The 65,405-nt window shown below is 40.8% G+C and overlaps 1 long non-coding RNA gene across 1 annotated transcript; it reads right to left on the bottom strand.

Annotated features, from left to right (window-relative positions):
• Window positions 1–7,258: 7,258 nt before the first annotated feature.
• LOC136155170 (uncharacterized) lies at window positions 7,259–48,840 on the bottom strand. Its single transcript, XR_010660703.1, has 3 exons — window positions 48,699–48,840; window positions 43,559–43,660; window positions 7,259–7,813 (listed from the first exon to the last, which is right to left on the bottom strand). It is a non-coding gene; the product is annotated as an uncharacterized lncRNA (long non-coding RNA).
• Window positions 48,841–65,405: the final 16,565 nt, after the last annotated feature.

Here is a 65,405-nt window from a genome sequence, read left to right as displayed (position 1 = left end):
CACCCTCCGACAAAAATGAACCCCCAACACCCATGTGTGTAGATTCTCCCCCTCCCTCATACTTACTCACCCCTCTTCCAGACCGCCCCATCGCTCCCCCTGCTACAACTTCTACTGGAGTCCCTTTTACCACCACAGTCACAGCATCTCCAAGTGTAACCTTCCTGTCTCCTTCAGATCAGGACGTCACTGACATGGACACTACTCCCCCGGCTCATGCTGTAACCTTTCAGTCTCCCCCAGGTATTGGGGTGGAGCAGACACGCACTGCAGGGAGACCAGACACCACCAGCGCCATTTGTGCCGACGGTCTCCTGCCCTGCTTCAATCTTTAACTATGCCTTTCACTCCCAAACCAACCCTCACCCTACATTTGCAGCCACTGATGGGCAGCAGAGAGCCTCTGTTTTTCCCAAGCCCCCATCTGGGGCTCCGGCTGCTGTCTTCCCCGGGCCCCCACCTGGGGGTCAGGCTGTCGTCTTCCGCGGGCCCCCACCCGGAGGTCAGGCTGCCGCCATTCCCGAGCCCTCATCTGGGGCTCCGGCTGCCGCCTTCCCTGGGCCCCCACATGGTTATCAGGCTGCCGCCTTTCCCGGGCCCCCATCTGGGGCTCCCGCTGGCGCCCTCCCCGGGCCCGCACCTGGGGGTCAGGCTGCCGCCTTTCCCGGGCCCCCATCTGGGGCTCCGGCTGCCGCCTTCCCCGGGCCCCCACCTGGGGGTCAGGCTGCTGCGGTTCCCGGGCCCTCATCTGGGGCTCCGGCTGGCGCCTTCCCCGGGCCCCCACCTGGGGGTCAGGCTGCTGCCTTTCCCGGGCCCTCATCTGGGGCTCCGGCTGCCGCCTTTCCCGGGCCCCCACCTGGGGGTCAGGCTGCTGCCTTTCCCGGGCCCTCATCTGGGGCTCCAGCTGGCGCCTTTCCCGGGCCCCCACCTGGGGCTCCGGCTGCCGCCTTCCCCAGGCCACCACCTGGGTATCAGGCTGCTGCCTTTCCCAGGCCCTCATCTGGGGCTCCGGCTGCCATCTTCCCCGGGCCCCCACCTGGGTATCAGGCTGCTGCCTTTCCCAGGCCCCCACCTGGGGCTCCGGCTGGCGCCTTCCCCGGGCCCCCACCTGGGTATCAGGCTGCCGCCTTTCCCGGGCCCCCACCTGGGCCTCCGGCTGCCGCCTTTCCCGGGCCCCCACCTGGGGGTCAGGCTGCTACCTTTCCCGGGCCCTCATCTGGGGCTCCGGCTGGCGCCTTCCCCGGGCCCCCACCTGGGACTCTGGTTAATGTCTCCCTGGGAACCCCATCTACGGCCTTGGGTCCTGTCTTCCCCGGCCCCACTGTGTAGGACTCCAGCCAGTGTCTTCCCCATCCCTCCATCTAGGGTTCTGCCCACTCTCTCCCCTAGCCCCCCATCTACAGCTTTTGGTCCTGTCTTCCCTGGCCCCCTCTCTAGGGCTTTGGCTCTTTCCCTCAGTCCCCAAATTATGGCTTTAGGTCCTGCCTCCCCCAGCCCCCCATCTATTGCTTCAGCTCCTGTTTTCCCCAAACCCCATCTATGGCTTCGGCTCCTGCCTCCCCCAGCCCCCCACCTATGGCTTCGGCAGTTATCTATGCTTCAGCAGTCAGCATCTCTACAGATGTCAAACCAGTCTTTGACATCAAAGCTATGGATGCACCTCCTCCTCAGACTTTACTTTCTAGTCTACCTCTGACTCCAAGGACAACCACTACTCATACCACATGGCTCTTCCTGGTTCTGAGAACACAGCACCCAGTGGCAGCGATGCCTGGACCCGAGCCTCAACTTATTTACCTGTGGACGTGGTCAACAGAGGTACCCATGTTTCAAGTGAAGCTTGAAACCCAGAACTCACCATTGAACCCACATCTGGGGCCAACAATAGGAAGAAGCCTAACAAGTCTATTCCACTGGGAAACCCATTAGCCCTAGCACAAGATGAAAAGCTAACCTCTTCTGCAGTCCAGCCACCCAGAGGAAGGATAATGGATTCGGGTTTACCAGATCCCCTGTCTTCCACCACCACCATCAACATGCAGCCGCCCTCTGTCTACAGCTCAGGTATTTTCCCCAGGGATGTATCTGCTACTTCTGGTTTTGGAATGGATACCACAGTGCCCAGTCCTGGAGACAGTAGCTTGCTGTCTTGCTAGTACCACATGAGGCCCACTGTTGATGGGGCTGCAGCCTCTATGGCTGGTGGGAGTTTTGGGTTGGTGTGAATGCCCTAGGCCTCACTTATTCAGAAGCATCTGGCCCACCTCACTTTTGCACAGAACTGTGTGGGACACCCAGCACCACCTGTGTTCCTACTGTGGCCAGATCACCTTGGGCTCATCTCATTGCAGCTGGCTGCTGCAGTAGGAACAGCAAGCCCCCATCCCAGCATCCGGGCACGTATCTGGTTCCAACTTGAATCCAAACGCCTGGGGTCTCCTTCAGCCAAGTCCAGGTGGTAGAGTCACGGCAGGGGAAACCACCATCCTTATGGTTAGAGGTCGGGGTGTTACCACTTCCCATCACTGCACCCAGGACCCACATGAGTGTAGACAATCTACAGTTACAAATCCCATCACCATGAAGAAGAAATTTGTGTCAAGGGACAAGTCAATTTCAACTTTTCACTAGAACAACACTGCATCCATTGGATTTGCAACTGTGAGACCCACCCCTGGCTTGAAACCCACTAGAAGTTCCACCTGACTTCCAAACACAAGGGGTCCACCTGTCCAAGATCCAAGTGGTGGTGGTATAGGAGGGAACGTCATCATTCCCAGGAATGGAGGACCTGGTAGCCACACTTCCCATCAGTACAACTGGGACCCACCTGGCCAATACACCATGGGTGAACACATGGAAGGAGCCACATCTCATCTCGGATGGGAGGCCCCAGTGTCAGCACCTGCCACTGGGCTCGGAACTCACATATGCAAAGCACAGAGCGGGTGACGGGGGCCAGCACCTCACCCGCTGTGACTGGGTACACTTCTGCTGTCCCATTCACACAAAGCACCCAGGCCTCCCCAGCCCAAACCCACGTAGTACGATGGGGGATAGCACCATATATATTTAGAGAGGAACGTCTGCACTCAGAACTCCTGGGACCCCAACTCAGGGCACCCCTCTGACTTTGGAGGAGCACGATGTTGCCTTTAGCAGCAATGAGCCAAAGGACCACACGCTCAGCGATATGCACGGGTAGGTGTGTGTTGTATGTGCATGGGTGAGGAAGGTGGGTGTGTGTGTCGTGCAGGCTGAGAAGTATCTGAGCCCAGTTCAGAACTACATACCAGAATTGAGAAGTTCCATGTGGAGGATGGAAAGTAATCTGCATGTATCATCCACTATGCCATCCCTGGTTTGACTGTAAACTTGGCCGACCCAAACTTCTGGATATTTTCCCTACACTTGGAACTGGCAAGTTCTACAGCTGTCTTTAGCTGCTTCCTCTCCCCCTACCCATTTGCCTCAATGGACACTTATCTTTCCCAGCTTTATGGGCAAATATGTATATAGGTAATTTATATATAAGTAAAAACTTATTCCTGTTAATCTACTACTGTTTGTGTGTCTTTACCCATTGATATATATGAGTCATGATGTGTTGAGGCAGACTTAAGGTTGCAAAATTTTCTGGGTCCCAGTGACTGGGTTGTGGAGCTAGGCATACATTATGACCATGTGTGCTGACTTCTGAAATCTGCTTTGAGTGTAAGGAGTGACAGTCCAGGAAGAACTAAGGTCCAGAGGAGGGAGAGACAGGGCAGCTCATCCTTACTTCTCTATGTCTCTCTCTCTCCCCCTGCACCACTCGAACCACACCAGAGGCCAGACAATCCCTGATGTGTGAAGAGGAAACACACTTGATGGTTTTCGTTTTTGAAAACGTTTAAATGTCTCTTTTGTGCATCTTTTGATCCAATTGAAACTGAGGCCAGTCATCTCTGTATGTTCCCACTTCACCCAGAGAGGATGGACTTTGTATCCAGGTTCATGTGTCTGGAGAAACAAAGGAAGAGTCCATGCCTGCTCTGTAATTGTTGAAAATTTAAGTTTACTTCAAGTTGATCATACTGCTTAAAGTATCAGAAAAGATTCTCTTCAATAACTGGCTTGGCTCTGAGATAGGCTGCTAAAATACCAAATATAAGAGGTATAACTGTGTCCAGTTCTTGCAGACCCTAGAGTTTTGCTGGGCCTCCAGGAGGTTCAATAAAGGCAAAACTCCTGACTCTCTGTAGCCTATCCTGTAGTCAGAGGGGAGAACAGAAATCAGTGTAAATTATCTGACAAGCTGGTGGTGTGGTTTAGTTGCTAAGTTGTGTCAGACTCTTTGCAACCCCAGGGACTGTAGCCCACCTGTAGGCTCCTCTGTCCACAGGATTTTCCAGGCAAGGATACTGGAGTGGGTTGCCATTTCCTTCTCCAGGGGGTCTTCCTGACCCAGAGATCGGGCCAGGTCTCCTGCATTACAGGTGGATTCTTTACTGACTGAGCCTCCAGGGAAGCCTAGTAACAAACGCAACAGAGATTGAGCAGTGTATGGGCAGAGAAACAAGGTGTTCCAGTTAAACAGTAGAACAGGATAAGTCTTACTGGGAAGGTGGAGTTTGAACAGTGTAGCGGGAGGGAACTGAGTCAGATACCTGAGGAAAAAGCATTCCAGATAATGGGAAAAACCTCTCCAAAGCCCAGAAGAAGGACACCAATGCCCTAAGGGAAAAGCTAGTAAATAATGCGGCTGGAAGAAAGTCAGAAAGTGGGAAGGGAGAAGAGAAGAGGAAAGGAGGATGGAGAAGATGTGGATTGAATTGTGGCATCATCATTTATTGATTGTGTGATCACAAAGTTAATTCAACCTTCAAAAGTTTCAGTGAAATCAGTGATTTTCCTATGGCCAATTTACCTCACACGAGTTTGGAAGGATAAAATAACACAGGGAAATGAATTATAAGCCACTGTTATTATTCTACACATAAAGACAGATAGACAGACAGATATAGAGAGTTAAGACAATTTTTTTGTCCCCCTCCACAGATTCATATATTGAAGCCCTATCCCCTTATGTGTGATGGAATTAGGAGATGGAGTTTTTAGGAGGTAACTAGGTTTAGAAGAGGCCATGAGGGTAGAGCTGTCATGATAGGATTAGCTCTTATAAGAAACAGAAAAAACACGAAAGCTTTCTCTCTCCACCATGTGAGGAGGACACAGCAAGGAGATGGCCATCTACAAGCCAAAAATGGAGGACTCACCTGGAAGTGTTTCTGCCTTGCTCTTAAGACTTCCCAGAAGTGTGAAATGTCTCTTGTTTAAGCCACTTAGTCTATGCTATTCTGTTATAGCAGCCTGAGCAGACTAATACAGGCAGGTGAGTAGGGAAAGGATAACTGATAGCTACATAGATGGAGATAGAGCATGCATATGTATGCTTTATGAATTACTTCAAATGTCCTCACCAGGCAATTCAAATAGGAGATTCCCATTTTAAAGGGAGCATAAAAGTGCTTGCTTTCATGAAGTATACAGATGGAAAAATACTGCAGCCTAAAAATGCACAGCACTGAGCCTAATGCAACATTTCTGAGATTAGTCCTGCAAAACAAAGAACACCATCACAGAGAGGCCGACAGCCTCCTCCCGGCACCCTGCCGCCTGATTCATTTACTCCAAGTTGTTCCTTCCGACTCCAGAGGATCAAAGCTCCTGTTGCCTGACTTCAGACACTCTCCTTCCCTACCAGAAGCAGGGCTGAAATACAGTTTGCTTCTAATAGTTCCACACCTTCTCTCGGCCATGCAGGACAACATCACCAGGGACAATTTTTAACTTTTAAAATTTATAATGCTTTTCATTAAAAAACAAAAATCCTTCAAAGCTGAAAACAACAATTCTGATAAGGCAAGCACTTAGCAAATGTATGAGATATAAAGATGATTTTGAATTTCATGTTTTAATGCATTTACACAGTTGAAGCTACATCTAAATAAATGGAAATATTGTTATGAAAATACTATGTGGACATGATAGCATCTCAAATACAGAAATTCAACTTTTATAACCCCAGTTCCCCTCTCCAGAGACAGTTTTTGGCCACAGGAATGTTGCCCCCATAATTCTAGACATTATGTTTATCTGCTGTATCCATTGTAGATCCATTTTAGCACCCTAGCATGAGGCAGGAAGATAAACTCCTACCCCCACTACTTCTCATCCCTCTTCCCTCCAATACATCATATTCATTTCATCACTTCTGCTGCCTCTCTTCTGTAATGCCATGCAATTTTTGCTGGCTTTTATTGAAGGGAGAAGTAGTAGCCTAGTGGCTAAAAGCCTTGGTTCTGGAGATGGACCACTTGGCTCGGAAGCTTTGTTCTTCAGTATATTAGCTCTGCAATCCTGAGCAATTTACTCAACCTTCCTGGGCCTCTGTTTCCTCACCTGTATGATGAGGAACTGGATGATAACCACCACTGCGTGGAGTTGCTCGTGATGATGCAAATAATAACACATCTGCAGCCTTCAATGTCCAACACACGGAAGCTCTCAGGAAATATTAGCTATAGGACATAGCTACAGTACTCACTTTCACTCTAATCTCATCATTTTCTTTATGCCTGAGACTGCTTGTGCCCCCAGTTCTGTCTTTCCCCTTGTACAGCTCACCTTTGGGCAATAGCATGTTTGCTTTACCTGTGATGATAATATTTATAATTTGTTATGCAAACACAACAAAGTGTCCTGTGTTTTATTTACAGGTTGATGCTATGGGTTGAAAACCAGTAAGTTAAATTAACTAAGTTCTGCTCGGTCCTGGGGACAACAGAATGGTAGAACTGTATTTCCCTCTCTGTAGGCATGATGCTCCTACTTCTGTCTCTATCATCAACTGTTTAAACTCATGCTGTATTTCAGTTTGCTTTTTCCTTCAACTGCTATTTTCTCACAAAATGTCATCACTTCTCCTAAAATCTGACCCACCTTCTTTTGTTCTCTTGAACCATTTCCCCAGAATAAACTATTTTTAAAATGTTCAAAGGCAACACTGTTTCCTTGCCTGGATCCCCTCCTCTTTCAGAACCCTTGCCCCTCCCCCTCCTCAGTTTGAAGCTCTAAGACCAAAGGAAGCATAAGACCCTGAAAGAAAAGAGACCAAATTGCTTTCAGGTTACACTGGAAATAACCACTAGTTACTGATCATGAAAACGGCATAATTCTGGCCCCATCACTCCTAATTTCCTTGCCTTGTGGGAGAGTTAACAATCTGGATTTCAACCAGTACTTCAGGTCATTATGAGCCAGGTAGTCCTTATTCCATACTGTGCCCAATACTGGTCTAGGCCACGAGTGAGATCTCACCTAGGGCCTCTTACATTTCTTAAGATTAGAAATTTTGTGTGGAACTTCAGGCTAAAACTCTCGTTATTATCAAGCAGGGCATTTTCCCCACATATACCTCTCAAGAATTAGCAGGCGGCTTGTGGAAGATTTGAGAATCCCAGACTCATGAATGCATGTCTTTCTTGTCGCCGATATTTTCTTCTCAGAGATCCAGAAACACCCTTGCCTATGCTGAGCCCACCCAGGCCCTCCCTGGACCGGGCGCTGCCGTCACCCAGGGTGACGAGAGGCGAGGGGCTGCCTGAGCAGCAGCTGACGCCTCACGTGAGACGGAGCCGGGCGCGGTCCCTCAGCAGCCCCGGGACAGGGGTGCCGCCCTCAGACGCTCCTCTCGGGCCTGGAGAACGCCGCGGGTGCTAAGTGTTGGAGCCACAATGTGGACCTCCCGTATTTGCCCAAGGTGGAAAGGCTAGGAGAGACAGAAAAACAAAACAACCTTGAGAAACAGAACCAGGCTTGAAAAGTTCTCTCTCTGAGACAAGTGGCACTTTTGTCTTAAATTCACGCTAAGTTGGAGATCACACACCTTTGGTTTTTAAACTGGCAGATACTTGTTTTACAATGTTGTGTTGGTTTATGCCATACAACAAAGCAAATCAGTCATAATTATATATACATATATAATATATACGTTATATATAATATAAACATATAATTATCTATATCTGTATCTCCCCTTCCTCTTGAGCCTACCTCAGCCCTCCCCTCACTCCCCTCCAGGCCATCACAGAGTACCAGGCTGGGCTCTCCGGGTTATCCGGCAGCTTCCCACTAGTAGCTATTTCACACGTGATAGTGTCTATATGCCAATGCTACTTTGTGGCGACATGGATGAACCGAGACACTTTCTTAGAAGTAGGTTTTCAGAACATGGAGGAAAAATGAAAGCTTATGTCCAAAGAGATGGGGATGTGTGTGGGGGAGGCGGGGGGACAGTGAGATAAAGGGTGCAAAACATAAGCTCTGTCCATTTTTAATTTGCTGCTGGACTAGCCCAGGCTGTTGTACAGAAATCTGAAAACACTAAATGTGGTGAAATAGCCACATGGACAATTGCTCAAAAATACTTTTCTGTTCCCCTTGAAACAGAATGATTTTACTGATTTCATCAAATACATACCTCAAAGTGATGACAGAAAGTTGAGTAAGTTATGTGCTGGGAATTGCACTTATGATTATTAGCAAGCACAATTACAGTGCTTACACTACAACAAGTACTATTTTAAGTGCTTAGCAAGTGCTTAAGCCCATTTAATCCTCACAATTGCAATCTTAGGTAGGTATTATTTATAATACTGACTTATTTTTTTGAAACTGAGGCCCAGAGAGGTTAAAGAGCCTGTCCAATGTCGCACAGTAAGTAGATGGCAAAAACCCAGGATTAAAACAAACCATCTATACTTTCATCACTTTGCTATGTCACCTTATTACAAGTTATGTTTAGGGAAGGGACAAAAATGACAAGACTCAACTAAAAGGAAAAGGGAGAAATGAGAAAATGACTGATCCTAGAAGCTAGGCAGGGTTTAGGCTCAGGAATTTCTGGTGATGAGGTCTAGAAATAAGAATAAGAACTTTTGGGGAATATTAATTTGGGGTAGTATCTGAATCCATTGAGAAATGACTTTGTTTTCTTTAAAATTTATAAAGACCAGTTGGATGAAGAGTCATAAAGGAGAGGAAAAGAAGATGGTGGCTTAAGTAACGTCTTACTTAAGTAACCTCTTCCCTCTCGTTAGGACTTCCTGGGTAGCTCAGTTGGGAAACAGTCTGCCTGCAATGCAGGAGACCCCAGTTCGATTCCCGGGTCAGGAAGATCCCCTGAAGAAGGGAAACTGCCCACTCCAGTACTCTTGGGCTTCCCTCGTGGCTCAGTTGGCAAATAATCCGCCTGCAATGCAGGAGACCTGGGTTCGATCCCTTGGTTGGGAAGATCCCCTGGAGCAAGGTATGGCAACCCACTCCAGTATTCTTGCCTGGAGCCTCCCCATGAACAGAGGAGCCTGGGGGGCTATGGGGTCTCCAAAGAGTTGGACATGACCGAGCAACTTTTACTTTCCTTCTAATTAATAGAGGTGAGAGGACCTGTGGAGAAGGACAGAGCTCTCTCTACTAGCTGTCCAGACATGTTACCAGGATGAACAAGGAGAAAAACGGCAACCACTGTACTGGATCTGATGATCCCGCAAAGCCAAGGATTCAGGTTTTTAAGAATGGCTTATGATGGCAAACCTGCTGCATGCCGCTATTCCACTAAGTGTGCTTCCAGGCACACATCTTAACTGGGGTAATAGTTCCTAAGAGGTGCACATTTGTTCGGTACGGTTGCTGTAATATTACTACAAACTTGGTGGCTTAAAACGAAACACATTTTCTTACGGTTCTGGAAGACAGAGGTCCAAAACCAGTTTCACTGGACTGAAATCAGGAGTTGGTAGGACCATTCATGCCCCCTCTAGAGGCTCTAAGACAGAATCTGTTTTCTTGTCAGCATTCCTTGGTTTCTGGCTGCATCAATCCAAACCTAGCTTCATCATCACTTTCTCTTTGGAGTCAAATCTCCCTCTACCTCTCTCTCGTGAGGACACCAGTGATGACTGAGTGCCCATCCAGGTAACCCAGGAGAATCTTCCTATCAATAACCTTAATTTAATCCCATTGGCAAAATCCCTTCTGTCATTTAATGTGACATTCACAGGTTCTGGGCATTAGAATATGGATATTTAGGGACAAGGGTATTATTCAGTACACAACAAGGAAGATACAGTTATGTTTCTCGGTTGCAGGAAATGAAGTTTAGGAGAGCAATTTTTCCCAGGTTTTACAATCTCCAGAGTTGAGGTTTAAATCCTGGCAGTCAGAGTTTAGGACACACTCTAAACAATTTCAATCTGTGTCCTTAACTACTGCAGACTACTTGGTTAAGAGTCACACACAGGTATCAAGACCCAATTGAATAAAACATGATGTACTGTCTCATCTTTCACTTGTGTATTTCTGAATCTGGCCCAGCGCAGAAGAGTCCAGAAAATTGTTAAGCAGGGTTACTAACAGAAAGCATTTCCTGTTTGATCTGCACTGAGTAATGAAAGGTTGCTATTTTTTTTTAATTGAATATGCCACCAAGTAGTGTTATCACCATTTTATATACTCAAACAACCAAACAACAACAAAAAGCTATGGATGCAAAGGTGTCAGGGTCATGTCTAAAGGCATCCTGCTGGAAAAAGAGCTGGGTACCAGATGCCGAGACCCGGATTCAGCCCATCCGTCCTGACTAAGCACCTATTCAGAGATTGTGACTCACCACCCAGCACCTGAGTCTTTATATCCCAGCTTCAAGATGGAAATTAGTTGAGGGATCACAGACACTTGTACTAATCACCAATTCATAATCTGCTAACCCCTTCCTTTGTGGGAGAGAACCTGACATTTCTAAAATCCTTTTCTGCCTGAGAGCGAGCAGAGCTGCCCTTGCTCCTCTGGCCATGACCTACTGTGCTTTGAAAAGGAGATTTGGCAAGTGCAGCTGCAAACACATCTCCAATATCACACATCTATGGAAAATTCCAACCAGGTTTTAGGCCCAGTCACATTACATTTTTCTGAGGATCAGTAATGATTTGCTGCCGGGGTCCAGCCTCGGCAGGATCCAGGGGATACCCTCAGGATGAACGGCGTCGGCGAGAGAGAGAGAGAGAGAGAGAGAGAGAGAGAGAGAGAGAGACGAGAGACTAGCATTGATAGGGCCAAGTCTGCGAGAGAGAGAGAGAGAGAGAGAGAGAGAGAGAGAGAGAGAGAGAGAGAGAGAGAGAGAATGACCAGACGCGGGTGCAGAGAGTCTGGAAGAGTCTGGCAATGCTTTATTTTTTACCATAGCTTTTATACCCTAAGTTTGTACATTTCTAAGGGGAAGATAGTTTAACATTACGTCAGCTTGTCCTTCACGAAACCAGGGTGTTTTCTGCATACTTCTTTGTTTATGAGGGTCTTGTACATTATCTTCTGGCCTTGGGGCCTATTGACATTTTATGACCTAGGTGAATGCAAAGCTGTTTTCCGTAATCTATTCTTTAATGAACACAAAGGTCAATCCTTTTGCAGAAGTTATCAGTTAAATTTATCTAAAAGGTTTACCACACAAAGACTCTGCAGCTCCAGTGAGGCAGCCCCTGTTTAGCATTCCTGGTTAAAATTAACAAATTTAAACTCTTATTTTTCTAAATCTTTAACTATAACCACTTTTAGAATAATATTTTTATGTTCTCTCATAGGGCTTCCTCACCCCCGAAGGGCTCTGTGCCTACTAAAGACTTTAGGTGATCAGGTTCTTTATGCTGTTTTATGATTAGGATATTATAAGCAATCATGCATATTAGTACCAAGGACCTAAACGCATTTGCCAAACAAACTAAAATACCAGCAAAGGAGTTTAAATTAAAACACTCCTTTCACCCTAAATAATCTCATAAAATACCACCACCTGGGAAACTTATTGATTAAAATTCTAAATTGATTCTTATTTGGGAAGAGATCGGGGAAGGCCTTCCTGCCTGTGTCAGAGAAATTAGGGAGTAGTCCATTGAGGCAGGCATCAGAAAGACAGATATCATCTTTAAGGTGAGAGCCGGGGGCAGCTTTCCAAAACCCCTGAAAACCTGATTCGCCTTGCCCGTCAGGTTTTCTCCCCTATGGCCTCTTTAGGGGTAGGGTCTCGTGTGTTGGCTCCCGGCAATTTGCTGAGGATCAGTAATGCTCTCCGTATGCTAGCTGACAAGGGCATGATCTCTGTGCTTATTATATTCCATTTGTCAGTTCCTCTCTGACACAGTTGTCCGCAGGATTCCTTAGGAATATTTGAGTTATTTAGGCACTATTTCAGGAGTTGCTCCTGCCTGTATCCTCTCATTTCTTAATCAACAATTCCCAATAAGTAATTCAGCTGAGGTAGGTTATGAGAGGCATTCTTCCCTACTCCATGTGAATCTACACCCTGGACATCTGAATCTTCATGCCCTGTAAGTTTCAGATATGTGACATCTCATCCTCCCCATCATCACTATTTTCAGGAGTCAGGACCACAACGGTGACTGGCAAGTTCATCAACCTTTCCATTTCTTTCCCTCTTGATTGTTTCAGAGTGATTGGCGAGAGACTGTGCGTTTCGATTTTTTGAAAAGCTCAGTGGTCCAGAGACAATACTAGAATTCGGCCCTGGAGAAACACACATTCTGCTCATTGTTCTCTCTCTCTTATAGAACAGAAAAGAGACTCACCCATCACACAGTTACGCAAGGTTTACCTGCGTGCACTGCTAAGGATTTGGATAAGACTGCTAATACTCCGTGTTTCCTACAGGAAGATACTTTGCATTCCATAAAATTAAATCCACACCATATGAGAAATTTAGTCTAACCTCTTATCTATTGATTCATGAGGTTTGGCTCACTGAGATTTCCCCCTCATTCTACGGTGAAAAAAGGGAATTGCTGGCCAAAGACATCATCAAATGTTTATGTTTCCAAGTTTGCCAGTTATCTTTAACTCTATTTGGGTTGCCTTTTGCTATGCAGAATTCTTTCATTTTTCTGAAGTCAAAGCAACTCTCTTTTTTCTTTATATCTCAATTTCACACTCCGCTTAGAGAAAGACTTCCTCATAACAAGATACAAATTCTCATCCTACAGGCCTCTAGGTATTTGTTTCTTACCATGGGACATTACTCAACATATGCTATACAGGCAGTTCTCACTCTGAACAGTTTGCTCATGCATGAATTTCAGTTCAGTTCAGTTCAGTTCAGTCGCTCAGTCATGTCCGATTCTTTGCAATCCCATGGACTGCAGCACGCCAGGCCTCCCTGTCCATCACCAACTCCCAGAGTCCACCCCAACCCATGTCCATCGAGTTGGTGATGCCATCCAACCATCTCATCCTCTGTCGTCCCCTTCTCCTCCTGCCCTCAGTCTTTCCCAGCATCAGGGTCTTTTCAAATGAGTCAGCTCTTCGCATGAGGTGGCCAAAGTATTGGCGTTTCAGCTTCAACATCAGTCCTTCCAAAGGACACCCAGGACTGATCTCCTTTAGGATGGACTGGTTGGATCTCCTTGCAGTCCAAGGGACTCTCAAGAGTCTTCTCCAACACCACAGTTCAAAAGCATCAGTTCTTCTGCACTCAACTTTCTTTACAGTCCAACTCTCACATCCATACATTACAGTTATTTAATTAAATAATGCCTATCCCACAACAGAACAAACAAATTTCAGATACCGGCAGGTATTAACTGTGAGGAAGTGCCAAACTTCACAGCTGTTATCAAGTTCACAAACCACCACGGTGATGATAGATGTATATCACAATTAGAGAACAGTCAGGCCCCATCTTTCAAAGTCTCTGGGCTAATTTGGCCTTGGAGTACAGAATGAAACAGGGCAAAGGCTAACAGAGCTTTGCCAAGAGAACACACTGGTCAGAGCAAACACCCTCTTCAAACAACACAAGAGAACCCTCTACCCATGGACTTCACCAGATGGTCAATACCAAAATCAGACTGATTATATTCTTCACAGCCAAAGATGGAGAAGCTCTATACAGTCAGCAAAAACAAGACCAGCAGCTGACTCTGGCACAGATCATGAACTCCTTATTGCCAAGTTCAGACTGAAATTGGACAAAGTAGGAAAAACCACTAGACCATCCAGGTGTGACCTAAATAAAATCCCTTAGAATTATATAGTGGAAGTGACAAATAGATTCAAGGGATTCGATCTGATAGTGGCTGTAGAACTATGGATAGAGGTCTGTGACATTGCAGGGAAGGCAGTGATCAAGAACATCAACAAGAAAAAAACGCAAAAGGCAAAATGGCTGTCTAGGAAGGCCTTACAAACAGCTATGAAAAGAAGTGAAAGACAAAGGAGAAAAGGAAAGATATCCCCATTTGAATACAGAATTCCAAAGAATAGCAAGGAGAGATAAGAAAACCTTCCTCAGTGATCAATGCAAATAAATAGAGGAAAACAATAGAATGGGAAAGACTAGAGATCTCTTCAAGAAAATTAGAGATATCAAGGGAACTTTTCATGCAAAGATGTTATAAACAGTGACACATCCCAGAAAAGTCAAGTCAGAAGCACTTCTAGAATAGTGATGTGAGGAACTCTGTGGATCCTCTTCCCAATAAAAAACAAATGATCAAAGTATGGAAAACAATTTAAATATGTCTGGAAGCCATCCTAAGGTCATATAACAAATGGAGAAATACTTATTCAAGAAAATCTGCTAACTTTTAGAAGAACAGAGTCAGTGCCATCTGAACCATGCCTTGCCCCCTTCCTTTCCCAGGTATAGTGACAGGAGGTCTAATCTAGGCTTGGGAAGTTAAGAAGATGGAGTAAGTCTTTCATGACAGTCCAAGCCTAGGGTTATGGTATCTGCCAAGAGGAGCAGACCACCTATTTCTCATCCCTTCCTCTCCCAGCTTCATGTGGCTAAAGCTCTATTTCAGGCAAAAATGACTGAGAAGGTAGAGGCTCTCTTCCTCTACCTGGGCCTTGTTGTAGGACAAAAGTTCCACAGCAGCCATGACAGGCTGAGAATACTAGACCTTAAGCATCCTCGTCTTAGTACACGAGTATAGCTGAGGTTCCATGTTAGGAGGAGAAAGCCAAGACGACCATACAGTATCTTTGCCTAGAACTCTGCTCATAGAACATGGGTGTCTCTGCAAGAGAAACAGGGTGCTGTCCTCACCTTAAACTCTGAAGCAGTAGCAGGTACATTCTGCCCGGGAAGAAGAGGAAGCCTAAAAGCACAGAGCACTCCATACTTCTCCTTAAGAGGACTCATCTTATATTGAATGGAGTGTGGAGAAGTTCAAGCCTAAGGACACTGGAATCACCAGTGGTGATTTTGGTGATAAGTAAATTAGTTGGGGCTTATAGCTCTGTAACAGCAATACGAGAAAAGGCAGAACAGCTAGAAGGTTAGTAGAAATAACTGAGGAAAGAAGTAGCAGGGTCCTCCTGGGGGTGGCGGAAGCCTTAAAATGTGACCTCAAAGACAACTCCTACAGAAGTTGTAGAAGCACTGGAATCAGATTGTTTCTGTTCAAGCAGAATCAGATCAGACTTCAGAGTAATTTATTTACCAGGGTGTTGTCAAAACAATAGAGCAATCAGCTAGAAATTAGCATAGGCTAACTGTGGCATCTGATACCAATGCAGATATGCCATCTGCAACTAAAGCAGTATCCTCAAAGGGAGTTCACTGAAAGAGATAATCAAAGAGGACAGAGATAAAACCATTTTAACCCAGTGGGGTAGGAGGAGTCATACTCAAGCCTGCACTCTCTAAGCTCAACATTAAGGGTTGCACATTTGGGGAAAAACTAATTTCACTCAGCTAAAACAAGCAACTAACTAGAAAATAAATGCCAACAAACAAGTAGACTAGTTAACAATGATAGCCCTAGAAATAGGGAGTTAGTATCAGAACTGCTACAATGTATTATCAAATATCCAGTTTGGAACTAAAAAAGTACCAACTATGAGAAAGGCAAATAAACAAGAAAGCATAGTTTCAGGATTTAAAAGAACAGGCAAAGGAAACTGCATTTTAGAGAGCCCAAATGTACTTTGAGGAGAGAAACTCTAAAGTAGCTATTACAAATACCTTCAAAGAACTAAAGAAAGTCACACTTACAGAATTAAAGGAAGATATGATGATAATGTCTCATCTATTAGAAAAGATCAATGAAAAATAGAAATGATAAGTTGAACCAAAAGGAAATTCTGGAGTTCAAAAAGCCCAATAACCAAACAAAAATTCTGCTTCAGGGGTCAACAGGAAATGGGAGTTAGGAGAAGAATAAACCAGTAAACACGAAGACAGGCTGATAGAGATCACAGAATCTGAGAGCAGAAAAAAAATAAGAATGAGGAACAATGAAGAGAGCCTTGGAGAAATGTAGGACACTATTGAGCATACTAACGTACGGATCCATTCTTCATGGATTCTGCATTTGCAAATTTGACGACTTGCAAAATGTGTTTGTAACCCCCCAAACGGACACTCAGCGCAAGTTCACAGTCATTTACAAACTTATATAAAAAGTAATGAATCATCTGAGTCACCCAAAACATGTTCTAACTGAGGTCAAATCAGGCAACACACTGCCCTGTCATTTCAGCTCTCACACGGAACAAGTTTCTTTTCTGACGTATACTTAGTGTCAAGTTTTTCATGTTCTCGTGCTTTTTTTTGTGATTTTGCTATTTTAAATGGCCTCAAGTGTAGTGAAGTGCTGTCTACAAGCACAAGACGGCTGTGATGTGCTTCTTAGGAAAAAATGTGTGTTAGATAAGCTTCATTCAAGCATGACTTATAGTGCTGCTCACTATGAGTTCAATGTAACAAATCAACAATACTTTACGTTCAGGAAAAAGAAGAGGGGATTTGTTTTGTATGTGACACTGCTCCATAAAGTGCTAAGGTAATATCCATAGTATGTGATGAAGCTACGGAAAGGTAGAGTTTTACAGATAAACTTTTCAGATAACTTGTAGATTTGTGAGTTGATGAACAATTTTTTAAAAATGCAGTGTACAGATTGCTTTGAGGCTGAATTCCAAAGAATTTTATGGTCAAACAGTTAATGAAAACACGACCAATTCCTTACACAGTCTTCTAAAAAACAGAAGAGGACAGAATACTTCTCAACTCATTCTATTATTTCAATTTACCCTGATGCCAAAACTGGACAAACACAAGAAATACCCATACATAATTTGAGATAATGTGGGTGTGGGATTTGATCTATTCTCAAGAATGAGGACTATTTCTGGCTTAGAAGTGAACCACAGTTCTGATGATAATAATTCATATTAGTATGTGTCTGTGTTGTAGTGCTCAATTGTTTAATCTTCAGTCTTAAATATTGTTTCATGGCTGCAATTCCATCAAACAATATGTATATAATAAATTACCTGCCCCCCAATAGAGAAGAAAATCTTAAACAGCTGCAGTGATTATTATCAGAAACTTTATATGCAGCCATAACATCAAACAGTGCTGCTGGTGTTTAGTCGTTCAATCATGTCCTACTCTTTGTGCCCTGAAGGACCGCAGAATGCTTCCCTGCTCTTCACTATCGCCCAGAGTCTGCTCAGACTCCTTGAACTGGTGACGCCGTTCAACTGTCTCATCCTCTCTGGTCTCCTACTCCTCCGGTACTCAGTCCTTCTCAGCATCAGGGTCTTTCCCAAAGAGCTGGATAGCTCAAACAGTGATACATATATAATTTATCATGTGATCAGATGATAATAGTCTTCTTCAGCCAAAGCTGATAAATCACAAAAACGAAGGACTGAAACCTGATGCCAAAATAATTTTCTCTTCCTGTGTTAAACAATACAGAGACTGAGCAAACTTCCTCTGACTATGTTAAACAATACTGAGAATAAGCAAAGTAAAATTAGGTTTTTGCTCCAGGGAATACTCCCTCCTAGAAGAGAAGGCTGAGCAAATAAGAGCAGTTGACTTGTGGAGACGAGACTTACTTGTCACACCGCACTTCAAAACCCTCACTTCCCTGTACGTGCCAACCCAAAGCAGTTACAGCATAAACTCTGCCCGGTCCCAGCTGGTTCCCTCTCTTGCAAGATTCACCTGAAAATTACTCTCTAAAATTCTAAAACCATGCAACTATTCCCCACCTCCCCGGTTTTCCCCTTCAGAGATGTTACCAAGAGTGTGACAGCTATAGTGTATTTTCCCTTATTGCAATATGTCAAATAAATTTAGCTTTACTGGATTCAGGATTTTCTGTTGATCTTTAGGGGCTGTTGGCACACCCCTTAAGATTTTTATATTCTATTGGACAGTGAGTTTTTAAAGACAGGCTCTTATACTCTACTCTCCAAGTATATGTCAGAAAGTACCTCCCAAAAGAATGACTGCATTCACCAGGCAGTTAAGAGAAACCTATGAAACTGAAACACTGCCTTTTATTTTAAAAATAACTATAGTGGAAGAACAAATGCACTACAGTCTCATGCTTTAGAGACTAAAAATAATAGTATGTTTTTCATTGCTTTCTAATTAGTGTAGAAATTATCTAAAATGGAAAAATGAAACTCAGAGGATCATATCAGCCTAGAGAAGCAGTAAAATTTGCCACATTTTATAAAGACAGCATTTTAAAGAGAAAAACAGAGGAACATGTAGAAGGGCTTTGAACTAAATCATTCATAATATGATAAGTAATCTACTCCTAAAAGAGGTTTAAAGGTATTTGACAGTATGGGAATGTACTTATTTATTCAATAAATATGTTTTAAAAAATTTTTTTTTAATAAATATGTTTTAATAACTACTATAGGTTGAGTCAAGTTTTTGGAACTGGTGCATAATGGTTAACAAAGCGAATGTTCTCTAAATACATGGGACTTGTATTCTAGTTGTAAGAAGGCAAATCTTTCAGAAGTTAATGCATACATAAATATAGAATTAACCACTTGCGGGAGGAAATACAAAAGTGAAATTTCAAGTATCTTACATAATGGAAATAATAGATGACAGGAATGAGATATGTTTCATCGATCTTAAATAAAACAACACACTCGATCTGAGGAGGAAGGACTGAGACCATGTGAAACTCAGCGCTCCACGGGGCCACAGAGAGCTGGACAAAACTGAGCCCACGACGCACAGGAGACACAGCTCAGCGCCCGAAGCTCTGTTTCCACACGGCGTCTCCAGAAGCGTCAGACAGAGTGACTCTGAGAGAAGCTGCAGCTGGGACTGGTTATGGAACCCTAACAGAGACCAGCTACTGCAGGAGACAGCATTCTAACTCACTGACTGCACTGGGCATTTTCAGTAAACACACATCACAATGCTTACCTAGAATGTACAGGACATAACCTGGTCTGCATTAATACATTTAGGTATCTAAACTCCAAAAGAACACACAAGTGGGATAAAAATCACTTAAGCATGAAACATACACACTTACCCAATCATAATTCAGTACTAAATAAAGAGTTTGAGTTGTCTCAAGGCCCTCTGTGCTGAACTAATTCTTAGAAAAGCACATTTTCCCAAGTCTGAGTCAGGAAGAAATACAAAATAGGAACAGGCCAATTGCCAGTAATGAAACAGAACAGATAATTTAAAAACTGCACCCAAAACAAAATGCCAAGACTAGATAGCTTTTACAGGTGAATTCTACCAAACAGAGAAAAGTTGTCATCTATACTTTTCAAGTAGACTCAAACACTGTTAGCCCACAGGCCATACTTTGAGCAACAAGTGTGTAGGGACTATAGCGATAGCTATGTGTAAGCCAGTGTCAGTCTCCAAGGAATTTCAATAGCAATCAGCAGGAAATGATTGAGCAGGTCCGCAAATCATTGTCGACTCTTCCTGCAGAGGTCTTAATCTTCACTGGGAACATGCAGGTACCCAGAGTCTCTGTCCTGGTCTAAGTAAGGCAGACCAGAGGAAACAGGCTTTACGTAGCGCAAGCTCAACCACCATAAACGCTGCGGATGAGGTCGGCAAGAGTCGGATTTTTCTGTTTGTTTTCGTTTTATTCATCTATATATGCACAGTCTCTGAAACAGAACCTTCCTTTAATAAGAGTTCAATAAGTGTTTGTTGAATTAGATTGGAAGTAAATGAAATCTTTCTGGTCTTATTTTCTAGTTCACCTTAAATATTAAGACTTCTAGTGACATATGGGCTGATTCTCAAAGAGTGTATTTGCTGGAATTATGCTTTCAGATTCTTGCTGTTCATACAGATAAGAAATGGCTCAATATCTTTACTAACTTGAATTCAGCAGCTTACTCTTACTGGGTTTCTGACATCAGAAATACCTAACTTGACTACTTTTCAAAATCATAACATGGATAAATCTAAAGAGCTTTTCTATTTAGTATATCATGATCATAAAATTCTTGTTGGAAAGATTATTTATTAACAATCCAGCAGCACTCGGTAACCACATTAACACTTCTTAATAAAAAGTATAATTAAATAAGATTTTAATGATGCTAGTATCTCCTTAGAATTTTTAATGTGATAGAAAACTCAGTGCCCTGAGTTTATCATGGAAGCCTAGATTAAAAGCCTAGCTGTCTCATTCTTCAGCAGTGTAGACCCTCTGTAAAATAAGAAACAAACATTATATATATGCATATATATTGGTCAGGGCCCCAGTGTCTGACACAGATCTCTTGGACTTGTAGAGGGAGATACTATCATTACTCTTTGACCCAAGTTCCTGACACAAAGCTCTTGAGACTTTCGTTAATTTACTGAGTGATGGGACCATCTGACACAGAGCTCCTAAGTCCTCTGTGATTTCCTAGGTGATAGGAATATCTTTCTGTTCTCTTGGATGGAGGATGGTCACCAGAAAGAGCAAGCTGGGAGCAGAACTTTGGGACTTTTGGTCCCATCTCCTATTCTCCAGGAGGGGAAAAGGTTGGAAGTGCAGTTTGTGATCATGCTAACATTAGGAATCCTCCATAAAAACCCTAAAAGTACTGGGTTCAGAGTATTTCCCCGTTAGTGAACACACCTACGTGCGTGGAGGACAGCGCATTTCAATTATAAAAGGTAGACTCTTGCACTCAAGACCTTTCCAGACCTCATCCTACGTATGTCTTCATCCAGCTTTTCATTTGTAACCTTTATAAAATATAAAATCAGTGAACTGTTTTCCTGAGCTCTATGAGCTGCTCGATCAAATTACTGAATCCAGGGAGGGTACTGTGGGAACCTCCAATTTGCAGCCAAGTTGGTCAGAAATTTTAGGCAACCCGAGGATCTACTACTAGTGATTAGTATCTGAAGTTAGGGGTTGGGGGAGGGGCAGTCTCACAACCCTTAACCAGCAGCCTCTATGCTACCGCTGGTTAGTGTCAGAACTGAATAAAGGATATCAAGCTGGTGTTGGAGATTCAGCGTGGGAAAAATCCCAGACATCTGGTGTCAGAAATCTTATGAACGAGTTGGCCTCTGCTGCTGTTGTTGCTATTTAGTCGCTAAGTCATGTTGAACTGTTTAGAGATACCACCAGGTTCCTCTGCCCATGGGATTTTTCAGGCAAGTACACTGGATTGTGCTGTCATTTCCTTCTCCAGGAGATCTTCCCGACCCAGGGACTGAACCTTCAGCTCCTGCCGTGTCTCCTGCATTATCAGTGGGTTCTTCACTGCTGGGCCACCAAGGAAGCGCTCAACACCCACATATCAAGTGGAAATCACAGCTCACTTGAGACTCTCATGTCAAGCAAAAATAATCACAAAAGTCATTCTAAAAGTCAACAGATGTGAAGAGTATACCAAACTCACGGGGGTGGCACAGGAGTCAAAGCTTTTTTTTTTTTTCTTAGCTTGCAAAGCACTTTAACATTCCTTATCCTGTTTGAATTACCCTAAGAGCATTTTCTAGTGCCAGTGTAAGGGAAGGAACAATATGAACAACCCTCTTTATTTGTGAATATACAGATACAAGCATACCTCATTTGACTGTGCTTAGTTTATCAAGCTTCACATACATTGTGGTTTTCACATATTGAAGGTTTGTGGCAAGACTGCGTTGTCAAATGATGGTTAGCATTTTTTAGCAATAAAGTATTTTCAACTGAGGTATGTACTTTTTTAGACATAATACTGTTGCACACTAGACTACAGTATAGTGTAAGCATAACTTTTTTGTGCACTCAAGAGACCAAAAAAATTCATGTGACTCACTTTATCATATTTGCTTTACTGCAGTGGTCTGGAACTGAACCTACAGAATCTCTGAGGTATGCCTATATATAAATACACTGAAGCCCTAAAATCCTAAGGCTAAGGGCAGAGGACTTCTCTTTGAGAATTATAGCATTTTGGTGTTTTGAAACATGTGAGCAATGCCTTGTAATTAATTTTCCCACCATCATTATTTTATGTTTAAAAGCTTTAATGTGTGCCCAGATTTCTAAGGTCAATAAACAAATAATATATTCTAAAAAGAAATGGCCCTGAGACAAAAACTGCTTGCCAGTTTGTTTTCTATCATTGATATCTATTGACAAATATGCCAATGGTTGTGCTAATCAATGTCATTTCAAATTTGTATCCTTCCATTCTCAAACACAGACTTGAGTAGACGTTTTATTCATATAAATGGAATCTTTTCAAGTACTTTTAAACTTGAAATCATAGGACTTATAATAGTGAGAAATCTACAGTTTAAGTAATTACAACACAATTCATTGAAAACTTTTTTTGAGAAACTCAATTTTTTGAAATGTTAGTGTGAGAATCATATAAATCAAGCTCCCCTCTCCTGTAGAATTTTGGCCTGGAGTTTTTAATAATTATTTCAGGAAATATGATAAGTGAGAGAAAGTATAAACACATTTCACAGAACTTCTTATATATATGACATTATAGTATATCAAACTAAGAAAACGATTCTGCAACAATAAGCAATAGTCTTATGACTTGAGATATGCTTACAGATCATTTCCGATCAAGTATGTAATATTTAGTATTTTGATAACAAGAATGGTATAAGACCATCTCTGTTCCTCTCTTAAAATGGAAAATAAAATATTATACATGTCTCCTTCTTATTTCTGTATAATGCTTCCCCCGCATGCATTGCGGAGCCAAAACCTGACATGAAAGTTTATGACAGAGTGAGATTGTAAAAATGTATTTTTTATCTGAGACGATTTTGCAATAAAAGCACATTTCAGTCCTTTAAAATAACAGTCGACAAGATTTACTGTATCAAATGTAAGTGTCACACCTCAGTCAGTGGTTAAGATTTCAAACAAACCCCAGCCGCTAAGCTGAAATTGGCTTTTAAAATCTTTAAGTTAGTTTGTTCCCAGATGAACATTTTTTTTTAAACATGAAAAACCACACTTATCATACAGCTTGCAAATTCTCTGGTTTCCATTTACCCATTTTATTATCTTTTTATTACTGACAGAGACAGGAGCCAAGTCAGAGCTACATTAATCCAGAAACCAAAAGTAAGTAGACGACAATATTGTGAATATTAATGCAAGGTGGCAGCTCTTATTTTTCACCATCCCATCGTATTTTTCCTTGGAACCAATTTGTACAAAATGTATTTAAAAATCAGAAAGTTAAAGACAACCAATTTTCAACTCATTGACCTACAAATTTGTCTGATTGCAGGGGACTTCTGTTGTAGCAGGGAGATTAGGAGTGGGTGCTTGAAACTTCAGGTCCCTTGGGGAGGGTGTAATCACTGCTGACAATGCACCCGAGCTGTTTTATGTCTGGGGTAGAAATTGGAGGACATCTAGCCAGTTTATGAGTCCCAAGAGAGGGGGCAACGGATGTCCATAACCGTAACACCTCACTCTGTGGGGAGCCTGTCTAGTTTGTGGCAAGAATTTTAAGCTTCATTTTTCCTGGATAGCGTTCCCTTCTCTCTTTTTCTTTCACTCTCTTGTCTAACTAAATAAAAGTAGACCTAAAAGTACATTCATACACACACACACACACACACACACACACACAGAAAAGAAAATTAAATGAAGAAAATCTCAACAAATTCGACCTTAGATTTGTTTCAGCTATTATGAACACTCAGACTTAGCACCCACTTTCTTTGCAAGTTTATCCCTAATAATGACCAATATTTGTGTACTGCCCTTAGGATTACCAAAGGCATTCACAAATGTAACATCTGCACAATTAAAAGTTTCTGCAGCAGGAATATAGCTCCATCACGCAGATTGCAAATTTTAGTCTTGAAGATGGTTTTTTTGAAACAAAGTCCCTGAGATAGAAATTAAATCTACTTTTCCAGAATTCAAAGTCCAATGATCTTTTCTGTATACTAAATTGATATTTTCAACTTTGAAATGTTTATTAATTGTTTTAATATTGTATATAAAGAATAAATTAAAATTAGACTTCCTACATTCAGCATACTCAAAAAGGTAAACCTATACAGAGTATCCAAGGAGTAAAAATACCAAAACACACAGTGTAAAATCAGATAGAAGGTGGATGCCAAGGGTCCTCTAGTTCCCTTTCCTTTAAGAGTCCGACCAGCGAAACGTGAAGGGCTGGGACGCAGGGGAGGCGGCAAGCAGGAGACACTGCGCCCTCTGGTCCTGTCACTTGTGTGCTCCCTTGGGAAAATGTGGGACTCACTGAGTATGATTATTTCCAATAAACCCAAAGTGAAGACTACCCAAGTGCCCGTGAGTAGAAGGATGGATTAACAGATTGTGATTTACACAAACAAGAAGAAAACACAAGCAATGAAAAAGAATCATCTTCACTTCACCCAACAGTGAGGCTTTCTTAAATACGCTAATCAGCCAAAAAAAAAAAACAAAAAAACAAGAGCCAGACACCAAAGAATACACACTATATTACCAAATTTATATAAAATGCAATGCAGTCAAACTAGTCTCTAGGTTAAAGGAGGCGAGGAGCTGCTGAAAGGAACTAGTGCAGGGGGTATGGAGGGCTCCGCCTTCATCTGCATGATGGGTGCACAGTTGTGCTTTATTTGTCACAGTCTTTGAAATGAAACATTCATGATATTTGTACTTTCCTCTACATAGAATACACCTCAATAAAACTTGCAAAGGAAGGACATAGTTGGACCTTAAGACTGCATCTGTACCACCATGGATCTCTTGGATTAACTAACTTGTAGGCTTTTTCAGGCTGAAGAACTTTGGAAAAGTGTGGGCTTTGGATCCATTTGCCTGAGTTACAAATCTCCACTGCACTGTGACACTCACTGGCAATGTGTTCTAAGGAAGTCCCCTAAACCCTCGGTTTCTCCAGTAAAGTTTTTATGGATTTGTGCCCCTCAACTCCCCAGTAGGGACAAACAGCATAAACAGGACAAAAACATAAACGTAAACCATATAAACTGAGAGACTGCAAACAAACTGATGGTATCATTCTTCCTCAGCCCTTAAATATCTTTGAGTTAGTGCTATCACTAGCAAAAAAAAAAAAAAAAAAAGAAAAGAAAAAAAATCAAATTCTGTATTAGGAAGGTCTGGTAATAATTCAGTACGGCCAGCAACTCTCCACAGTTTAGTGCCTTCACACAACAGATGTTATTTCTGACACTTGAATGGCCAGGTGGGGTTTCCTCATTTAACGGCCTTCAGAAATCCTGTCCTCGGCTCAGTCTTTGGGATCCTCTCACTGTGTATTTGGAGAAAAGAGACCTTAGGAAAGGTGCATCTGTCCTTAACTGCTTTGGCCCTGAAGATGTGTGTGTTGCTCTCATTTACATTCATTTTAGGGGGAAGCAGCCACAGGGCCCCATCTCTCTGCAAACAAGCTCAGGAAAGTATGACTTTTCATTATCAGTCCATTAGCCACATCTGCCACATTGTCCTTATGTTCTCCTACACAAACTACAGGTAATTTCTGAGGCTCTATCAGTTAGGCATTTCACAACAAAGTCACAGAAATCCCAGGATCATTTGATCTACAAACGCATGTAACTTTGTGAAATATATATTCCAACTGGTTGACTTTAAACTCAATCTAAATACCAACGGATCTACTCACATTTCTGAGAGACAGCTTACATTCATTAACAAATGTTAGTTAGCCTGAGTCTCAACACCAAGGTGTCAGATCAGATCAATCTGAATTGAACACACTTTACTTTTTTGATCTTCAAGGTGAGAGATATCTTGGTGTTGTAGAAAGTACCCAGCACTGGTAACTGGGGTCATGATCCACCTTCTAAATTTATAATCAAATGTCAATATAATCAAATCTAGAGGGAATTCTTATATAGGACTTTTAAAAAATCTTCATAAACTTAAACCCACTGTAAATATTGTTCTCTAAAACTTTGGAAATGGAAGTTTTACTTTTACAATAGAAGGCTTATATAAGATACAGGACTTATTCCAAATCACAAACTTGGAACCAAAACTTGAGGCTCTATATTACCAGTCTAATATATATTTTCTTTCTTAGCAAAGCAGGAAAATGTCAAAAGGAAAAATGTAATAATGGTTGCATGTAGGAGACACTAATGATCAAGTTTAAGAAAAAATTTGATAAATCTGATAAGACTGTTTTACTGCCGAAATTCTCCCTGCTCCTTGATAGTTGACCCAAGTAGTACCAGGAACTGCAATTATATCAATAATCATCATAAACTGTATCTATTTCTCACTCTTCAATCTTTTTTTTGTACTTGCAGGCTTAGGATTGCAAAACATAAGGCAAAAGGTATCACTTTGAAGAGTTTTCATCATTATAACCTTTTGGTCCCAGGAAGTGGTTATTTCATTTTAATAGTCCTCTTTCTATATATATAGGTGTCTTATGCCTGAAATGAATTTTCAAGACTGTCTTTATGTGAAGTATTTGGCAATCCAAAAACTACTGTTTCTGAAAATATGTATAGACCAGGAATGAAGTGTTCCATTTTTACAATGAGATGCAGATTTCCCATTAAAAAGTAAAGCTTTCATCTCCAATGCTATCAAGGACAGTATTTGAGTTTTGGTGAATTAATTTAAGAGGCTATAGAAGTCCTATAAAAGAATTTTTGCTAGTCTATTTATTACTTACTGTTGATTATAAATTTGAGCATTACTATTAGTGTCCAGCTTGTGACTTTGAATAGTAGCAGATAAATATTGCTAACTGGTATTTAATCATTTTCAGTAACACTCTTTTCAATTAAACTTAATCTCATACACGTTTATACAATTTTACAATTTAATTATACAATTATCTCATACTATTTGTACAATTTGAGGGATCAATTATCAAAATGCATTGATACTATTTTTTTACTTGTCTCTATCTCAATCACCCTGTTTACTGTTTTAAGTGCCCTTTCTTCCTTAAAGCAAAACAGGACAAAAAAAAAAAAAAAGAAAGAAAGATAGATACAGGAGAAAATGTGGAGGTTATTTCAGGGCTGAAGTAAGATATGAAGAATTGTTCTAATCTTTCCTCCAGCTTTTAACAGTGTTTCAAACTCTATCAAGTAAGAATAGATGACTGTTATGCGATGTAGGGCATTGTGGGCCTGGGGTCTTCAATATTTCTCTAAGTTTGTAGATTTCATGGTCACAAGTAAGCACAAGTAGTTAATAAGTTCTATGCACCATCTTCGCTAACCCTACATACCTATGAACCGGCACAATGCCTAGTACATAATACTTGATTAAAAATTAATGAAGTATGGTTGGCAGCAGTTCCTCTATCTCTTGGCCAATCCTGACTTGTACATTCTTCTCTCAATATTATAGGTAAGCCAAATAAACAATCACCCTGAAAGCTCTTCAAATGGCTAAGAAAACTTCTGTCCCAAACTATACTGTCATCTGAAATTCCACTTTTGAGTTTCATTCATTTAGCTAAAAATGTCGGTCTTGTTAAAATGCAAAACAAATGCAGCAACACAGAGTCAATCACACTTGAATCCCTTTTAAATTATTTAAACTCATGACAGATGAATATCAGATTTGTTTTTCCCTAGTGCAGTCTGGCCAGAGGAGGGAGTCATTCTGTGGTCATAGAAGTAGGATGAGAAAAACCCAAGTCAGTAAGATGAGTTTAGATGAGTCAGAACAAAGAAACTTATCTCACACTGTTGCCTATAGATGAAATAATACTAAGAGCATACATATTATCTGATTATTACCAGTACTCATACATAATGAAAGTGAGATCCACTGCTGTGAACTAGTTAAAAGCTAATCATTGTCAGAGTCAAGGTTAGTTTCTAAGAGACTTGACTTTTAGTTTTGTGCTCCTTCTTTCAACTTTGATTACTTCTTTATAAATGCGAATCCTACTTCAAAGTAACCTAAACCTTATAAAATATTTTGGAAATTCAAAAGAACCTTAAAAGGAGTATCAACAAATTTCCTGCCTCTGTAATTTTCTATAGTATACATAAATAACTACTTAGGCTCCTTAAGAGTGATTTAATTTTCCAAACATGTAAACTATGATTAATTAAGTGTGAAGGTTTATGATTATGTAATTGGAATTTGGTTTAAAAATATTCTCCATCATTTTCATCAATACTAAATCAGCTAATTGAAATAATCATTGGGATCTACATCTATAGCAAAAAAGAAAAATCTGTATTGCTGCAAAAAAGAAAATATCTTTCCTCCTACTTCAAAAATGTATTCAATAAGGTAATTACTGCTAAATAAAAATTATACCATGTTCCATAATAGAGTGCTGAGGTCAACAGAGTCAAAATTAAGAATATCAGGCAATGCATTAGAGTTCTCGAGAGAAATGGGACCAATAGGGCATAAATATGTATATATGTGTGTTTATAACAATATATGTATATATTTATACACAAACACATTCATTACAGGGAATTAGCTCCCATGATTAGAGAGATGCAGAAGTCTCAGTATTTGCAGGGTGGTAAGTCAGAGCTGAAGACTCAAGCCTAAGTCCACAATTCTGAGAATCAGGAAAGCCAATGATGATGTTCCATTCTAAAAACTAGCAGGCTTGAGATCAGGAAGAGCTAATGTTTTAGTTTGAGTCTAAAGGCAGGAGCAAAGTCAGTGTCCCAGTTCAAAGGACACAAGTTGGCAGAATTCCCTCTTCACAGGGGAAGGTCAGCTTTTCTGTTCTATTTAGGCATTCAGATGATTAAATGAGGCCCACTCACATTAGGGGGGGGGGGCAATCTGATTTACTCGATATGCCGATTTAAATTTTAATCTCATCCAAAAACACTCTTAGCAAATACTTGGTGTCTTAATCCACTTGGGCTGCTGTAACAAAATACTATAAATTGGACAACTTATAAATAACAGAACTTTCTCAGAGTTCTGAAAGTTGTACATCAAAAGATCGGAGTGATAACATGGTTGGCTGCTGACTTTTTCTGGGTTGTAGACTTCTTATTGCATCCTCACATAGCAGGAAAAACAAGGGATCTCTGTGGGGCCTCTTTTATAAGAAAACTCATCTCATTCATAAGGGTTCACCTCTTGACTCTTAAGTCACTTCCTTACACCCTTAACTCTTGATACTATCATTCTTGTGGGTTGCCATTTCCTCCTTAGGGGAGCTTCCTGACCCAGGGATCAAACCTGTCCATCTTATGTCTCCTGCTCTGACAGGCGGGTTCTTTACCACTAGTGCCAGCTGGGGAGCCCCCTACGGTGCCTGGCATCTACATTAGTCAGGGAGCACTCTAAGGGAGCCCTCTGTGACATCCTAAAACAGTGGGGGCAGCAGGAACATTGTTCATAGTAGGGTGACTGAGTCATAATTTTACGTAGTGAAATAGTCTACTGATAAATCCATTTTCATTTTGTGTTTTACTGCTCTGTACTCACAAAAACATATAAAAATGAGCTTCCCTACAGTCTCCAACCCTAACTCCCTTCTCTCCAGAAGCACAGTCAGCCCCACAGTTCTAGTTCTTAACTCTCCATGTGACAAGGTGCATAGTAGACAGGATCCTCTTCACACCTCTTTAAAGAAATCAGACCCAGGACCATGGACCACGATGCTGTCAGTTCTTACAACGGCTCTTTCTGTGTGGAGACTGGGGACACTCCAGGTCTTCCCTGGTAGCTCAGAGGGTAAAGCATCTGCCTGCAGTGCAAGAGACTGCGCTCCATCCCTGGGTCCGGAAGACCCCCTGGAGAAGGGAACGGCAACCCACTCCAGTGCTACTGCCTGGAGAATTCCATGGCGGGAGGAGCCTGGCAGGCTCCAAGAGAATCTAAGGAGAGAAAGACAAATGGTAGTGTACTACAGAGAGCTCATATTCTCTTGCTTATCTTTTTCAGGAATTTTGTGTTGTCAAATACAGTCATCATTAAAATTTAAATGATATAAACTTACTGTGAAACTAATTTTATTAACAACAATACTAACGGATATTCAAAACTCATCACTTCCTAATTATTATACTGCATTTTATTATAATCTGTGCTCTTTCTTGAGGTTATTTACATGTCTTAAATTTGTATGGTGGAAATAATAAAAAAAATCTGTTCCCAACTCTGCCTTCACTGACATCATGTTGGTAACATGAAACTGACCACCATGGGAGCAGTCCCACTACAGAAATTGGCAAACACTACACTGTGGCTTCAGTTTCACAGTGAGTCCATTACGAAGCTGGCATATCACTTGGCTGACAGAGTGAGTGCCAAGGTCTAACAAGGATGATCTGACCCTAGCTATTGTGAGCTCACTGAGGATGAAGCAGAGGACAGTGGTTACAAATTGAACATGGCACCCATGTATGGAAGGATTTCTAAACGTGCTGTGTCTATGGAGTGGATTCTAAATCATGATATTCTGGAATCCCCTCCACCTTCAAAGGGATCATTCCTGGTCTGATCAAAAAGTATTGGCAGGCATGACCTTTGCAAATGAGGACCAAGTCTCTCTTCACTTTTTCTGGTATAGAAAAAGCCTCCGATCTCGTCTACAAAATAATGGAAGGGTTTCCCACTATTAGATGACACTGTACATTTGCCCAACGAGGTGGTTTGTGTCTGGATCCAAAATAAATGGTATTTATATGAAAAATCTGATATTACTTGTACCCCTACGATTGTGTAATGATTCATGTTTGTTATTGCATGGGGAAATGCCTTGTTAGTAAAAATTAAATGTGGCAGTAGGCATATCTCATAGGGACACTGATTATAAATTGCATTTATTACTAAGTTTCATATAGGCCAAATATTTGAAATATTCATATTGTCTTAGAAAAAACAGGTGTGATTAATGTTTTAAATGTTTGCATCTGATTCCAGAAACTATGTTGCAGAGTTATAATTCCCCCTCTATCCCTCAGATTTTGTGAGACTAAGAAATGATTATACATGTGACATTGGAAGGAGAATTGATGAAGTTGGTAGAAAGGTCCTACAACCTTTCTCAAGAACCCCCAAATCATGCTACCTTAAAGATACTCTAAGGATGGCTCAGATATTACAGTTAGTCAAATGCAGCTAATGAGTTAGTAAAATTAGGATATTAATGTTACTGGGAATTGGTTGATCCTCACTGATTAGTGAGTTAGTCATGAGAAAAACTGCCCTATCCATTGTATCCCAGGGGCTAGCCAAGGAAAGAAAACCATTTTACAAGCAAGATTAAAGGGAATTAAGTACAGAGAATTGGTTATACCAGTCATGGAAGAGCCATGAGACCAAATAAGGGATGTGTGCAATCCACAGATTATCACCAACAGAAGACTACTATTCTCTTAGGCTGGAGGTCAAAGGAAACAGGTGATATCACCAAGAGTCAAGACAGCATCTATGGTCACCTGGCTGACAGGCTTTTTAGGACCTGGAGTCAAAGAGTTGAAGACATTCCTGCCAGAGATGCCAGCAAGATCAAGATAGAGAAAAAGACTCTGGTTTCTCCCTTCCTCCTGCTCCTCAACTACATATCAAGGATTCTCATTAAATCTAATCATGTGAACAGTATGTGGCTTCTAGGGGTCAGCAGAGCAAGAAAGGGAGAGGGAATACATCTGAGGGGAAACAGGTACAGGAATAATAAATCTAGCAAATCCAAAATATGTATCTATATCTAGATGGATAGACAGATAAACACAGACTCCCCCCAACATCCATTAATGCTATGACAAGGTAAAGAAAAATAGGGTTTTTTTCCCCTTACCCAGGTATATTATCTAAAGGAGCACTTAATTAGTTACTGAATTAGAAGTTGGTACATTCTACTGCTATTTAGCGTCCTAAATGAGCACAAGATTGGCCAACTATCATGAGAGTCTATTACTGATCCAAGAGACTCTTTTTTTCCCATTATTCCGAAGCTCTCTATCTGTTCTCAAACTGGGAGAGGTACTATAAAACAGAAAATGAGACTGATCTGACAGTTAACCCACTCTTTTCACCTTGCCTTCTTTTAAATATGCTGAGAAAAGTAAAATGGTCAAAAGGAAAGGAGGAGGAGAGGCACAAGTATGCTCACAAACTAGGTGATGGATGGCTGAGAGCTGACTCTTTCTCAAGTGCTTTTATTGTCCCACGTGCTTACCCCTGCATCCCAGGAGACAGCTTGATGTAACACGCCAGTATTAGTGTCACTTCCTTGCCATATCCTCTTTTCACCATCACAAAGATAAGAGTCCATCAGAAAATACATGTTTCCTAGGGTTACTTCTGTTTTACGCAGATCCTCTTTATGAAGCTATTCTTAGAGTCCTCTTCAGTATCATAAGCTTCAACTAAGAAAACTACCTTTCCTTCCTTTCTGAACATTGTTTCATGAGGAATGAGTCCTGTTACTTACAAAGATAGGCAGAGGTCTCTCAAAGCAGAAAAGTCATCTCTTTTGCTTCCTTTCCACGTGCCATCTAGGTACTACAGTTAAGAACTTCAAGCACACAAATTTGTTCTAGAGAACTGGCAACTCAAAAATACAAATAATCTTTATAGTATTCAAGTAACCCTTAAACTTTTTGAAAAATAACCTTGCTTTAAAAGTCAGAGTGCAAAAAAACTCAAAAGAGTTGGCACGTCCCTCCAAAAGATTCTCTAACGTTTAGCAAAACTGAATTCACACTAAATCTGTTTATGAGTAAAAGACAAGTCAACTTTAAAACCAATCATAGATGACAATGTTTCTTTTCAATGTGTCTGCTTTGGAGCCATATTTCTGCTAAACACTCAAAAATTTCTTCTTGAGTATTTAGTGATATATTAGAACCAGAAATAAGGGATGTTAGTGCTAGAAGGCAGTCAACGGTCTGTAATTTAATTCACATATTCCTTCTGCACCAGACTCTGTAAGATCACTGAGTCAGCTTAAGAACTTTGAAGCTGTAGAGTCCAGGGCAGGCCATTACAGTATGCCGATATCACTGTCCTCCTGCTCTGACGTTCTCCACTGAGTGACAGGGGAAGGAGAAGGAAGCGCAGTCACCATCAACTGAGAGTGATGAGACTGGAATATTAAAATTCAGGCTTATCTGAGCTGACTGAATTGGCTGGCAGAATGTTCTCCAGTTAAAGGTGGGGAAAGGTTAATTCTGCACATGACACCGCTACTGCAATTATACAAGTCTCCTAGGACAACTGTTTGCCTTGAATTGTTTTCTTCCTTTATTTCAGTCAGACAGTTGTGTTGACTGATTTTTCTTTTTGATGTATGAAATGACTGTTTGACTGAATTTACCATTTGATTTCTACTAACGCACTGTAAAAACAATAGTCAACTTAGACTGGCAGGTATGAAAAATTCTACCGCAGAACCAGACAGAAATATTGCGTTCTATAGGTACATATGTCATATGCCCTGGGTTTTGGAAAATTGTTCCAATTTCAACTATTTTGCCCCATGTTTCAAAAGAGTGGGGCCACTGATTTAATAGTAAAAATAAGATTTGTGAAGTTCATATAAAAATAATTTTGTGTGAACCTGAGAATCACATAATGGGATCAGAAAAGAACTATTATGAGAAATTTTACTGTTTCTTACTTATCAAGAGGTGTTTCTATGTCAAACTTTTCAGTCTTCTTCTAGAAGATGTTTAGGAACAAAAGGTTTGAATATATTCATAGCAAATCCTTATTTATAGTTTTGTTTTCCCAATAATTATAGTTACTAAGATAGGACATGGAAAATGGCCTATCTCATGATTCTAAGCTCCTATTGAACATGTGGGAATTGGTAACATGAGTAGAAAAGTGAAGCAACTTTTGAGATTGTTACTGAGTAATGCTGATTTTATAATGAGTGCTTCCTTACATATCTGACTAATTTATCACGGTGCAGATGGCTGATTCCCATGCTTAGAAATGACAAAGGTCTTAAGAAATTCTCCATATTCCATTCATCAATCTGTGTTCTTCTTCAAAGCAAAATTAATCCCTTGACTATTAACATAGTAGCTTAATTATAATTTTTAATTTTAAAATTAACTGTGAGAATCGGAATTTCTGGTAGGAAAAAGTGATGGAAGATGGGACAAAATAAAATAAATCAAAGAATTCATAGAAAGCTAAAACAGAATTTTTCAATAGTAGGTAAGGACTTCTGCTTCCAACTATATCAGTTTACCTTAGGAAACCATACTAGAAAGGTCAGATAAATCATAAGCAACATTTGACTGTGAGCATTATAAAGCTAATGAGGTAGCCATGACATAGAAAAATAAAATAGAAAAGAAACTCATAGAAGTAAGAACAGTATTCTGCACATGCTTTATCTAATCCAGTCATTTAGAAACTATTGATGAAAATCAAAAGCATGAGAAGCCAAATATGGCTCCTAAGAGGCAGAAAAGCCAGTAGATCTTAGGACAATATTGGAGGACTGAGGAGAGAGCAGGGTTGGACTTTAGAAATAACAAGGCAGCTAGAATTTTAAGGATCAAAATCCCAGAGATGGGAAAGATTCAGAGACTCGAGCTCAATTCAGCAACAGTGGTCCCTTGACGTTATCACATTTTCCACGTAGGTAGACAAGGCAAGATGTTAAGAAGTCAAACAAAAGCTAACTGAAGTCAAAACAAAGACTCAGGAGTCTTGTAATGCTGAGGAGATAAAACTGAGGTTCAGAACCCACCAAAGAATAGTGGCCCGGTGGAAAGCTAATGATATGAATTAGGACACTGGAGGTTTCTATATGTATCTGTGTCCACGTGAATGTGTGTTAGGAAGGTTGATGAAACAGCTACCTTGATGGAAACATCTATAAAGAAGGAAAATGAGTATGAAGCTTGTGCAATGACTGAAGATCAATAAGCTGATCTTTCCTTCTGCTCCTTACCTGGGAATAGGAAATTCTCTCTTGAAAAAAGGACAGTTGACCGTTCAACAATACAAGACTTAGAGACACCGACTCCCTATGCAGTCAAAAATTCACATATCACTTGATAGGCGGCCCTTCCTATCTATGGTTCTGCATCTGAGGATTCAACCAACCACGGATCATGCAGTGCTGCAGTTGTTGGGAAAAAATCCATATATAAGTGGATCTGTGCAATCTAAATCCAGGTTGTTCAAAGGTCAACTGGAATGTCATTATGATTCTCTACAACTTGTCATATCCCAAGTCTGGTGTTCATCAAAGAACCACCAAGACTCCCAAGAAAAGGAGAATTAGAATAAAAAACAGAATCAGAATCATGGATGACCTAGATATTAAAGTTCAAATATATTTTGATAAATATTACCAAGTTCAGGAAAATAGATGACAAGGTAGAGAATTTAACTAGACAACTAGAAACTGATTAAAGTTGAACTGACAGAATTCAAAATTAAACTCAGTAGTGGGCCGAACACAGGTGAAGAAAGATAAATGAACTGGAAGACAGAGTAGCAGTAAAAATAGGAAGACTAAACGTGGAAAACAAAAAGGATAAAAAAGTACAGAAAAGAGCATTTGAAACATATGGGCCACAGTAAACATTTTCATCATATGTTTACATTGGAGTCCAAAGGGAAAAGAAGAGAGAGATTCGGGCGAGAACAATATTTAGAAATAATAGCTGAGAGTTCTCAAAAACTAAAAAGAATATATCAAGCCATAAATTCAACAAGCACTAAAAAACGCAACAAGAGTAAATATAAAGAAACCATATCTAACACCACCAGAGTACAATTTACAAATAGCAAAGAAAAACAGAACACCTTAGAAGTAACCAGAGGAAAAACAACAGTTGACCTTTCAACAACGCATGAGATTAAGATTACTGCTTACTTCTCAACAAAAATGATTAATACTAGAAAATAATGGAAAGTGCTAAAGAAAATAACTGCTCACTGAGAATTCTAGAGGCAGAGAAAATGTTGTTTGGAAGATGAAATAAGGAAATCTGCAAACAAACAAAATTTAGAGAATATGTTCTCATCAGAACCAACTGAAAGGGAGACCCGCAGGCAGAAGGAAAATTATCATAGAGGAAAATAAGGACTTGACAAAGGAATTAAATAGAACAGAAAGGAAGCGTAAGTGAATAAATCTGAATAAAATCTAACTGCACATAAGAGTAATAATGAAATATATAAAAATTAGAATGCATTAAAACAAGAGGAAGAGGAAAAAGTAATAAAATAAATTTAAGGTCTCAGCACTGCTTGAGAAGCAGTAAAGGAGCTAATAAGTCACGGTGCATGTGTAACTGCTACCTATATAAGCATTGTGAGCTAATAAAGGGAAAATGGAGTTTGATGAATTTAAAAGGAAGAGCCAGAGGAACATAAAAAGGAAGGACAAGCAGAAAACAAGGAGTAAAAGGTCTATAATAAGATACGTTAACTGTAAATAGTCACATTAAAGGGCAGAGATTTTTTGAAACAAACAAAAATCTTAATTCTATGCCCCTTACAAGACACCATAGTCAGACTGCAAGTTAAAGGATGCAAAACTTATGTCATAAAAACAATAAGCAAAACTGAAAAAAAAATAATGGGAGATTTGAAAGCAAAAAGTATCACTGGAGATAAGACAGGATAATAAAACCAACCATTACTTTACAAGGAACATGTCATAAAACTAAACTTCGAGGCAATATATGAAGGGAAATTCTGAAAACTAACTAGAAATAAAATCTAAATTACCTAGATCAATAATTCAGAACAACAACAAATCAGTAAACTACAGAAGATCTGAATACCATTGTTAAAGTCTTTGGCCTATACACCCCGAGGAAACCAGAATTGAAAGAGACATATGTACCCCAACATTCACTGCAGCACTATTTACAGAGCTAGACAAGGAAGCAACCTAGATGTCCACCAGCAGATGAATGGATAGGAAAGTTGTGCTATATGCACACAATGAAATATTACTCAGCTATAAAAAGGAATGCATCTGAGTCAGTTCTAATGAGGTGGATGAACCTGGAGCCTATTATACAGAGTGAAGTAAGCCAGAAATAGAAAGACAAATACTCTATATTAATGCATATAGAGAGAACTTAGAAAGATGGTACCAACAATCCTACATGCATGGCAGCAAAGATGACACAGATGTAAAGAACAGACTTTTGGACTCAGGGGGAAAAGATGAGAGTGGGATGATTTGAGAGAAGAGCATTGAAACATGTACATTACCATATGTAAAATAGATGACCTGTGCAAATTTGATGCATGAACCAGGGCACCTAAAGTCGGTGCTCTGAGAAAACCCAGAGGAATACAGTGGGGTGGGAAATGGGAGAGGAGGTTCAGAATTGGGGGGGACACATGTATACCTGTGGCCATTTCATGTTGACCTATGGCAAAAACCATCACAATATCCTTAATGTAACTATATCCAATTAAAATAAATTAATTGAAAAACTCTTTGGCCTACATTTGCATAAAACACTGCATTAACAAGAATGAAATGCACATTTACATACAAATTTTGAGGTGTACATGGCACATTTTTAAGTTGACTGAATGCTGGGTATAAAACAAGACTCAGAATAATCAAGAAATTTAAAAATGTATAACCAATATTTTATCAAATATTTGGACATTAAAAACACACTTCTGGATTTCCATGGTGGTCCAGTGACTAAGACTCCATACTCCCAATGCAGGGAGCCTGAATTCCATCTCGAGTCAGGGAACTGGTTCCCACAAACAAAGAGTTTTCATGCCACAACTAAACGACCTTGCATGCTACAATGAAGACTGAAGATCCTGAAAGCCACAACTAAGACCAGGTGCAGCTGAATAAACAAATTAAATTAAAAAAAAAAAACCAAAACATACTTCTGATAAATATGGATGTCAAAGATAAAGTCATAATAGGAATTAGAATTTCATTAATTGAATGATAATGAAACACTGACCTAGAGCCAGACATCCTGGAATATGAAATCAGGTGGGCCTTAGTAAGCATCACTACGAACAAGGCTAGTGGAGGTGATGGAATTCAAGTTGAGCTATTTCAAATCCTGAAAGATGATGCTGTAAAAGTGCTGCACTCAATATGTCAGCAAATTTGGAAAACTCAGCAGTGGCCACAGGACTGGAAAAGGTCAGTTTTCATTCCAATCCCAAAGAATGCTCAAACTACCGCACAATTGCACTCATCTCACACACTAGTAAAGTAATGCTCAAAGTTCTCCAAACCAGGCTTCAGCAATACCTGATCCGTGAACTTCCAGATGCTCAAGCTGGTTTGAGAAAAGGCAGAGGAGCCAGAGATCAAATTGCCAACATCCGCTGGATCATCGAAAAAGCAAGAGAGGTCCAGAAAAGCATCTATTTCTGCTTTATTGACTATGCCAAAGCCTTTGACTGTGTGGATCACAATAAACTGTGGAAAATTCTGAAGGAGATAGGAATACCAGACTACCTGACCTGCCTCTTGAGAAACCTGTATGCAGGTCAGGAAGCAACAGTTAGAATTGAACATGGAACAACAGACTGGTTCCAGAATTAGGAAAAGGAGTACGTCAAGGTTGTCTATTGTCACCCTGCTCATTTAACTTACATGCAGTGTACATCATGAGAAACGCTGGGCTGGAGAAAGCACAAGCTGGAATCAAGACGGCCTGGAGAAATATCAATAACCTCAGATATGCAGATGACACCACCCTTATGGCAGAAAGTGAAGAAGAACTAAAGAGCCTCTGGATAAAAGTGAAAGAGGAGAGTGAAAAAGTTGGCTTAAAGCTCAACATTCAGAAAACGAAGATCATGGCATCTGGTCCCATCACTTCATGGCAAATAGATGGGGAAACAGTGGAAACAGTGGCTGACTTTCTTTTTCTGGGCTCCAAAATCACTGCAGGTGGTGACTGCAGCCATGAAATTAAAAGACACTTACTCCTTGGAAGGAAAGTTATGGCCAACCCAGGCAGCGTATTAAAAAGTAGAGACATTACTTTGGCCACAAAGGTCCGTCTAGTCAAGGTTATGGTTTTTCCAGTGGTCATGTATGGAAGTGAGAGTTGGACTATAAAGTTGAGCACCAAAGAATTGATGCTTTTGAACTGTGGTGTTGGAGAGGACTCTTGAGAGTCCCTTGGACTGCAAGGAGCTCCAACCAGTCCATCCTAAACGACACCAGTCCTGGGTGTTCATTGGAAGGACTGATGTTGAAGCTGAAACTCCAATACTTTGGCCACCTGATGTGAAGAACTGACTCATTTGAAAAGACCCTGATGCTGGGAAAGATTGAGGGCAGGAGGAGAAGGGGACGATGGAGGATGAGACAGTTGGATGGCATCACCAACACAACAGATATGGGTTGGGGTGGACTCTGGGACTTGGTGATGGACAGGGAGGCCTTGCATGCTGCAGTTCATGGGGTCGCAAAGAGTCAGATATGACTGAGCATCTGAACTGAACTGAATGAAAATATACTGTAGCAAAACCTGTGGGCTGCAGATAAAGCTGTGGTCACATAGACGCTTAAGTATTAGAATTATATAATATATGTAATCATATACGTGTGTGTGTGTTGTGTAAATGGAAAAAGAATAAAGCTTCCAAAAGATACCCTATTACCTTGAGGTAGACAACTACTGAACTATACCTAATAGTGGAGGCAGGGCAGACTTCAGAACTTCAGGAGACCAGCAGAAGGCAGCATTTGGAAACAGGAGTAGCTTCCAAATTAGGCAGTTTGAGAGCACAGTGAACGCCAATGTCAGAAGCAGTCTCCAGGAAAAAGCATTTAATGTATAAAGTGGTGGAGAAACTAAAATATATTTAAGATTTGACACTCTAATTCCTTTTAAGGATGATTTATGTTTCTAGGGAAAAAATAAGAAGTACTTGATGTAGAAGGTGAATAACTTTATAATTTCCAGGAGAATCTTGGTACCAGGATGACACAATGAAGAACTTGGGAGTCCCCTGACTAATCTAGCAGCGAGAAAATGAAAACAGAGATGAGAGAGAGAAATACAAAGACATATTTGTGCAATTGGGCACTGCTGCACTTTAAAGTCTAGGTATGCACTCCAAATCATAAACAAATGCCACCATGTTCAGAGCTAACCCTGAGACAGTGATTAGTGTCTAAGAGATTAATTAGGGACAACTCTTGGCATCAACAACGTATGGAAGAAAAGGACATCAGATTGGGCAAAGGTAGAAGTAAAGTTGTGTTGCAGCCTCAGGAAACCTCAGGTGACCCTTTGGGGGAGAGTTCTTAAAATGAGATGACCCCTTCAGGGGGATGTCCCAATTCAGGAGGATGTCTTAACTTTTATATTCTTACACCTGTCATTGGATGAAGGGCATTGTACGAAGGGGTGATGTGACCCTGGGCTAAGTGGCTCCCTTTAGCTGAGATTGGCTGTCTGCAGCATTTCCAGGGCTGGGGCAAAAGCTCTAGAATCTGAAAATTGTTCAACTTTCCTTGTCCGGGTTGCCAAAGTAAAAAATACAGGCAGGGTATATTACAAATAGTTCTTTAGCCTGGAGAAGAGGTCTTGAAGCTGTGAGCCACTCACTGGGAAGCAGCAGGACATGAAGGATTCTTGAACAGATCGGAAGCTACTGGAAGGCCTTTCAGGAGTTCAATCCCATAATAAATACTGTACCTTCAGTGTAACTTTGCCCTCTCTGCCAGTCTTCCTCAGTTCCCATGTGGGCCCTTTTGGACTTGAACTTGGTGTTCCCAGAACTTGAGCTGGAGACTTCCATGAAGTCTGCTTTCCATCTACTGGCTCAGCTTTCTTGCTCTCTCTGCTCCAGGCTAGTCTCTTCAAACTGCCTTTTCCATTTCTGGCAATAATACCCCTCTCTAGACCTAACTAATGCTTTTCTGGGGCAAAAGGAAGAGAATTAATAAGGGTAACTTTTATTTCTAGGAGGGAAGTTACCATATTCCTTCAGAGTATTCATCTCCTTGATTATTTAACTTTTACTCTAGATTACTCATGGGTATTTCTGCTCCCCTACCTTCAACCCAAGGAGGTTTTAGAACATTGTCCTCTCTCAGCATCAAGTCTCTCTCCATCCTCCCTCTCTCTCTCTAAGACCCACCTTTATCCACACACTCACAGGCTTTCTGGACCTCCGAGGAAGATAAGCACTTCACAGAATCTCTGCTACAGGACCAAACATACTGAAATGACTTTTTATGAAGATATTGAAGCAACAGAAAAAGAATACATGAGGATTGTTTCTCCTGAGGGTTCAATTATTTAGAGGGCCTTTATCACACTTCGATTGATAAATCTAACCTTTCCTTTCTTGACTACAGTTGATCACACTGTGATGAAAACAAGGTAGAAAATGGAAAAATAATATTTGGATTTTAATGAAATAATAAAAAGGCAGGGCCTATCTTTGACTTTTGCCAAGTGAGAAAAGAGTTCACATTTCGACTATGTGGTGGCAGGAGTCCCTTTTAAAACAGGGCCAGTCTGCATGATGCATTGAAAAATCAACCTTTTCAAATATAGCCATAACCCCTCAAGATTGTTTCATTTCTTGGGGCCAGGCAAACCAAACTTCGGGTTTGGTTTGAGTGGTGCCCTGTATACTAAAGTGATAAACATAATCTGGAAGCAGAGCACAGGCTAAAAATATGGAGCTGGCAGCTTTTGATTGAAATTGAAATATTTCTCTGCTTTTAATTCACTGCATAAAATTTTAACTGTCCACATTCAATCAGGTAGGTCGTCCTAATGATCATGAGCTTCAACCCTGCTAACAACTAAGCCTGCACGGTTAAACTCTACTTTATCTGTTCCAGAAACCTCCTGGGTTTCTTTAATGCCTCTGTTATTACTTCCTTTGCATCATTCTGCGTTTCTTTAAAAACACAGCTGTGTGACCTCTGGAAGTTTTATTACTTCCTTGAGATTTGGTTGCCTCCTCTATGAATATCTGGGTATATATTTAGTATTGCTCAATAGAATTTTTTATGATAATGAAAATGTTTTGCATCTGTACTATCCAATGCAGTATTCACTAGCCACATGTAGCTAATAAACATCTTTAAAATATGGCAAATCCAACTGAGAAACTGAAGTTTTAATTTTAAAATTTGTTTAAATACAAATAACCTCATGTAGGTAGCATCTACTGACAGTATAAATCTATGTAATATTTTAAGGATATTCTCCACTCTAAAACTCTACCATTCATTCGCTCAACCTAAATATTTCTGCCCTTTGACAAGCAGAAAATAATTTATGCCTCCCTTGAAATTATTTTTCAAGACCTTTGTCAGTTTGGGGACATCATATTCTTAAAATTGACTTTGCTTTGTGAAACTTTAATAATGTTGACGTTTCCTGCCTTTGGAAGCACCTCTGTTATTATGGGAAATGTTGTGGACGAACAAGGACCATTTCAAGAGACATGGAAAAAAACTCCTTCTGGACTTAATTTCATGATGAGGATGCTCAGAATGTCAAAATGCTAAATTGCTTATAGTAAAAACCATACCTTTTTCACACTATTTTCTGCATGTAGCTGGAAAATGTTTAAAATATTTTAAAATAACTGCACATCTATTTCTGAAGCTGATTTGGCTGTTCAAGGCTTACTAGAACTTTATCCATCTCACTATTTCACTCAGTAAACAAATGCAGTTGTTACATATGTGTCTGTGTTCCCTTCTAGATTATGTGTTTATGAAGTTAGAAACTATATTTATGTCACAGCGCTTATGTATAGCACAATATTCATTGCTAATTCAGATCGTATTTTAAGATGAGACAAAAGTTAACATTTTTAATGTAGTCACAAATATCTAGCAAACCAATCAGAAAAAAAAAAAAAAAACAATTTTTTTAATTGGTCAAGGACAAAAAGAGAAATACTTCATGCAAAATCATATCTCTAATAACTACCACTGGAATTAGAACACACACATGCTAAAATTATATTAAAATATCTTATCAAAGACTTTAAGGCTGTACCTAAAAAGATTATATCAGAAGTGAACATAATCACGTTGTCTGACCAGCGTGAATCACGCAAGGCATATTATATATAAAATAAACAATAAGAACCCACTGTATCGCACAGAGAACTTACTCAATACCTTGTAATAAACGGTAATGGAAAAGAATACACACACACACACACACACACACACAACTGAATTACTTACCTGTACAGCTGACATACAACACTGTAAATCAACGACACTTCAATTTTTTTAAATAAGTGTAAAAGGTCGTATAGCTTCATAAACTCACCTCTGGTACCCAAGGGACTACCTGAAACAACAGCAGCTACAACTTTCCTGGAGACAGGACGTGGCCAGCAAACTGGGCTGTTACACTCGGTAATAGTCATACCTGTAAAAAATATACAGGCTCATTAACACATAGGAATTCCTCATTTTTCTGGCAGTATTAGGCAATGAGGTATGCATATGAGAATTTTTTAAATGACAAATTTAAGAAGAGTATTTTAACCTTCACTCACTAATTTTTTCTAAAATTAAGAAATGTATTCATCAGTGTATTTAATGTTTCCTTGATGACTTGGGGTCATCAGTTCAATCAACGTTTGCATGAATAATACAAATGGAAGCAAGACAAGCACTCACACTGAAACTGAAGATGACATAATGTTCTATCAACTGGAATAACTGATGAAGGAGTAAGAAAAAAAAGACAAAAATGAAAACAAACCATGATCAAGAAACAGTCACGTTCTGACTTCTTCTATTTAGTTTCAAAAAGTGAATTGAAAGTGCTCCGTTGTGTCCGACTCTTTGTGACCCCATGGACTGTAGCCCACCAGGCTCCTCTGTCCATGGAATTCTCCAGGCCAGAATATTGGAGTGGGTAGTCGTTCCCTTCTCCAGGGGATCTTTCCAACCCAGGGATCGAACCCAGGACTTCTGCATTGCAGGTGGATTCTTTCCTGTCTCAACCACCAGGGAAGCCATTTCAAAAAGAGACCACAAATCCCAGTGGTATCTCCAACATTATTAGCTGTCTTTATCCCTTGTTTCCATTTTCCTTTCCTTTTTCTTCTACCCTAGAGGGGTTCCAGGAAATGTTTATAGCTGCTCTCAAGACAAATTCTAATACCTGCTTCTTCTCAAAATTTCACAATGTGTCCAGGAGATAAACAGTGTGGAGGTCAAATACAATTCACCACAGGGAGATCTGTGGTGAAAATAACATCAGAAACTAGCTCCTAAACATGCAAAGAGCAGAGTATGGTGTCAGGCACTAATTTCCTTCCAAATACCTCTCCATTTCTAAACGATGTCTTTATTTATTTACCAAGATCCCTTTTTATTGGTTCCCTCTTCCAGACTGCTTCACTTCACCTGTCCTCACATTAAAAATACATTCACACTCTTTTTGATTCCAGTTATTTGCTCATTAAGTAATCATAGGACTGTTGGAATTAAATACAGAGTAAAATTAAAATACTGGAATCACTTGGAGGGTTTAAGCACTTCCACCAATGAATACTGGGTGTGGAATTCAAGAGGCTGCACTTGACTTGGCCTTGTCCAAGTTCTTTCTTAAGAAGTTTGTAAGATAAACCTAAACTCAGAGTTATTCAGATTGGACTGCTTTCTCAGGTGGACTAGAATTCACTGCTCATTCCACCCACTCTGAGGTCAGTGGCACTTTTCGGAGATGGGATGGCCTCCTCTGCCCACTGCGGAGGCTCAGTTCCCCCTGGGCCCACTCTCTGTCTCAAATCCCACACTGAGGCCAGATGCCAGCCTTCCCAGAACATTAGTGGTCTCCTTTCAGTGTTGGAACTGCTCAGACTGAGTCCCCGTGGACTCTTTCTCAGCTTGAAACCTGATCTTCAACCCCTTTACCTGACCTGGATGGTCACCTTCCTACTCTAGGCTTCAGCTGCTTTAGCTGTAAAATGATATATCTCTTCTTAGTTCCATGGAGTCGCAAAGAGACCGACACAACTTAGCAACTGAACAATGACGACATGATATTCTTTATGATACCCTGTATCGCAGGACCTGTTTCTACAGCTCCTGATGCCAGCTTCTTTCACAATCATATCTTGTTCATCTCTGAAAGTGGAATCCAAATCAATCATTTCCAGGCAGCTTTCAAATCTAGAATCATTCCCTGAACTTTCAAAGCAGGTTCTCTTAATCCCTTTCTCCTAGGATGGCAGGCACTTCATACTCTGTCTTCTCTCCTGAGGATTCACAACTCCTCCAAGATCAAGATGCTGCTCAACCAATTCTCAGGTCACACTCTGCACAGCGCTTGGTGTATGGCAAACAGCCAATAAAGATTTGAAAACGAATTAAATCGAAATGAATGACTGACATTCATAAAGTTGCTGACAACTTTAATTGTTCTCCCTTCCTGGGGAGAACAGTTGGAAGAATCCCCAGTCTCTCTTGTGGCCACAGAAATGGACTGTGGCCAAAACAGCAGCAGAGAAACTGACCTGGATCCTTCCAGAGCTGGCTCATCAGAAACTTCCATATGCATTTCTCCATATTCTTGACCCCTTCTGCTGATGGATGCAGATGGGGATGAGGTCTAAGGGAAGGGAGACAGTATAGGATGGGAGGAGTCTGGGTTCCTGAATGACCATCTGAAGGAGTGCAGTCTCCCCAAAGTGAATACCCACCCAGGGCTGTGATGTGGGAACCATAGTGCTGTGCTGCTGAAATTTGGGGAGTTGTGTGGTAATTTAGCATAAACCATTATACGCACAATTATGCTAATTATACGATCCACTTAAATGGCCCTCAATCTAGTACATTTAAAATGACAGACATCAATTTGTGTTATTGACACTTTTACCCTCCAATTTAACCCTGCTCTTCTGAATCAGTCATTTGACCTCAGAGAATATCAATTCCTCAACAGATTTTACTCTGAGATTCATACACACTGCAATCAGAATTACAATATTTGAAAAATAATGTTGAGAAAGTACTTTCCAGAGAAAACTTCAGTAACTTTTAATTCCTTGATCCTGCTTTGAAAACACAGCATAGTAAACTACTTGCAGTTTATCCATATTTATTGCTAATTAACAAAGTATTTTAGTTGGGATTAATTTTTAACAAATAAATAGCAGGTTTCTTGTCCACATCACAGCTGAATGACTAAATTCTCTCTCTGGAAGATTTCTTGACTGACCTTTATTTGTACTCAGTCAACTGATCTGGGTCAAATACCAGATATTAAAAATCTTCAGCATGTTCTTTTTCTTTCATTACTTTTCATCCAATAAGCATTTGACCACGTGGACTTTTCTCTGGTCTGGAGTATTTTTACTAACAAGCTACATGATGTTGCAAAAGACCTTAAGGCCCAAATGCTGGTATCTAATGAGTCTGTTCCTTTGAAGAGACTGATTTACTTTTGCTCCAACTTTTGGAAAACTTGCCCCAAAAAGCTCCACCACCCTCCTATTCTGCCCACTTCATCCATTAGAGAAGACGATTTTCTCAGTGTTACTTCCAAGGTACAGGCAAGGTAACGGATTCAGTTACCTGCCTGGGAACTGAAAGGACCTTTCCCATTCAAATATCCTGGTTAGGAACCACGTTTTTTAATTTCTCTGGGAATTAAGAAACAGCAAGGAACGAGGGTACGTGGTTGATAAATGAACGTCAGTTCTTCTGAAAATCACTCTGTCTCCTCCCGTTCCTCTTGGTGTTCAAGGTAGGGAAAGAACCCTGGTCATCACCATGTGGTTATCGCGCTCCTTCTCTTCGAAGAGACAAGCCGTTTCATTGAGGACACTAATTCACCAAACTCAAGGCTCGAATTCCTTTTATGTACCCGATGCCTATCTTTATAGTATATGCCATTATCTTCAACAGTGAAATGATATGCTTTATTCCTCATTACAGAGACCAAAGTGCTATAGCAAAAGTCACTCCTGAGAGTTTTACGTGGAAATTTACTGACTCAAGAACAAATTTCTGTAGAAAAAGACAACCCATCTCTGTGTTACAAAGCATTGTTCCTTGCATCAACCACCAGTGTTAACTACAATCTATTATGATTTGAAGCATGCTAAATAAGCAGATTGTACTAAAAAAGAAAAGCACATAAAAAACCCACAGAACAAAACCCAAACTATTCTCAATAAAAATATCCATTTGCTGGAGCCAATCTGAGATTTAACCAGGATTAGATACTTTAAACTGCAACACTGCATACCAGAACACCATGAAATAAACATTTCTCCTGATTTGGATACCATCTCCTCCTGATGCAAACTCTACCCCGACCCAAAGAAATCCAAAAATCCCAAAACCAGCCAACCAACAACAAAAAATAACCAAAGACCCAAAACCAAACAAAAAACCAAAGAAACCACGCCCATTACTATAACTAAAATTCTCAAATATTTGAGCGTCTATGGTAACTGCTCAAAGAAGTATTTTTTAAATGCTCATTTAACTTAGGAGCTTCCCTAGTAGCTCAGTTGCTAAAGAATCTGCCTACAATGCCAGAGACTCGGCTTCGATTCCTGGGTTGGGAAGATCTCCTGGAGAAGCAAATGGCAACGCACTCAAGTATTCCTGCCTGGAGAATTCCACGGACAGAGGAGCCTGAAGGGCTACAGTCAGTCCACGGTGTCCCAAGAGTTGGGACATGACTTAGCGACAATACTGTCACCATTTAAGAGCAGTGCAGCTCCGCCAAAAGTCGCCAAAAGTCGTTAGGCTTGAAAAGCCTAACGGAATCAAGAAAAACTCTTCACCATACCCCAAAACATACAAAGGCGGGAATAGTTTTATTTCAAACTTTGCTTAGATGTTAGTATGTCACAAACTGCCCTCCAAGACGCGCTCTTAGAGTCAGTGACCGTCAATAAAGCCTGAAAACGCTGAAAGTGAACGTTAATAACCTTTTGTAGCCTATCCTCCAGAAGGCTTTAGCAAAGAGCACGGAGTCCCACCTGAACACCCGCTGTTGGCGGCCAGCGAACAGGATCCCGAGCTGGGCGCCCCCATCACCGGCGCGCATCCGGGAGCAGAGACCTCTTCACACCCGCGGACCCAACGCGCCCGACGCGCACCCCGCGGCCCCGACTTCGGGCTCCTCGGAGGCACCTCCCCTTCCCGAACCCGCGAGCCCGCGGCGACCGGGTCCAGGCGGCGCCCACAGACCCAGAGGCCGCCCCCCGCGGTCGAGGGGCGCCGAGCAGGGAGGGCTGCGAGCGCGCGGGGCGCCCACAGTTCCACGACCGTCTTGGGCCCCGGCCCGGGGTCCTCACCCTGCGGCCGGTGGCGGCGACCCCGGACCCGAGGACCCAGCGAGGCTCGCGCTCCCCGAGGCTGGAGGAGTCGGGGGCCGCTGGCCGTTGGGCAGGCGGGGGCGCGCGGTGAGGGGCTGCGGATAGAGCTGCACTTACTCGTGTCTGCGCTGCTCCCCGGTCCGGGGCCTTTCGCAGTGGGGACCGACCCAGTCTCCACCTTCCCTCCCCTCAGGAGCGGTCCGGGAGCTCTGGCGTCCCTGTGCCTCCGCCCACTCGCCTGTGGCCGCTCGCGCCTGCGCACTCGCACCTGCAGCCTCTCGCGCCTGCGCACTCGCTCCAGGCCCAGTGGGGGCGGGGAGGGGCGTTTGTCAGCCCCAGGACTCCTGGCTGGAAAATCCTGACTTTACATTTCCTTAGAGTGTTGGACTTGATATCAGTTGTTTAAAAAAATAAATGTCAAGTTTTCTTATCCTAATCATCATTTCATGACTATAGATTCTGTCTTTGTAAGATTTAAGAATAATAATTTCTACTTGGTCAACTGAGTCAGATAATAGGTACCAAACTTATCTATTGCTTCTATAAATTTTCAGTCAATACGTTTTAGCCTGTGAAGTTTTATTTAGTGTGTGTGTGTGTGTGTGTGTGTGTGTGTTACTACTAATCAGCCTCGGCAGGGGCAGAGTCTTGAGATGAAGGGAGAGTTAGGATCTCCTAGGCTAGCGCTGTCTCCCTGCCACGTAGTTTGCCGTGGGAACTAGAGGTCCTGAGACCCCAGGATATTTTGGCAATGTGGAGCAGATTCTCTGCGTGTGCACACAAGTACACACTGACATACGTCAGAGGAAGGGAGCATAGGCAGTGGGGTCAGGGGAGGGGTGGACCTTGGGGTGGCAACGGTGACAGAAACATGCGTCATTTCTCCTGGACTGAGGCAAAGACCACCTTGTTGGACCTCGTATGGAATCAAGGTCAGGACATCTGCACTGGCTGTGGTGAGGAGTCCTGAGAAGCGAATGAGACACCCCCCGGCTGAAGTGGACAAGAGGAGGCTGAGGGTCCTCTTCAAGGTCCCTCTCAAAGCCCCTGCTTCCTGTGGATCCTCTCACATTCCCTCCTGGGGCCCACGGAATGCTGGTGTCCTGAAGTCTCTCAGAGGTAGGGTCTGTGCTGTGCTTTCCCTGCTGGGTGTGCAGTATGAGAGGTTCCCATCAAAGGGGTCATGTGTCCAGTGCGGGGGCGAGGAGAGTGGCCCTTGCACTCCTACACATTCCCCTGCCCCTGACCTGGCCTATACCTCCTCCTACTAGCATCCGAGCTTCTCAGTGGAGGAATGGAGCCTCTGATCTATTCACTTACCAGCTGTGCCCTGAGCATTCAGTGGGGGCTGTGATGAAAAGAAGCACCAGGGTCACAGGCTGGAGGGGGAAGTGGAGAAACACAGGCCCTCGTCTATCAGATCTAGTCCGTTAAATCTATTTCTCACTTCCACTGTATAATCATTAGGGATTTGATTTAGGTCATACTTGAATGGTCTAGTCGTTTTCTGTACTTTATTCAATTTCAGCCTGAATTTGGCAATAAGGAGTTCATCATCTGAGCCACAGTCAGCTCCCGGTCTTGTTCTTGCTGACTGTATAGAGCTTCTCTATCTTTGGCTGCAAAGAATATAATCAGTCTGATTTCAATGTTGACCACCTGGTGATGTCCATTTGTAAAGTCTTCTCTTATGTTTTTGGAAGAGGGTGTTTTCTATGACCAGTGCATTCTCTTGGCAGAACTCTATTAGCCTTTGCCCTGCTTCATTCTGTACTCCAAGGCCAAGTTTGTCTGTTATTCCAGGTGTTTCTTGACTTGCTGCTTTTGCATTCCAGTCCCCTATAATGAAAAGGACATCCTTCTGGGTGTTAGTCCTGGAAGGTCTTGTAGGTCTTCATAGAAGCGTTCAAGTTTCTTCTGTTCTTCTGCTGAAGAAACTCTTCAAGTTCAGTTTCTTCAGCATTACGGTTTGGGGCATAGACTTGGATTACCGTGATATTGAATGGTTTGCCTTGGAAACCAACAGAGGTCATTCTGTTGTTTTTGAGATTGCATCCAAGTACTGCATTTCAGACTCTTTTGTTGACTATGATGGCTACTACATTTCTTCTAAGGGATCCTTGCTCACAGTAGCAGTTATAATGATCATCTGAGTGACATTCACCCATTCCAGTCCATTTTAATTTGCTGATTCCTCAAATGTCGACGTTCACTCTTGCCATCTCCTGCTTGGCCACTTCCAATTTTTCTTGATTCATGGACCTAACATTCCAGGTTCCTATGCAATATTGCTCTTACAGCACCAGACCTTTCTTTCATCACCAGTCACATCCACAACTGGCTATTGTTTTTGCTTTGGCTCTGTCTCTTCATTCTTTCTGGAGTTATTTCTCCACTGATCTCCAGTAGCATATCGGACACCTACCGAATGGGGAGTTCGTCTTTCAGCGCCATATTTTTTGCCTTTTCATTCTGTTCATGGGGTTCTCAAGACAAGAATACTGAAGTGGTTTGCCATTCTCTTCTCCAGTGGACCACATTCTGTCAGACCTCTTCACCATGACTCGTCCATCTTGGGTGATCCTACTTGGCACGGTCTATAGTTTCATTAAGTTAGACAAGGGTGTGGTCCACGTGGTTAGAGGAACCATGTGATTAGACCTGGTTCATGTGGTTAGATGCACCAGTCTTACTGGGGTAGGCTTATAATCCATGTTTATAATTCTAAATTAGGTGAAGGATACTGGTTGTTGTTTTTTTTTCCTCACAACTTTGGTTATACCTATCATATAATTGTTACTATTCCTAGGTGAAGGAGGCCATAATTTTTCCTCATGATGTTGATCATACCTATCATTTTTCCTCATGACATTGATTATACCTATCATTCCTCATGACATTGATTATACCTGTTATAGACTTCTTATATCTATGCCTACCTAAATTAATTGTTACCATTTGTTTAATACCTGTTTCTCTTACTTGTTAAAGATATGGTCATGTCCATTTCATCTTTACATTTTCTAAAACATTTCCAGACATTATATTAATGTCTATCAATGGGGAAATCAATACATATTTCTTGACTATTACATTGATATATCTTGTTTGTCAAACATTTTAGGCAAAATTCATAGTACCAAGAGTAAATTTTTCTTCCTTAAAATTATTTTACAAAGATCATTTACTTATGTAGATCAAATTCACATTTCTCAACCGTGTACCCTGCCTACATAATCTTAACATGCTATTAAAATGTGTACTATCCACGAGATTTCTCTAGTGTTCCTTGGTCCTTTTAAGATGGTGCTCTTGATGTGCAGGGGAAAGTATGTAAGTGACTCATTTGAAATGGAGCCCTTTTCAAAGAGCCAGGATTCATTGGATATATCTTATAAAAGCTCCACCCTTACCGGGGTCTAACAGCTTTTGTAAGCCTGTTTCTGATGCTCCTGCTTAAACATTTTCAGCATTCAAAATGCTTTAAACTGTCATCATTTTTTTTACACATTGACACTTATTTTACTGTGCGACTTTTAACTTCTTGGCTTTTACCTCCCTTCTATCAACTTTGTTTGAACTGTCCACTGACATGGCATAGAGGGACTCCTCATAGAATTTAACTTAACCCTGACCTAACCTCAGTCCAAAAGTTGTTTCAAGTGACATCATCCACCTTTAATTAAGTCCCATCATTCTTCTCCCATGAATTGGCTCCTGTGACACTGCAGGCAGGCATAGTTAGCATCCCTCCATTCTGCCAGGGCATTGGCCGCATGCGATGTTAGCTTTAGTTCAGACGCCTTTTAAACTTCATTTTGCAACATGGGGAGTCGCTTTAATTTTTTTACACCCCTTAGTGTATGTTCCCAGTGTAGTTCAGTGAGAATGATTTCTTGATTTCTCCCCCTTTTTCAAAAAGAGAGTGCAATTCCACCTTAAATGTAAAACATGTTAAAGAATAATAAGTATAATAAATATAGAAATGTTCACAAGTGGGGCTTGATCAAGACAGGGAATTTTTCTTTTCCTGTGGTTTTTCCACAATTATAAGAACAATGTTGTTTTATGAGCTCAAATTCTTAAGAGCATAAAGACCGAAGATGAAGTAGTAATTGCCAACTAGGAAGTGCCAGATTAAAAGCATCTGAGAGGTTCCAAAGTGCCTCAGTGTATAAAATAACAATGAACTCTGGGATTAGAGGAAAAGAGGAAGCTGCTGAAATTATGTTCCTTTAATTCTGCCTTCGAAACAGCTATCATGTTGAATCAGTAATATCATGTTTCTTTTTCAGTCTTTAGAGGAATATGACATTTTTTTCCCTAATACCCTTCAGATGGTATACCAGAGAGGTTCATCCAACAGAAATGATCGATGAGCTTTTAATCTGAAAAAAAAAAAAAAAAACCAAAAAAAAAAGTCATGATCCTTGGTGGTGAAGAAATTCATCAAAAGCTCCACAGTTCTGTAAAAGTACAAGTCTTTCTACAAAGAGTGAAGCCAGAAGGGAGCCCCGCAGAGGGTGGGAAAATCATATTGATAAGTGTGTTCATGTTTATTTCTTCCTTACTGAACTTCTAGACCAATTTTGGAAGGTCCTAGATCTATTTTAGCTAAGGAATTCCTTTTGAATGTCAGGGCAAGCCTAAAGTTGGGCTTCTGGCAATTCTGCCAACAGTGACCACTAGTTCTTTGTACTAAAGTTTATATCAGAGCTATAATTTAAAATAACTGCTATTTCACCCATAGCCTATTCTTATGACAATCAATAATATCTCCAAGATTATCAGATGTCCTTTGGGGAACAAAATTGACTCATGAAAATGTGTAATGTCAACCTTTTTTCTTGTCGATATCCTTATGTCTGTTTACCCATTGTCCATCTGTCACAGACACCCTGAGACACACCAATCCTGAACACTCAACATTTTATCTTCTTTATTCCCATTGCTGGGTTTCTGAGTGATGCTTAAAAAAACAATCACACAATGGTTTCAACATTTATCGCTGCCTAGCCAAGTGTCCTTGTTTCTTTACTCTTCACTCTTCAATTCTCTATAGCATCTGTTGAAATAGTTACCCACTCTTATTATGATTCCATTTCGTCCCTCATCACCCACCTTCTAATTCATGGAGAAAATCAAGGCATCAGAAGATAAGTCTCTCAAATTTCTGTCCTGGAACCTAAGAACATATCTGCCTGACATTTCCTCTTTTTATATTATTAAAGAAGGACTCTTCTGCCTGTCCATTGATAGCTTCTGCCTATGCCATCTCCAGCCCTTCTCAGGACCCTTACTCTATGAATTATATAGTTAACAACATTTATGAAGTTTCAAACATGTCAGCATAACACAGTTTCTTTTTCCAGTTATTTATTTACTCTTTCCTGTCTCTTAATAACTTTCCAAAATTAAATTTGTATCACCCCATCAGTGCCATCCAATCATTCCTCAAAGAGCTTGAACACATTTTGTGTTCCTACGAACATCTCTAGCCAATATCTTCTTATTTATTATACTTCGTAGCAATATTTTGCCTCTGTTAAATTGCTTAAAAGAATATTTGACAGTCCTGCTCATCTTAAAGTTTTCTACTTTTTGTAACACTACAGATTCCTTTGATTTTATTTTAGTCCTATGGATATTCTCTCTTGGGATCCTTGCAATGGTCTTCGTCTCGTACAAGTTCATGTTCCTCGGGGCTCTCTTCACAGTGCCTCAGCTCATTACTTACATCTTTTGTATTGTTTTAGCTGCCTTCTCATATTTAATCCCACAGGTCTACCTTGATTCATGCAGTTTTGAATGAGTTCTATAGGTTGTCTTGCTCAGACTAACATTTATGTTAGTTCCTAGAATCTGATTACTTGTTGTAACCCCCCCCCCTTTTTATTGTATTCTGCCATCTTTTTACCTCAGTTTTTTCTTTCTCTTTCTTTGCCAACAAGTAAATATTTTCATGTTTCTGCAAGGTTAGGGCCCTCTAAGCAAGGAATTAATGGAACAAGAGTTAATAAGCAAGCCATGGACGTTAAAGATGTGTGACAATATGTAGTTTTGATCACCACCTCCTATATAGTCTTATAAACCTGTCCATACATACTTCTTTCAGGCATTCTAGTGAGAAATCTAGAAAGCTTTTGTTGTTCATCAATGAGTTGTGTCCGATGCTTTGTGACCTCTCAGACAGTAACAAGTCAGCCTTCCCTGTCCTTCACCATCTCCCAGAACTTGCTCAAACTCATGTCCATTGAGTCAATGATGTCATCCAGCCCTCTCATCCTCTGTTGTCACCTGCTCCTCCTGCCTTCAGCTTTCCCAGCATCAGGGTCTTTTCCAGTGAGTCAGCTCTTCACATCAGGTGGCCAAAGTACTATAGCTTCAGCTTCAGTACCAGACCTTCCAATGAATATTCAGGACTGATTTCCTTTAGGACTGATTGGTTGGATATCTTTGCTGTCCAAATGACTCTCAAGAGTCTTCTCGAACACCAAAGTTCAAAAGCATCACATCTTTGACACTCAGCCTTCTTTATTGTCCAACTCTCACATCCAAACATGACTACTGGAAAAATCACAGCTTTGACGAGACAGACTTTCGTCCGCAAAGTAGTGCTTCTGCTTTTTAATTGACCATCTGGGTTGGTCATGGCTTTTCTTCCAAGGAGCAAGCGTCTTTTAATTTCATGGCTGCAGTACCATCTGCAGTGATTTTGGGGCCCAAGAAAAGAAAGTCTGTCACTGTTTCCATTGTTTCCCCATCTACTTGCCATGAAGTGATAGGACTGGATGCTATGATCTTCATTTTTTTGAATGTTGAGGTTTTTTTTTTTTTTTAATCCATTTATTTTGAATGTTGAGTTTTAAGCCAGTTTTTTTCACTTTCCTCTTTCACCTTCATCAAGAGGCTCTTTAGCTCCTCTTTGCTTTCTGCCATAATGGTAGTGTCATCAGCATATCTGAGGTTATTGATATTTCTCCTGGCAATCTTGATTCCAGCTTGTACTTCATCCAGCCGCCTGACATTTCACATGATGTACTGTGCATATAAGTTAAATAAGCAGGGTGACAATCTACAGTCTTGATGTACTCCTTTCTAAATTTGGAACCAGTCCATTGTTCCATGTCTGGTTGTATCTTGCTTCTTGACCTGCATTCAGATTTCTCAGGAGGCATGTAAGGTGGTTTGGTATTCCTGTCTCTTAAAACATGGTCCAGGTTGTTGTGATCCACAACTGAAAGCATGTGCATAGTCAATGAAGCAGAAGTAGATGGTTATCTGGAATTCTCTTGCTTTGTCTATGATTCAGTGGATGTTGGCATTTTGATGTCTGGTTCCTCTGCCTTTTCTAAATACAGCTAAAATATCTGGAAGTTTTGGATTCATGTATTGTTGAAGCCTAGCTTGGAGAATTTTGAACATTATTTTGCTGGCATGTGAAATAAGTGCAATTGTGTGGTAGTTTGAACATCTTGGGGATTGCTTTCTTTGGGATGGAATGAAAGTTGACCTTTTCCAGTCCTGTGGCCACTGCTGAGTTTTCCAAATTTGCTGGCATATTGAGTTGAGCACTTGAACAGCCTCATCTTTTAGGATTTGAAATAGATCAGCTGGAATTCAATCACCTCCAGTAGCCTGGTTTGTAGTGATTCTTCCTCAGGCCCACTTGACTTCACACTCCAGGATGTCTGGCTCTAGGTGAGTGATCACACCATTGTGATTATCTGGGTCATTAAGATCTCTTTTGTGTAGTTCTTCTGTATATTCTTGCCATCTACTCTTAATATCTTCTGCTTCTGTTAGATCCATACCGTTTCTGTCCTTTATTGTTCTCCTCTTTGCATGAAATATTCCCTTGGTATCTTTAATTTTCATGAAGAGATCCATAGTCTTTCCCATTCAATGGTTTTCCTCTATTTCTTTGCACTGAACACTGAGGAAGGCTTTCTTATCTCTCCTTGCTGTTCTGAGGAAATCTGCATTCACCTGAGGATATCTTTCTTTTTCTCCTTTGCCTTTCACTTCTCTTCTTTTCTCAGCTATTTGTAAGGCCACCCCAGACAACCATTTTGTCTTTTTGCATTTCTTTTCTTGGATATAGTTCCACCTCCTATATAGTCTTACGAACTTCTGTTCATAGTTCTTCAGGCACTCTCTCTCTCAGATCTAATCCCTTAAATTTATTTGTCACTTTTACTGTATAATTATAAGGGATTTGATTTAGGTCATACCTGAATGCTCTAGTGGTTTTCCTACTTTCTTCAATTTCGGTCTGAATTTGGCAATAAGGAGTTCATGGTCTGAGCCACAGTCAGCTCCTGGTCTTATTTTTGCTGACTGTATAGAGCTTCTCCATCTTTCGATGGAAAGAATATAATCAATTGGATTTCGGTATTGACCATCTGGTGACCTCCACATATAGATTCATCTCTTGTGTGGTTGGAAGAGGGTGTTTGTTATGACCAGTACATTCTCTTGACAAAACTTTGTTAGCCTGGTTCATTTTGTACTCTAAGCCAAACTTGCCTGTTACTCCAGGTATCTCTTGACTTCCTACTTTTGTATTTCAGTTCTCTGTGATGAAAAGGATATCTTTTTTTTTTTTTTTTTTTTGGTGTTAGTTCTAGAAACTCTTGTAGGTCTTCATAGAACTGTTCAACTTCAGCTTCTTTGGCATTAGTGGTTGGGGCACAGACTTGGATTACTGTGATATTGAATGGTTTGCATTGGAAACAAAGAGGGGTCATTCTGTCATTTTTTAGATCACCTCCAAGACCTGCATTTTGGACTCTTTTGTTGACTGTGAGGGCTACTCCGTTTCTACTAAGGGAGTCTTGCCCACAGTACTAGATACAATGGTCATCTGAGTTAATTTCACCCATTCCGGCCCATTTTCGTTTACTGAATCCTAAAATTTCACTGTTCTCTCTTGCCATCTCCTGTTTGACCACTTCCAATTTACCTGGATGTGTGGACCTAACATTCCAGGTTTCTATTGCAATATTGTTCTTTACAGCATCAGAATTTACTTTCACCACCAGACACATCCACACCTGGCTGTTTCCACTTTGGCTCATCCTCTTTATTCCTTCTGGGGCTATTACTCCGCTCTTCTCCAGTAGCATATTGGGCGCCGAGCAAAATGGGGAGTTCATCTTTCAGTGTCATAGTTTTGGCTTTTCATATTGCTCATGGGGTTCTCAATGCAACAATCCTCAAGTGGCTTTCCGTTCCTTCAGGGACCACCTTTTGTCAGAATTCTTCACCATGACCCGTCCATCTTGGGTGCCCTACACTGCATGGCTAATAGTTTCATTGATTTAGACAAGGCTGTGATTCATGTAATCAGTTTGGTAAGTTTTCCGTGATTGTGCTTTCCATAAAGAGAACTTTACCTCCCCAAACTATATATTTACATTCCAAAAGGGAAGGAAACCTGGAACCTTGGGTGTATACCAGGATATATAAACCTGGAGACACTTGACTTACAGTTCGTCTAGAGACCACTACTTACTTCCCACAAGGGAACTTCCCTTTCTCTACCCTAGGAGAATTTGTTTGCATAAGGGAGAATCATTTCTCTTCTCAGGAAGGAAGGATGTTAACTGGACAGCATGTGTATTGAATCCCTGATTCTTAATTTCATGGCTTCTCTCCTGTTATGTGACACCCAAACACACCAGCTTGTCCATATAGCATCACCCCAGAAGAAGGTAGAAATTGTTGTGTAGTGAACTGACACAAGTATTACTGTCAGTAATAACAATCTGTCTTGATCCAGAAACCTCATGTTTGAATTGATGGTAACATAAACAAATATAGACATTAAAAACTTAATCTTCTTTTTCATGAAAATCATGCCATTTTATTTACTACAGGGATAGTGAATAATTTTATTATCATTTCTTTTGTTTTTTTCTGGTATCGTTCTTCAAACACATAGAAAAGGGACATTTGAATCAGGGCAAACTTGAGTGCTCATGGGTTCCAGCTATATGTCAGGTTCCCCCTGGTTACTCTGAGAGCTGAAAAGAATAAATTTCTGCCACTTGTAGTCTGCGTGCCACATCTAGATGAGTGCCAGCACACTGGCTGTAATCTTGGCTATAGACACTCATCTCGAATCGTATTTATTTTCCCTTGTCGTATGGAAATTTCATAGCTCACGTCTTTGTTGTTATTGTCATTTTTCTTTGTGACACCAGATTCTTGAAGCAATCCATCCAGACCAAATGCTTTCCCATGGACAGAGTTATGTGTGTTCTCAGTCTGCTGTCTCCTGCCACAACTACAGTGCAGCCCTTGTTGATACATCCCTCAAAATGTATTGTACCAGTAGTGGCCACCGCTTTCCCCTTGAGTTTCTTCCTTTCTCCCTTCAGTCATTTCTACTTTGTTTCTTGTGTGTGTGTCCATGTCCATCTGTCTCTCTTTCTTGGGCAGAAAGTCAGAGCATCAAAGATCAGAGGAGAAGCATTAAACTTTAAGACAGGCATAGACAGCATTCTTCCCCCCTCAAGAAACTGACCATCACATGAAAGGATGACTTTCCTGTATTTTAGGAGAAATAGACTGAATGGTTCTAAACGAGGAAGAGAAAGTGAAGAGGAACATGGTAATTTTCCTGCTTTGATTAGTTTTTAAGCATTAGTAGACAAAAAACACAGAGAAGGGATGGGGATGTAGCTCTTCAAACATTCTTTTATCCCAGTAAAATTATTCAATGAGTAGTTCCCTTATTTATTCTCTTCAAAACTACTTGACTGGAAGAATTCATATGGACCACCATCCTACCAATGTGGAGCTCCAGGTTCTTAACATCTCAGTGTTTCAAATAATCTAAATGTGGTATATATTTTGGCATGTTGTTTTTCCAACTACTTTGAAGCATAAATATTTCTAGTTGACATTCTACTATGCCTAAAATTAAATGTTAACTGATTTTATGCTCTGTAGGAAGGGTCTTGGAGGGTCTTAAAGAATTTTAATTTGTCACAATTTGTTTTGAAAGAATCCAGAATTGTACTTGAGTTATATCCCAATTTTCCAAGTATTGAATGAAGTATTTTAAAATCAAAATGCAGTCTTATTATTTTAAAATGTGTCCTCATCAAATTAAGAATAGATAATTTAATGATTCTGCTTAGTGTTGGTGGGGAATACGTGTAACTCTATGGCTGATTCATATCAATGTATGACAAAACCCACTGAAATGTTGTGAAGTAATTAGCCTCCAACTAATAAAAAAAAAAATTTTTTTTAATTTTTTTGAATGTCTTCAATATTAGAATTGGGGAGGACAATCTGTTAACAAAGAAAAAGAAGTTGTAATTATTTTATAGTAAGCATTTTTTCAGGTATATTTATTAAGTTACTACTCTGAGAAAGGCAGTATGCTAGCTCGTCTGGTATATCAAAATGAATATATAAGTCAAAAGGGAAATATGGGCTTCTCAGATGACTCAGTGGTAAAAAATCTGCCTGCCAATGCAGGAGATTCAGGAGATGCAGATTCGATGCTTGGGTCAGGAATATTCCCTGGAGAAAGGAATGATTATTCCCCTGAGTATTCTTGTCTGGAAAATCCCGTAGACAGAGGAGACTGGTGAGATACAGTCCATGGGGTCACAAAGAGTTGGACTAGACTGAGCACACATGTATGCAAAAGAGAAATATAATCTCAAATTATTTATTGAAAAACTACTTTGTGTGTGTTGTTACTTAATCTTAAGTTTATTTGAAGAAACTAAATATACACAAAGAATTCATATCCATTTAAAGTCACATAGGGGATTCCATGGCAGGATTTTGGCTGCTTTAAAATCAGGTCATGATGGAGAATTTTGACAAAATGTGGCCCACTGGAGAAGAGAATAGCAAACCACTTCAGTATTCTTGCCTTGAGAACCCCATGAACAGTATGAAAAGGCAAAAAGATAGGACACTGAAAGATGAACTCCCCAAGTTGGTAGACGCCCAGTATGCTACTAGAGATCAGTGGAGAAATAACTCCAGAAGAATGAAGAGATGGAGCCACAGCAAAAACAACACCCAGTTGCGAATGTGACTCATGATGGAAGTCAAGTCCGATGCTGTGAAGGGTAATGCTGCATAGGAACCTGGAATGTTAGGTCCACGAATCAAGGCAAATTGGAAGTGGTCAAACAGGAGATGGCAAGAGTGAACACTGACATTTTAGGAATCAGTGAACTAAAACAGACTGGAATGGGGTAATTTAACTCAGATGACAATTCTACCTACTACTGTGGGCAAGAATCCCTTAGAAGAAATGGAGTAGCCATCACAGTCAACAAGAAAGTCCAAAATGCAGGACTTGGATGTAATCTCAAAAACAACAAAATGATTTTGTTCCTTTCCAAGGCAAACCATTCAGTATCATGGTAATCCAAGTCTACGTCCCAACCAGTAATGCTGAAGAAGTTGAAGTTAAACAATTCTATGAAAACCTACAAGACTTTCAGGAACTAATACCCAAAAAAGATGTCCTTTTAATTATAGGGGACTGGAGTGCAAAAGTAGGAAGTCAAGAGATATCTAGAGTAACAGACAAGTTCGGCTTGGGTGTACAAAATGAAGCAGGCTAGTGGAGTTTTGTCAAGCGAACACACTGGTCATAACAAACACCCTCTTCCAACAAGACAAGAGGAGAGTCTACACATGGACATCACCAGGTGGTCAAAACTGAAATCAGATTGATTACATTCTTTGCAGCCAGAGATGGAGAAGCTCTTGTTAGCAAAAACAAGACCCGGAGCTTACTGTGGCTCAGATCATGAACTGCTTAATTCCAAATTCAGATTTAAATTAAAGAAAGTAGGGAAAACCTCTAGAACATTCAGGTAGGACCTAAATCAAATCCCTTAAAATTATACATTGGAAGTGAGAAGTAGATGCAAGGAATTAGATCTGATAGACAAGAGTACCTGAAGAACTATGGATGGAGGTTCTTGACATTGTACAGGAGGCAGGGATCAAGAACTTCCCCAAGGAAAAGAAATGCAAAAAGGCAAAATGGTTGTCTGAGGAGGCCTTACAAATAGCTGTGAAAAGAAGAGATGCAAAAGGCAAAGGAGAAAAGGAAAAATATCCCCATTTGAATGCAGACTTCCAAAGAATAGCAAGGAGAGATAAGAAAGCCTTCTTCAGTGATCAGTGCAAAGAAATAGAGGAAAACAATTGAATGGGAAAGACTATAGATCTCTTCAAGAAAATGAGAGCTACCAAGGGAATGTTTTGTGCAGAGATGGACACAAGAAAGGACAAAAATTCCATGGACCTACAGACACAGAAGATATTAATAAGAGGTGGCAACAATACACAGAAGAGCTATACAAAAACATCTTCATGACCCAGATAATCAGAATGGTGTGATCACTCACCTAGGGCCAGACATCCTGGGGTGTGATGTGAAGTGGGCCTTAGGAAGCGTCATTATGAACAAAGCTAGTGGAGGTGATGGAATTCCAGTTGAGCTATTTCAAATCCTAAAAGATGATGCTGTGAAAGTGTTGCACTCAATATGCCAGCAAGTTTGGAAAACTCAGCAGTGGCCACAGGACTGGAAAAGGTTAGTTTTCATTCCAATCCCACAAAATGCTGACAGCCACACAATTGCACTCAGCTCATATGCTAGCAAAGAAATGCTCAAAATTCTCCAAGCCAGGCTTTAACACTACATGAACCTTGAACTTCCAGATGTTCCATCTGGATTTATAAAAGGAACAGGAACCAGGGACCAAATTGCCAACATCCGCTGAATCATCGAAAAAACAAGAGTTCCAGAAAAACATCTATTTCTGCTTTACTGACTGCACCAAAGCCTTTGACTATTTGGATCACAACAAACTGTGGAAAACTCTTAAAGAGATGGGAATACCAGACCACCTGACCTGCCTCCTGAGACGTCTCTATGCAGCTCAGGAAGCAACAGTTAGACCTGGACATGGAAAAAAAGACTGGCTCCAAATTGGGAAAGGAGTACATCGAGGCTATATATAGTCACTCTATTTATTGAACTTATATGCAGAGTACATCATGAGAAACACTGGGCTGGATGAAGCACAAGCTGGAATCAAGATCGCTGGGAGAAATATCAATAACCTCAGATATGCAGACGACACCACACTTATTGCAGAAAGTGAAGAAGAACTAAAGAGCCTCTTGATGAAAGTGTAGAGTAGAGTGAAAATGTTGGTGTAAAACTCAACATTCAGAAAACTAAGATCATGGCATCTGGTTCCATCACTTCATGGCAAATAGTTGGGGAAACAATGGAAACAGTGAGAGACTTTATTTTGGGGGGCTCCAAATTCACTGCAGATGGTGATTGCAGCCATGAAATTAAAAGATGCTTACTCCTTGGAAGAAAAGCTATGACCAACCTAATAAGCATATTAAAAAGCAGAGACATTACTTTGCCAACAAAGTTTCCTCTAGCCAAAGCTATGCTTTTTTCCCATCAGTTCAGTTTAGTTTAATCAGTCGGTTATGTCTGACCTACTCTTTGTGACCCCATGAACTTCAGCGCGCCAGGCCTCCCTGTCCATCACCAACTCCCGGAGTCCACTCAAACCCATGTCCATCGAGTCAGTGATGTCATCCAACCATCTCATCCTCTGTCGTTCCCTTCTCCTGCCCTCAATCTTTCCCAGCATCAGGGTCTTTTCCAATGAATCAGCTCTTCGCAGACATGTATGGATGTGAAAGTTGGACTATAAAGAAAGCCGAGCACTGAAGAATTGCTGCTTTTGAACTGTGGTGTTGGATAAGACTCTTGAGAGTCCCTTGGACTGCAAGGAGATCCAACCAGTCCATCCTGAAGGTAATCAGCCCTGAATAGTCATTGGAAAGACTGATGCTGTAGCTGAAACTCCAATACTTTGGCCACCTGATGCGAAGAACTGACTCATTGGAAAAGACCCTGATGCTGGGAAAGATTGAAGGCGGGAGGAGAAGAGGATGACAGAAGGTGAGATGGCTGGATGCCATCACTGATTCAATGGACATGAGTTTGAGGGAACTCCGGTGGTTGGTGGTGGACAGGGAGGCCTGGTTGCTGCAGTCGGTTGGTTCGCCAAGAGTCAGACATGACTGAGCGACTGCACTGAACTGAACTGACAATTCCTAATGAGGTAATTGTTATGGGAGTAGGAGACCACAGGGACCACAGGCGCCAGTGAAGCCTTTGTATGGAGGAAATAAAATTAATTAGACTTGAATAGGCTGAAAGGGCGGAGACAATCCAAAGAGTGCTGAGACTGATGTGAGAACAGAATTTTAAAAGCTCATTTGGAAACTTGCTGTGAGTAGAGGAATGAAAGTGGGAAATGGGGGACAGATTGACCTTGAATGAATGAAAGAGTCTTGCTGGAGTGACTAATGGATAGAGTTTGCTTCCTGATGTTGACTGTTTTTAGAAAGGATGAGCCAAAATTCCAAAGAAAGAAAAATGTGGGCTTGATGCATCTATCTTTTAGGGATCATGGCTGCTGGAAATAATTAATTAAAAGTAAATTTTTATTCAAGCAATTTTGCATTTCAGCTTTTCTTCTATTTTCTACTTTAATATGATGCTAATAAATCCCACCTTCATTTAATTCTTTCTGTAGCAGCTCCCTCTTTCGTGTATTCTTTTAATATTGATTCCATGAGCCACTCCTAATACCAGTTGAAAGATTTGAAAAGGAATAATTGGCTAAAGGCAGAATTAATGAAAGAGTATATTAAATAATCCCAGAAAGTAGTGATTACAGAGGTTGGAATATCTGGACAGCTTGAAATCCACAAAGATGATTTCAACATTTCATTTTTTACTGTGTGCCAGTTTAAAAAGTCTTCTATAGGTATTTACCTCTAATTTTCGTTAAACATTAAACCTTTTTTTTGTTCTAGATATTCCTTCCTAATCCTTTTTTATATTTCATTCCATTTTCTCCTCAATGCTTTAGTTTCTACTCCATACCTTTTCTAAATTTTCTAAATTGGAAATATTTAGTATTAGCCACTTCTGTAATTTCCTCCTGTTTCCCCTTTGACTTCCTTGTGTATGAAGTTTTTAATTAAGTTTCTTTTTCTCTCATCATTTTCTTTTGTTTGCAATTTTTAAATGTCTATTCCTGGTTATTTTTTCTGAGACAGTAAATTAAGTGAAAGTCTTTCTCTTAAAGGGAAGGCTCTTTATAATCTAAAATACACAAATACATTAGAAAATTATTAATACTGTATACATTCTCTTGATACTAAGAGCATGAGTATTATAGTGAGAAAAATTATACACAGTCATATATTATACTATTATTCTAGCAGATGTATATAGTTTTCATTAGACTGTTCTACCCATATCTTAAGCATTTGGTTCCATGATCCTCAACTGGGGGCAAGACTTGTTGCAAACAAATATCCCCTTTTTAATAAATTAATGCTAAGCCCTCTTTGCTCTTTGGGAATGTAGTTTTGTTCAGAAAGGAAATTGACCTTGTTTATTGCTTTCTTTCTTTTGCTGCCCCGAGTGGATTTTCATGCTTGTGAAAATGAGATACTGGCAGGGGCCAGATTAAAAGGAGGAGGATATTGGGCCCATTTCCTCCTCTGACTCTGCCAAACCAACTGCACTCTTATAAGTAACCGTCCTGCTCTTCCAGGCTTGAGCCTCTCCTGTGCAGAAAATTAAGACAGCATCTGAGGAGGTCTAGGACAAGGACAACCGTCCACCAGGGACCAAGCTAAGATTGGCAGACCAATTTTCACTTGTGAACAATGCCAGAATTCAACCCATACTTCTCCCATGGTGAAGCACTGTAG

The sequence above is a fragment of the Muntiacus reevesi genome, unplaced genomic scaffold (assembly GCF_963930625.1).
Source record: "Muntiacus reevesi unplaced genomic scaffold, mMunRee1.1 SCAFFOLD_152, whole genome shotgun sequence".
Taxonomy (NCBI): Eukaryota; Metazoa; Chordata; class Mammalia; order Artiodactyla; family Cervidae; genus Muntiacus; species Muntiacus reevesi.
The sequence above is the reverse complement of the archived record's forward strand: the minus strand, read 5'-3'. Positions and strand labels throughout refer to the sequence as shown.